Source organism: Chelonia mydas, chromosome 1, assembly GCF_015237465.2.
Source record: "Chelonia mydas isolate rCheMyd1 chromosome 1, rCheMyd1.pri.v2, whole genome shotgun sequence".
Lineage (NCBI taxonomy): Eukaryota > Metazoa > Chordata > Testudines > Cheloniidae > Chelonia > Chelonia mydas.
The window spans coordinates 115,728,968-115,801,056 of NC_057849.1; the positions used below are offsets into that span (position 1 = coordinate 115,728,968).

At 42.2% G+C, this 72,089-nt stretch overlaps 2 protein-coding genes across 7 annotated transcripts in view; one reads left to right on the forward strand and one right to left on the reverse strand.

Moving 5' to 3' along the window:
* Positions 1 to 1,251: 1,251 nt before the first annotated feature.
* Positions 1,252 to 23,374, reverse strand: CNOT11 (CCR4-NOT transcription complex subunit 11). Its single transcript, XM_037898115.2, has 7 exons — positions 22,927 to 23,374; positions 17,459 to 17,623; positions 11,059 to 11,211; positions 10,513 to 10,715; positions 8,676 to 8,878; positions 2,838 to 2,934; positions 1,252 to 1,613 (listed from the first exon to the last, which is right to left on the reverse strand). The coding sequence occupies exons 1-7, from the start codon at positions 23,357 to 23,359 to the stop codon at positions 1,416 to 1,418; spliced, it is 1,452 nt and encodes a 483-aa protein (XP_037754043.1). The 5' UTR covers positions 23,360 to 23,374; the 3' UTR covers positions 1,252 to 1,415.
* Positions 23,375 to 50,311: 26,937 nt separating this feature from the next.
* TBC1D8 (TBC1 domain family member 8) overlaps positions 50,312 to 72,089 on the forward strand; it is a 76,654-nt gene continuing 54,876 nt past the window's right edge. Inside the window, exons 1-2 of one of the 6 annotated variants that reach the window (XM_043536872.1) lie at positions 50,312 to 50,417; positions 68,583 to 68,738. In XM_043536872.1, coding sequence (XP_043392807.1) covers positions 50,327 to 50,417; positions 68,583 to 68,738 — 247 coding nt within the window. In that variant the 5' untranslated portion in view covers positions 50,312 to 50,326. Of the gene's footprint in view, positions 50,418 to 50,783; positions 51,059 to 51,228; positions 51,589 to 56,421; positions 56,542 to 68,582; positions 68,739 to 72,089 lie in introns of those variants that run through there. The other 5 variants (XM_043536879.1, XM_037898171.2, XM_037898179.2 and 2 more) reach the window with 5 other exon arrangements.

Here is a 72,089-nt window from a genome sequence, read left to right on the forward strand (position 1 = left end):
TCCACATATCTATTCAAGGGACACCATCATAGGGCCTAATCACATCAGCCACACTATCAGAGGCTCGTTCACCTGCACATCTACCAATGTGATATATGCCATCATGTGCCAGCAATGCCCCTCTGCCATGTACATTGGCCAAACCACAGTCTCTACACAAAAGAATAAATGGACACAAATCAGATGTCAAGAATTATAACATTCAAAAACCAGTTGGAGAACACTTCAATCTCTTTGGTCACTCGATTTCAGACCTAAAAGTCACAATTCTCCAACAACAAAAAACCTTCAAAAACAGACTCAGAGAAACTGCTGAATTGGAATTAATTTGCAAACTGGACACCATTAAATTAGGCTTGAATAAAGACTGGGAGTGGATGGGTTATTACACAAAGTAAAAACTATTTCCCCATACTAATTTTTTCCCTACTGTTACTCACACCTTTGAAATGGGCCATCCTGATTATGACTAAAAAAGGGGTTTTTTTCCCTCCTGCGGATAATAGCCCACCTTAATTGATTAGTCTCGTTACAGTTGGTACGGCAACAACCATTTTTTCATTATCTGTGTATATATCTTCCTACTGTATTTTCCACTGCATGCATCTGATGAAGTGGGTTTTAGCCCACGAAAGCTTATGCCCAAATAAACTGGTTAGTCTCTAAGGTGCCACAAGTACTTTTTTGTTTTGTTTTTTTGCTGATACAAACTAACAGCTACCACTCTGAAATCTATTCTAGGATGCATGCAGTGTAGTTGTAGCCATGTCAGTCTCAGAATATTGAGACAAGAATTGTAGATGGAGTAACCCTTCACAATTACTTTAAAGATTAAAAGGAGTGATTAGCATGTTGCATCTATATTTTCCCTAGAAATGTAATTTTTTTTTTAATCTAAAGCTCTACAGGTACCGTGAATTTATTAAAAAAATTGGCATGATGGAATTTGGAGTGACATCACTCCCTCAATTTCAACTGGCAGTAGCAATTCTAAGCTTGCTAGGCATGATTTGAAACAACTCACTGAACATGTTGGACATTCTCATGTTCTGTCCTTCCCCCTCCAAGCTTATTTTTCTTGGACAGGGGCATCACATAATTCTCCAGTAAAATTTAAGTCCCTTGGAAGTAAGCAATGCTTGCACTTTAGGAGATTCTTCCATTAAGGATTATTGTTCCTCAGGCTTAATAGCCAAGGACAGAAAATATGGTGTGTCCAGTGTCAAAAATCAAAACAAATTCAAGATGGTCTAGTATCAGAAAAGCAATATTTATTGCCTTGCTTTATGCATAAAATGCTATTTATACAGTATTAAACCAAGCAATCCACTGATTTAAGTTTAAAATTTATACACAAAAAAGTAATGATACAGAACATTCAGCTGACCGCTGTTTCGCCAAATTTTGAAAGGGTCTTATTTTGAAGCTTTTGCCTCTGAAGGGTTTTCCCCAGTATCCAGTGTCTTCAGCAATCTGAAAAGGCCAGCTGCTTCTCGTATCCGACTGAACTCAATACAAAATGCCTGCACTTCTATAAACAAGTCCTGTACATTAATAATTTTGTTCCGGATCAAAGATTGGAGAAAGACACAAACGAGACGTACCAGGCGGTTCTGAAACAGAAAAGGTCTGGCTTTAATATCTGAAAATATGCCCAAGCAATTCTGTTAAAGAGTCTGACCCTTTGTACTGGTATTTTGTGACAATTCAACTGGAATTAGTTATATCAATTAACCAACCTTTTCACTTCAGATTTATACAATCTGCATTTAGCCCTTTATTTTTCCCGTCTGCTGCCCTACAATGAAATGTTAAGGATAGGGAGCTGGACATGCTCTTCAGTCCTGCATGAAATTTTTTTTTTTTTTACTGATCATAGGAACTAGGTCCTACCACCGTACACTTACTTTATACGTAGGTGGCATGGCTACCTCTTGGGCAAAAACTTGGATCCGAATACAAGATTTCCACAATAGAGTGACTCAAGAGGATATTAAATATATGTACTGAGCATTAAGGATAACTTAGTCATTACTTTTAGGAAAAAGAACCCATTTTAAGAGTAATGTTTCCTAAAAAATTATTGCAGAATATTTTATCCTCATGCTGGAGGATGTAGAATTTGTGGATTTTTTCAGACTGGGAGGAATTTTAAAAAGCTGGGAGCCATGCCAAACGCAGGGCAAGAAGGTTGGAAATACAGGGTGCTGCCTCACTTTGCTAAGGTTTTGAAATGCCACACATTAGCCCTGAGAGCCATTTTGTTTCCACTTCAAGTGTAATTCTTTTTTGCATAGCGTGTCCTTAGAAACAGAATGCCTTCTGTTTATTTTGGTAACTGTGGGCATTTCCCTTTGCAGTACTGAAAAGTGCAGGAGATTCTGGAGTGTTTCTCTGATGACAAAGCACAGCGCTATGCAGAAATAAACTTAGAAGTGGAAGGATCTGGAAGCTTGAGGACAGGGAGAAGAGCTAAAAATCTAATATGTGGATGGAGAGAAGGGTACCAAGTGAGAAATCTGAGACTCTCTGACACCATATATAGTCCTGAATAATGTAAGGGAAGCACTGTACAATTACTTTTCTACTGAATGCATGAAGTACTCTGCAGAAAATTAAGACTACTACCTGTGCGCCTATAAAAATACTGAAGGAACAACCCCTAGTCAATCATATGCTTATTAAACATCAGAATTTCATTAAAGCGGTATTTTACTTCTTGAAGTCACAATTTGTAAAGAGGGAATATGTGAATTCCCAGTGTAGTCACCTTATTAAATCTCAGTACTGAAGATGCCTCATCTTGACTTTTAACCAAGTCATTCTCAAATACCCACCTGCATGTATTTATCCTTAATCTGTTCACAGGTAGAGATGCAATTGGAGATATAAAGGTGAATAAATTCAGGAGGGAGATCAACTGCTGTAGTAAGCCTGTTAAACATAAAACCAGCTGATTAATGTACAGATAAACTAGCAAGTTAATCATCCATGGTACCATTAAACAATGGACAAGTACAGTTACCCTCATAATTCAAATTTGTATACGATTCATCGACAATCCACTGTAATGTCTAAGGGAGTTGTCAAAAGACCATAACTCCAAACATTTTAGTTATGTCCAATAAGTGTGTTGCACTAGCCGGACACCAACATCAAAAGGCAAATCTATTTTTACATCAAGTGCAATACAGAAATTGGTTTTATTTAATGTTACTCTTTAGATGTCTACGTGCAGGAGGCCTACGTCAAAGGCACCCATGTGATCTTTACTGTCTAATAAGCAGATGCACTTCTTACACCCTACAGAAGCTAGTGATGGGCACTGCTTGCAGAGCAACAGAAACTCTCAAGTTACTTATCTGAGTAGAAAGGAGTACTTGTGGCACCTTAGAGACTAACCAATTTGAGCATAAGCTTTCGTGAGCTACAGCTCACTTCACGAAAGCTTATGCTCAAATAAATTGGTTAGTCTCTAAGGTGCCACAAGTACTCCTTTTCTTTTTGCGAATACAGACTAACACGGCTGTTACTCTGAAACTTATCTGAGTAGATTCGAGCTTATTTGAGTGACAGTTTCATACTGTAGCAAGCATCAAATGCAACTGTGTATATCAGCATCAGAGATCAAGTTCTAGAAGCTGGAACACTTCTTCTAAAGTACACAACTGGAACAGCATTATTTTGTGCTTCAAAAACGTTAGTTTGCCTTAGTTTTTTTCAGGGTTCTAAATTTAGAAATCATGGGAATTAGAACATTATTAATATCTGGATTTCAAAATAAGTTCAAAAGACTTTAAATGACTAAACGTGTTAATCACACTATTGGTGTGAAGAACCAGAAGCGTCTCACCAAAGAGCAAGCTTTTAAAATACGAGAAAGCAAGAGAGCTTGTGCTTTCAGAATATCTTCAGTCAGCCAATACATGTACTATACTAATGGATCATTAAGGTGTACAACTGCCATCTGACTTGTTTGAAGGGGACTTCTAAGTTGTTTTCAAGTTGTATCAATACCCACAAAGTAAGAGAGGTAATACAACTAAGGAATGATCTTACATCACATTTGAAGTACGCCAGTTAGATGCAGTTCTGCAAGATGCTCCAGCTTGCACTAGACTGCTGTGCAACCAGCATGGAACTTTGCTGGATCACAAAGGTTTTGGCTTTTTAATGAAGTGGTTAGGAAGACTGGAGCATGTAGGTCAGTAGGTGTCTTATCATAAGACTTTGCAAGTGTTGTTTATATCCCACAGGACATTTACTTTACCTGATCTCCCTCACCTCAAACTTCCCTTTTGACACTGCCAACCATTTTAAATTTTATGGAAAACTCCTGCCCTGTATCTTTTGTGGGGAGGACCCTGCCTGCATCAGAAGTGATGTGATTTTCACTGTGCGGGGGGGACACCAGAACACCTGTGATCTTCTGTGGTTGTACTAGACAGGAGTGGGAACCATTTACCTACTGCCATTCCTTCCTAAAGCAGAGCAGAGGCCCCAGCAGCTTGACGGCTACTACCTCTAAGTGGGTAGAATTGTCAACTCGGCAGCTTTAGGGAAGGCGTGGTACTTATACTGTGCACCTGAGGACGGATTCATCAACAGTGCAGAAATGGAACCAGGTGTTTAACAACTCCGTGAATAGTATGGAACGCTTCACAAATTTGCGTGAATACTTGAAAGACCAAGAGATGGGGAAGAAGTTCCAACTACTTCTCACTTAGCTTGTAGCCTCTGGGAAACTTTCAGGTTAAATACTTAAAACATTTTACTCAGGAGACTAATGCAGATCAGTGTTAGCAGTTTTTCTTTTTTAAACATCCAGAAAAGTAGTCTGCAGTGCTGAAGTGGGGACAGGAAGGAAGAAAACTACAGGGTTTGGCATAAGGGGAAGAAGAATTAGGCTTCTCATTCAAAAATAGTTGCTTAATGCATGAACATACAAGCAAGCTACATATCACTACAGTAACATTGCATGAAACCCAACTGGTCAATTAGAATAGATCTGGAAGTCAACGTCCAAGCCTATTATAATAAAACTTCTCAGAACATACTTATCTGGCAGTAGTTTGTCCCAACTAAGCAAATTTGAGTGCATCTCTGAGGCCAGAAGCAAAAAAAAATCAGCTGTATTATAGGTGGGGTTGGTAGCACTTCAGAGTAAGGTAGCACTACCCTTCCCATTAAGACCCTGTTTTCAGTTGCTTATAACTTTGCCAAACTTTAATATTTGGGCTGAAATTTTACATGCTGGATGTCTACACCTCAGCTTGATTTTTTTTTAAAACGTTAACCAAAATAATTCAGCCATTTCCAAGAATGAGACAAGGGAAAAATAAGTTTTGCCCATGTTAAAATATTCTGGTGACCTTCTCTCTGATGCACTCCCCTACCCCCATGCTTTGGAACAGGGACTTGAAATTTTGGCAGGGGGTGGCCTTCATGTCAAATACTCAAGAGTCAGAAAATACCTGATTTAAGGTTGCCTGTGCAGGCTTAATTTGGCTCCCTTGTGTGTATGCATTATGATACAGTATTTTTTCCACAAGACCCCTGGTTCATTTAAGGCACAGGAAGGATGATGCTCACTAAGTGAGCAGAGCAGCTGTTCAATATTTTGTTTTATACTCATTGTTCACTATGTGGCCCTTGGGCCTTAAGTCTTATGTACTGCATACTATTCAAACCCTCCTCTGAATGCTCAGCACTTCTGCAAATCAAGTCAGGCACCCAGAAAATGACGAACACACAATTAGTGACCACCTGCGAAGGGTTTGGTTCAAGTGACTTGTGTAGCATCACACAGGAACTCTGGCTGAGGCAGAATACAATTCTCCAACCGCCTTAACCATGAGGTCATCCTTTCTCTTCACTACACACCTTCCAAGTTCTGCAACAAATGAGGCAGGGTTCTAGATAGTCTGTTTCACTACACAACCCTGATTCCAATCCAGAGCAAGTACATCCCGTGCACTGAAGGAGGTGGGGGTCCTGTGGAAAAATTGTACGTGATCATGTAAATAAAGACTATCAATGTACAGGCACAAGGGGGCCCAATTAAAGCTGCACAGACAACTTTTATTCTGGCATTTTCAAACTCTCGAGTGTGACTTTGCAATTTAATGTTTTTTTAAACTAGTTCGTGTGTTGTGTAAATAAAAGCAAAGAAATGCCCCTGCATAACAGTTCTGTTGTACCCATCGTATGCAATGGAGCTTTCGCTCTAGAAGTTTACAGCATCCATAAGCATAGCATTATACAGAGGCATCAAAATCCATTGCTGTCAGCGTCTCTAAGTAGGCTGTTTTAAAAGTAACATGATCTAGCAGAACCTTCTGTTAAAGAATCACTGCACTGACTCCAGATGTAGGACTTTTCCCTCTATAGCAGGTGGCACAGCTCTCCAGCTGACTGAATGAACAAGAACTGTGTGTTTCTTGTTGCTCCTGTTCATTCTGCCTGCTGCAAAACAGTAGAGATAACAGGGGAGGCGTCTGAGGAGAGAGAAAGTGAGAAACAAGGAAACGAGATCATAACTTTACCCTGGCAGAAGCAGTACTTCCTCAGAGTCGCACTAGTAGTAGTTTTGGTATTAAAATGCTCCCAGATTGTATTTCCATAAACTCTAGGCAAAAACGACAATCTCACCCTTCACATGCTCTTGTTGACATCTTCTGATTCTTCTCTTCCACCCCAAAAAAGTCATTCCAGTTAAGATGAGCTGCTGTAAAATCTCTCTATTAGTGCTTCCCCATAGGCCTCAGGAGTATCAGTACAATACTATTCTAAGAGGACTAAAAATGGCATTGAAATCTGTCTCCAATTTCAACATCAAAGGTGATCAATTTACAAGTGAAGTTTTTTCACTACTCCTCTACAAACTTTACATAGCAATGAGCGGCGGGGCTGTTTCATTGTTGTGTAGACTTCTGGGATGGGGATGGAGCCCAACCTCGGAAGTCTACACAGCAATGAAGCAGCCCCACAGCCCCTTTGCTGTGTAGACAGACATACCCTAGGAGAAATTACGTTCTTTATTCCACACACACACGTTAAAAATGGTCAATGAGCGAAATTAACCCCAATGAAAGCAACGGTACCTGATGTAACTGACTGGAATAATTTCGATGCACAATATGAAATAGAATCTGGCTCAGTCTTGCAGGACTAACAGTAAAAACATGAACATTTACCACTTGTGTCAGGTACAGAGTACACCAATGGAACGGATTTCTTAAATAAGCTAGTGCCATTTCTACAGTCTATTTTGGAAAACAATAGTAACTAATACTATTTCTGAATCTAATCATTGCAAGACCCCAGAAGTGCACTATTCTGTCATTTTGTGCATCCCTGCAGCAGATAAGTATGGCAATATTAAAACGTTTAAGGCTTATTGATTAGCAAATCTTGAAATGTTAAAGATAGATTTTTTTTTTTTAAGGATACATTGTCACTTTCTCATATGAGTGCTGTTATTCATAGAACTAGCTGCTCTCTAATAAGGATGCTTTTGTATAGTAGACGGTGGTTATTAGGCAAAAACATGCAAAAACTCAGTTTAAAGGTTTGTGGTGATCAGATAAATTTTCATAAAGCTGTGAAGACTGAAAAAAGCTTATTCCTACTAAAAGTGTTCTCTTGATGTACACAGATGATATACAAAGAAATTTTACATATAAATAATTGTCAAGTTCAACATGAAAATGAGAGAAGCCACAACCATTCAAACTAAATACATTCACTGTCACGTGATTTGATTTACAACAGCACAGAAGAGTTGATTTTCTTTAGAAATATAAATGTAGAAAAGTAAGAAACTTCTAGTTAAGCATAACATTCTACTGAGATTGCCATTAACCCAATATAACTACACTTTTCTATTAAGAGGTGGGATATCAATGTGAATTTCAAATAAGAAGCAAGATTTCAAGATTTGCCCTATTTCATTTGCAGAACAAAATGGTGGACACAACACTCATATCACAGAGGCAAAACCACTACGACGCACAGCCTTGTTTTAAGATATATTGCAAAATTATTTCTATGAATACTCCTACTGAAATGAACCGTGCCTCTCATGTTAGTGGCATTTCATGCAGAAGTGTTTATTACTTTGTTTGAATTAATTAGCAATATTACACCTTTCATTGAATAAACCCTTAAAAGGGATGAAACTAACTTGACATACAGGCAGTTTTGAATGATAGTGTTCAGAATTCTTTTGGCAAGAGGACAGGTAATTCAAAGCTGCTTCACTGCATTTTAGTGAGTCTGCTTATATAGTATAAATTGGTATATTTAGTCAGATGAGTTCAGCACTTTTCCAGCCAATGATCATGTCCTATGGTAAAAGAGCATAGAGGAGTCTTCTCTTCCCCCTTCTTGCTTTAATATGTCTGATTTGTGCACCATCTTTTTCAGGCCAAAACCTATTTCAATGAAATTTGACAGCTATTTCCTAAACTCCTGGTAACTTTGGTACCCTTTAGGGGCATAGTGGAACAAGCTACTTTTCAAATCTGACTATACCACTATGCATAAAGCCACAATCAGTAAAACTCATCAGGTACTCCCTGTGAAACATTATGCTTTCATTTTTTTTAAAAACAGCACTGATCAGAGCACTCCAGTGAGATAAGTTTAGCTTTAAGATGACAAGGAACACTTACCGATTTACAACTTCCATTGAATGTAAAGACATGTCCATGTTGACCAGGACAGAAAAATACTCTGTTATCTGACTGGACTGCATTAGCTTAAGCAACATTTCTATAGCAACTAAAGGATTATTTTCCACCAGGTCAGGCAGTTTGGCAGGAGTGAGGCCAATGTGGTAAACAAGCTTGGGGTCCTTTTCTAATTCTCCAAGAAGCTATAAAAAAAAACAACATCTTAAATTTGAATTAAACTGTACATGGTTGATCACACAAGGTGAACTAGAAACCTAGCCTGGATTTTATTATGACTTAGTTTAATAAAATATTCTGCCTTGTGCAGAAATTCCAGTGATATGAAGAACGACTCCAAGTTTCCTGTAATCGTCAACAGGTTATGCATTTTTTACAAAAATGATGTAGCCTGCAAAACAAAAGCAATAATCCATCTATATTATACAAAAGGAGAATAATTCTAGCCACTTGGATTTAAGTATTTCTTCTTATACATATTTTGTTTTCTTCTAATATTTCAGTTTCTGCCCCAGGGCAACTGCACAGAAAAGCCTTTAAAAGAAGCTAGGGTTTGAAGCTCATGGCAGTTAGTAGCCTTGTATGTTGTGGAAAAAATTAAACCCACATAATCCAAGTTTCATTTTTGTCTCTTGCTCTAGCTCTTTCATTGAACCGGAAAATACATTGTTTAACTGACCTCACCAACAACTTTGATAAGTTATCTTAGACAGAAAGAGATAGTTGTTCTAGAACATCTCTCTCCTTATACAGTACAATGATAAGACTAAGACCCATTGAAGTCAGTAGTAACACTCCGACTAACTTCAGCCAGACAAGATTAGGCCCTTAGCATTTCTAAATAAACATCTTATTGAAAGCCTCTGCCAAACCTGAAACAACATTACTGCAACAAGGTTATCCTAGCAGGGAAATACTGTTGCTAGTTACTAGTCATATTTTCCATTTCTTCAGCTAATGTCTATCTGCTGTTTCTACACACGCTGCCAAGTTTTAAAAAATGCTTTCCTCATCTGACCATACACAAACCAAGACTCTGGAATTTTGGTATTGAGACAAGACAACTCAAACAATATTGAGATTTCCTAAATTTGGAGACAGTTTTAAACAAGTCCACTCCTTGGCAGGACAAATCTTCAAACTTCTGGAGTGCCCACAGACAGATTAGTGCTCTACACAGGAGTTTAGAGAGTTTAAATCTTGTAGTGACACTTCCATCTTAGCACCTCGGGCTACTGTTTGTTTTGAGTCCAATCATTCTGTTTCACTGGGTCTGCTATGTGACTATTTTAATTTTATGTAATATAAATAGGCGTGGAAGGATTAGATTTTTTTATCATCTGTATATGTTGATTTCACCATATATACAACAATGCAAAATATTTCCATCAATGATAACTGAAATGTTCAGATAGGCCAACTTAGAACAATGCTGCTTGAGAACTTAAGAGTTTGATTTAAGGATATTTACTTTGTATATTTTGACATGTGATGTTGACGATTTGTGTTTTAATGGTTATGAAGCTTTAACTTTTTGAATCTCAAAATCTACTGTCATTAAATAATTACTGTCTGACCCCAAATGTTCACAAATATAGGAAATTATAAATTGATAAAAAATTTTAAAATGCTTAAATAAACAAATATTGATATTATCCACTGAAATTATTTAAAAAAATTGAATTCTGCCAACCCTAAATATAATGAGTTGAGTACTATTTAAGTCATTTAATTTGACCCTAGTTTTCTAAAATGTATGAAATGCAAGAACGTGCATAAGAAAGATTAGAAGGGAGGGCAGCTAGCACATAGTACCCACCTGTGTTTGCTGGGGAGAGGACAAAGGACTTTTGAAAGCCTTAGCCATGATGCGTTTGATCTCCACTCCAGTGCTGTTTTTAACACACATTGACTTATCCCACTGAATTGCATGATCTGGCTCTATTGGGTTTAGCCAAGCCAGCTCATCCTCACAAATATGGAGTGGAGGCGGTGGCCGGATAAACTCTGGTCGAAAGTGACCTGAAAGACAATGTTGTGAAGATTTCTTTCACAGGAAAAGTAAAGAGGTGAAGTCCTTTTCGTATTACTCAATGAAAAATCATTTTACATTTAGAAGGCTGTTATACTGTATATTTAATATAAGGTTGACAATAGCAATACCTCTCTCCCTCCCACAACTATAATACTTTTCAATGTACAATCAGATTAATTTGTTTTTACTGGAGTTTCGTACTATGACGTATGAGCTTGGTCACATACAATCCAATCTACAGAAAAGTAGCTCAACACATCATTTATATCACTCCTTAAGTAATTGTGCCAAAGACTACAGAAACTTAAGAGTAAACAAAGACGCACATACTTTCTATAGGTGGTTTTGGTCCACTCACTAAAGCTTCAGTGATCTGTGAGGCAACAGAGCTGTCAAAACCAGAATTTGAGGAATCTGGGTCAGGATCGCTGAGAATGCTGGGGAAGCTAGCTTTGCTCTGTGTTGGCAACTCAGACTGACGCTCTGAAAAAAAGTTCAGCCCATGATATTAAAGCATACAACCAAAATACAGATGTCAGGAATACTAAAAGTAGCAGGAGACAATCTGAGCTTTAGAACAGCACTGGCTTAAAGAGACAGTGTTAACATGAAATCTAGTTCAGGTTTGTAAACGGTGGGCCATGGAGCATTTGCTGGTGGTGTGCAAAGAGTTGGTTGGTCGGTCACATGGTGTTGGCTCTCCTTCTTTCCACTTCCTAAAACTGCATTAGATAGCTAAAAATACTAACACTTTCCCAGTATTACTTTTCCATGTAAACAGCAATTGTTGTATTTGTCACAGGGATTTACATAATTGCAAATGGGAGCAAGGCAGTGATTGACTGGGAATGGGTGAGAACATAAGCTATCTGTGAGAATCCTCTGGGACAGTGGTTCTCAAGTGGGGGGCCAAGAGCTGTTTCAGGAGGCCACGCCCTCTGAGGCAGGAGCCCCGGCACCCTAGGATTACCATATGTCCGGTTTTCCCCAGGCATAGCCTCTTTTGATTCTCCACTGTCTGTCTGAGCAGATTTTTCAAATCAGAGGCTATATCCGGGCTTTTGCAGAGCCTCACTGGTTCCTTCCCTTGTAGCTGATGGGACAGGATCTGGCAGCTGCGAGGGACCAAACAGCTTCACAATGCAGCATGTCAGCCTCACGCTGCCAGATCCTGAACCCTTTCTCTAGGGAGCTGCTCCAGTTGGGGCTGTATTTTGCAACAGATGAGCTAATCCCGTGCTGCAAGGCTGGTGGGAAGGGCAGAAAGAGGACGGGCTGTGGCTGTTTCCAGGGAGGAGCTATGTGCAGCTGCTGGAGGTGAGAGACAGGCTGCACCAAGTGCCCAGGAAGCATGGAAGGGGAGTGCAGAGGTCAGGGTAGAAGGGGCACAGGAGGGTTAGGGGACTCCTCCTTCCTGCTCCCCCTCTGCCTCCGCCCTCTGGCAGTGCCTTCTTTTGGGGAACCTGAAACATGATAACCCTAAATGGGGCCAAAGCCCCAAGCCCCGGTGCCCCGCAGGGCCCTGAAGTTTTTAATAGTATGTTGGGGGGAAGGGGAGGGTTCAGAAAGACGGTTGAGAACCCCTGCTCTAGGATGTGACCTAGCCTATGGAAAGAGTTAGAACCCCAGATCTAGTCAGTTTCAAAAAATGAGTTTGGAGTCGTTTTTCATGCACTATTCTTGCCAGACTTGTCCCCCTGCCAATTGTGTTTTTACAGTCACATTTCTCTCTCCCTCCCCCAGCTTTCCCCACTGTTGTGTGAAGACCCACACAAACAGACATTCAGACTCTACAATAATGGGGGCCATAAGAAAATCTAAATCAGAGGTAAAAGATTTTTCGATGTGGACTGTGTTTTTAGTGATGTTGCACAGACTAACTACCTTCCCCCATCTGTTGTCACAACATCCCAGGAGCAACTATAGCAATTGATTACATTGAAAAAATATACATTAGGAGTCTAATATAAATTAAAATTTTATGCATCTGGAAGTGAGCCAGCAGCATGGGACATCCAGCACTATCTGGACTACAGTTGTAAGCAAGAATTGTTCAGAGGTGGACAATGCCCCTAAAAAGGCCAAATTATACAGCATAGAAAACAAATTACACAGTAATACTACTAAATCCAGTAGATATTCTTTGTTACTGCAAAGCTGGTTACAGAGAAAGGAAAATAGGTTTTAAACTTATAGATACATTCTGAGAAACCATAACATGGCTTCTGTCATAGGAGCACTCAAACAAGTTGAGGATTTGGGAGTAGCTGACCCTTTATTCCTAATCCTAAATTTCAGGCTCCAACTTTTATGACCTCTGTAGTACTGTGAAAAAGGATGTCTTTACTTTCTGTCACCCTGATCAGTTCATTTTAAAATAGGTCAACCTTACTTCACAAAAGTCAGTAGCTGACTAACAGATGCCAGCCCCACAGCATTGCTAACAGACTTCATCTGCAAGGGGAAGTCTAAGTATGTGCTTATATCTAGTCATTCAGGGAGTTTTCATCCTTTTGTAGGCATTTTTTACATAGCATGCTCCTTAATAGATTCAGCCTCTAATAATTTGAAGCTTGAAATCTTGGTCTCATAACTAATACAGCTCTTGTTTTGTGCCCAGCAGTCACTGAAGAAAGATACCATACTGAAATGAAACTATTGCTTCATTTTCTGTGTAACTGAGCTTGTATACTGCCTCTACCTACACCGAAGCTATTTATACTTTCCCCTTTATTTAGAACCTGGTGAGCTAGTACTCAGAGCTTTTCTCTGCAGAAATGTTCTTCATGCTAGATATGGCCCCCTAATTATCTAGTGTTCAAAATTTTAACTGAACCCCTTCCCAAAAATAGACTCAATGTCAGATAACAGAACTCTCTTCCACAGATAACGGTAGCCTGCGGAGTCCAAAGGCTTTTTTTCTAAGTATATTTCCTATGGCTGGCAAGGGAGCAAGCATGAACCTTTGCCATCAAAGCAAAGGAATAAGCAGAAGTTATTAAGTTTGCAAAGTACCTGGTGGTTTTCTGTTTTATTTTATCTGAATATTGACTCACTGAACTAATTTGGTAGGATATTTTTCCTTCAAGGATATGTATGATATACTTGAATACTTCTTTACCAGTTTCCCAAGAAAAGATATTTGATTGCAAAAAATAAAAATCCAATTTCACCAATGTTCAGAATGCTTCTACTGGTTTATAAACTATTTAGAACTTCAGTATACAATCCTAAGAACAATTTTTTTTGGAATATTCTTGACCAATTCCTGCACATTACAAGTAATCCAACAGGCTAAATGTCACATCTAAAAGATGAGTAGATATCATTTCAGTTTGGTGGCACTGTGGTGTTCATCTTAAGGTCATAGCTGGTCAACAGTTGATAGTAAATTGTAGGTTTGATTTGGACCCCAGTATTCCCAGACAATAAAGTACCATCGGATATTATGAGATCTACAACAGGTTTAGGCCCCAGTCCTGCAATTCAGTGTGCACATGAAGTCTCTTGGGCTTGCAAGGAGTCTCCAATGAACTCAGTGAAGCTCCATGTGGTCACTGCAGTCTGCCCACAAGCAGAAGGTTACAGGATCAGGCCAGATCAATTCTTGGGGATTAGGGAAAGCAAAAGCTGTATTTAAAGCAGAATCCTTAATAAAAGAGCTAAAGATTAATTTGTTTATGGGAAGAGCATAAGCTCCTTAACCCAAGCCACCTAAAGTAAAAAAGCTATTCAAAGGCAAGCAGTTGTTGGAGATCTCTATTGTGGTGCTACATTTTTCCTCTTCTGTAAATTGCAGGAAGCTTCCTTTGATTCCTAACGGAAGATGCTGAAACGTATTGGAAAAAGCAGCTTTGACTACAAGCCAATTACCCTTAACCAACGTAGTCTTCTGTCAGGCTAACCGTATCGAATAAAGGCAGTATTTTGCCAGAAAACTTCCTTTTCCCACCAGCATCAGAAAATGACGTTTTTGGCAGATAATGATCCAAACAGGCAGAAGTACAAATAAAGAAACAGAAGCAAATTTTGCAAAAACATTCTGCAAATCAGCAGGTTGAAGAGAAGTTAATACTGATCAAACGAAAAAATCTAAACAAAGTCCTTAGGAAACTGTATTTCTGCCCTTTAAAAAAAGCAATTACAGCTGCAAGTCAAATTGTTCACATTTAAATTCTGATTGTTACTTAGGATATTACTCAGAGAAGATCAGATATTAAAGGACAGGATACACCAGTTGTCTTTCCCATATGTAATTTAACATTCAGGATAGTTATCCTGGCAGAATGCTTTAAAATTTTTTGAATAGCAGTAAATCTTTGTGAGGTACATTCTAGAACAAGGTCCAAACTTGTCCCTAAAATGAATCCAGGGATATTCTGAATAGGAGAACACCTTTACAAAAGCCATCAAGATTTACAACTCTTACATGACAAGCTCGGCTAGGAAAGAGGGACAAATATAAACAAAGTTCTCAATAGCTTTTAAGTTTAAGCATTTTTGTTTCACTCTTTTTATACTTTATGGACTACTCAGTTAACTTCTTTTCTACATCTTTGATTACTGGGAAATATATGGACTTGAAACAAGTTATTTTATAAATGGAGAAGCCAGTCAAAAAGGTGATTCTGAGGTGTCAAGACAGCAAGAGCAGTTGCCTTCCTATGAGGCACATAGACAATGGCAGGCATTTATTCAAAGAAACAAATCTTGTCTCTCTCACCAACAGAAATTGGTTCAATAAAAGATATTACCTCAGCCACACTGTCTCTGTTATGAACATGTCAGATCAGAGATAGCCTAAGGTCTCTATGTAGTCAAGTTAGTTATGTATGTGATTTATTGTATAATTTTGTTGTATCCACTACATACAGAATAAGCATTGCACATTCAGCTACTTATTTTTAAAAGCAACCAATATCAATGAATTTGTTCCATTTTCAAAAATACTACTGGCTTTGTATTTTGAAGACAGGACAAACCAAAATGCATGGAACCTCCAGCAAAAACAGTCAAATTTAGTAATTTGGGGTTCTTAATTTGACACCATTCAAAAGGGACCTGATTTTCAGAGGGCAGGTACACAGCTCTTGTCAAAAATCAGACCCCTTCAATGCATTGTAATTTGGGCACCCAAAGTGTCAAGTCATTTTTGAAAGTTTAAGTCAAAGAATACAGCATTCACAAAAATGCTCAGAAAAATTCAAAGAGGGAGACACAGGACTAAGGCAGGAAAACTCAGGCAACAGGTTGAATATCACACTAATATTTGTCTAATTATCCCAAGATTAGGTATTAAAAACTTAGGTCACAGGATCATAGAATATCAGGGTTGGAAGGGACCTCAGGAAGTCATCTAGTCCAACCCCCTGCTCAAAGCAGGACAGATCCCCAATTAAATCATCCCAGCCAGGGCTTTGTCAAGCCTGACCTTAAAAACTTCTAAGGAAGGAGATTCCACCACCTCCCTAGGTAACGCATTCCAGTGTTTCACCACCCTCTTAGTAAAAAAGTTTTTCCTAATATCCAACCTAAATCTCCCCCACTGCAACTTGAGACCATTACTCCTTGTTCTGTCATCTGCTACCACCGAGAACAGTCTAGAGCCATCCTCTTTGGAACCCCCTTTCAGGTAGCTGAAAGCAGCTATCAAATCCCCCCTCATTCTTCTCTTCCGTAGACTAAACATCCCCAGTTCCCTCAGCCTCTCCTCATAAGTCATGTGTTCCAGTCCCCTAATCACTTTGTTGCCCTCCGCTGGACTCTTTCCAATTTTTCCACATCCTTCTTGTAGTGTGGGGCCCAAAACTAGACACAGTACTCCAGATGAGGCCTCACCAGTGTCGAATAGAGGGGAACGATCACGTCCCTCGATCTGCTGGCAATGCCCCTACTTATACAGCCCAAAATGCCATTGGCCTTCTTGGCAACAAGGGCACACTGTTGACTCATATCCAGCTTCTCGTCCACTGTAACCCCTAGGTCCTTTTCTGCAGAACTGCTGCCTAGCCATTCAGTCCCTAGTCTCAAACAATGGTTATCACATCCTTATAAGACCATACTTGGATTTTTCGTGCTCCAAACTGGCCCCATTTACTATATCCATCTTTCCTACTGTTTCAATCAGTAGCTCCAAAAGTGACCTACTAAAAGAGATGACTCACAACCACCACCCTTTTCTCTCTTTCTCCTGCCAAGTGGTCCAAAAGAATCACTTTTACTAGATACAGCCAGCCAAATTAGCCACCTTCCCAATCTGGAGGCAATACAGGAAGTAACAAAAACCTGAATCATCTCAGATTTATAAAAACTACCAAAAATTCAGTTATAACACCTGGTCTTGCCAAAAGAGATAACTGAAGAAAGAGGTGTAATGGCTGCCTAATAATAAGTTATCCTGTGTTTCTGAATTGGAAACACTGCACAGGATACAAGGGAATAAAATTTAAGCATGAAAACAGCCACCAGAACAAAAGACATGTTTCAGATGTAAAGCCTATTCCTATATTGTAAAAAAAGTGTCTTCACAGCCTCAAAGAAGAAAATTCCATGTATAAAACTTGCTTTTTAAGCCAAATATAAGGCAGTTAAAAATGCCCTGTGCTTGAAGTTTCTATAGCCTAGAATTATAGCTCAACTCATTTTACACTTAAAAAGAAATATCTCGCTTTCACTATTATCTCAAGGAAAAGCTGTCAGGATATACCTAAAATGGTTTGTTATTTCTTACCTGCTAGTGCTAGCTGAAGTCCACTTATATCCACTGACTGGGCCACATTTCCTATATCCATTAAGGCAATCTGTCGAGGAGTCTTCTTGAAGAGTTCTCTAGGAGGAGCCAACATCAGTTGGGAAAGGAAGAATTTTTCTGGTGGAGTTATGGGAGGTAAGAAACCTGAGAAAAACAATTTTCCTCACTTGTTACACAGTGGCAATCAATACTTTTCACTTTCTACTGTGAAGGAGCGATGTTTGCTAAACAAACTATGGCACAAATATTAAAATGTATGAATTAGGCTGACACTAAGAATATTCAGTTGTGTTAATATTTTAAATTAAATCCACGCCTCTGCCTATGTAGCATTTAAATATGAGCAATACAGAATAATTTTGCTTAAACTGTCTAATGCAGTGTTTCCCAAACTTGGGACGCCGCTTGTTCAGGGAAAGCCCCTGGCAGGCCAGGCCGGTTTGTTTACCTGCCGCGTCCGCAGGTTCGGCCGGTCACAGCTCCCACTGGCCACGGTTCACCGCCGCAGGCCAATGGGGACTGCGGGAAGCGGCAACGTCCGAGGGACATACAGGCTGCCGCTTCCCGCAGACGCCATTGGCCTGCAGCGGCAAACCGCAGCCAGTGGGAGCCGCAATCGGCCGAACCTGCGGACAAGGCAGGTAAACAAACCAGCCCGGCTCGCCAGGGGCTTTCCCTGAACAAGCGGCGTCCCAAGTTTGGGAAACACTGGTCTAATGAACTAAACCCAGTCAAGGTTTCTTTGGTTTTAACTATTAAATCATTTTAGACTTATTTCAACAGCCCTATATCTCCATTTTTGGGTTGAAGGCTAGGTCACAGCATACCATAAGGGCTAATGAAGCCATCTAAAATTAGTTTAATTATTACAATTAAAAAAACCTAGTTCTTCAGCTGTTACCAATGTTTGGTCATCCATGTTAGTAAAACGTAAGCCCTTATATTGCAATTGCATCTATGAGACCCACGCAGTCATATCAAGCTCTGTTACACTTTGGGGAATAGTTTGAATTTGGGTGCTCCAGAAATGAAAGGCAATTTGATTAAAACTAGGCAAATACAAGGAAAGCTGAACCCTTCTGTAGAGAGCATTGAATACAAACAGGCCATCAGGGAAGGAACAGAAGAGAAAAATGTGGCAGAAGTAGTAAAGAGCTCCCAACCCTTCCCCACACAACTTTTTAAATTTGGTTTTGAACGTCAAGCAGTCTTGATGCATCATTTTGTTTTCTAATTTAGACCAATGATCAATTCTTAACAAATAACAAGCACATTGCTAGTCACAGCCATAATAGTCATTGTAGTTTGTGGTGAACAAGTTGCTATTAACACTACAAATTATTCAAAGTGAAAAACTTTCAGAATCCAGTTTACCTGTCACTATTTATAGTTTGATTTTCATTTCAAAGCCAAGAAATACAAATCACATCAGTTTCTCTTTCAGGTTCTTAATGCTGCTGAGTTTGGGCATCACACACTGCAGGGAATGTTTGTTTCAAAACAGCTTTGTTAAAATTATGGAAACATATTAGTCTTGAATGTTTATAAACAAAGTTTTATGGAACTTTATTTTTGGGCCAAGTAAAACTGACAGTATCCCTTTAAGACTGAACAGAACTTGCCTGTTTTCAGAACTTTATAGCTATCAAAAGTGTTAAATAAGATCTCCATTTGTTGTTAAAGCAGAATTTATAATACTCTAAGTGCTGAATTTTGTACTTTAGCCATTTTAGTTTTCAATGTAAATAAAATTTAAACTTGGCACATCCATACACCTTAGTAAGCACTATAGTAACTTTAATAGAATTTAAAATTTGCACTTTTCAAATGAAGTTATAAATACTCGAGACTCATTTTGCAGCATGTTATAAATACCTCTCACTGAAATATATACCAAAGGACAATATTTCAAGTAGTCACATCAAAGATAATCGTTCTAATAGCCACCAGTGAATCCACAGAATTTTACTTTCAGCTGAGGGGAAGCTTGGATTTGAAAATCATTTGGATTTAAATTAGTGGCATACAGCCAGTTTATATACTTTCTAGAGCAGTGCTTGTAAAGTTCAACACCCTTTATCCCACATTTTAAACCATGACCAACAGAGCTTGGAGAATACTGAAAAAAAAGTTTGCTTTAATATTTAAATTTGACTGTGCTGCTTTCAATAAATATTCTCGAAAATATTAATGAAGTGAACGTTCTGCTGAAAAAGCAAGTTTTAAACTATTAAAACTCAGAAAGAATCCAGAATTCATTTGTATTAGTTCCAGAAATCAGAGGCTAAAAATAACTCATCCAATCAGAGATGAAACATTTTACATGTGACCAATGGGTACAAATGGCTCAGGTTTTGAACACTTAAACAACGAGCTGTTTGCAAACAAGCTATAATCCAACATCTAAAGTTACTTGGCCAAAAAAAGAAAAAAAAATCCTGCTTGTTTTTACATCAAAACAGAAGTTCCTTGTATTTTTATTTTCTAAAAAGCTTGACTGGGTGCTCCCTCAGCTCCCAAATGCAGGAAAGTGGGGTGGAGCACTGAATCATAGAGGTTTTTGAGGTCAGGCTTGACAAAGCCCTGCCTGGGATGATTTAGCTGGGGACTGGTCCTGCTTTGAGCAGGGGGTTGGACTCACTAGATGACCTCCTGAGGTCCCTTCCAACCCTGATATTCTATGATCTTTCACAAAAGAACTTTTTTGTTCTTTCCAGTCTTTGTCTGGAACATAAGGTGTTTTTTATGATGTGATTAAATTAGGATTTAATCAACTAAAACTGCCCCTCCAAATTCCCTTTCCTTGAGTTCCTCTGGTTTCAGCACCTTGTGATGATATTAATCCCTCCAGTTCTTCAAAGCAGAAAAGCAAACCCTGATAATTCTCATGTCCAATGTTTATTTTTAAGTGATTCAGGCCTTCTTTAATTATCATAAAACAGCAAACAGCCCCCCCTCCTTTCCTTTGTAAGGGCAATTTCAAAGACAAAATTTTTAAAAGCACCTCTCAACAGGAGTCATCCATTACTCAGCACACATCACTCTGATTCCCAGTTTGGGGGGCACTAGATTAAAGAAGGGAGGTTTAACTGTTACCGTGCCCCTCAAAAATAAATATCTGGAGAAGAGGGTCCCCTTTTGGCTCCGGATCACACAGAGAGGGCCCTATTCCAGGGATTTATTTGTACTGGGAACAGAGGGGACAGGAAAACCTCACTTCTTGCAAATTCCCCCCTACACAAACAGTGAGACATCTCTTACATGGCTTCAAACAACCAATAGCTCTCCAGTGTTGGGGAATGGAGTTAAGCATGCCTGTCTCTCTTCAGTTTCAGAGTAGCAGCCATGTTAGTCTGTATCCGCAAAAAGAAAAGGAGTACTGGTGGCACCTTAGAGACTAACAAATTTATTTGAGCATAAGCTTTCGTGAGCTACAGTTCACTTCATCGGATGCATGCAGTGGAAAATACAGTGGGGAGATTTTATACGCACAGAGAACATGAAACAATGGGTGTTACCATACACACTGTAATGAGAGTGATCAGGTAAGATGAGCTATTTCATCCAAACCACACCACATGATCCATTGTCTACAGCCAAGCTCTACGATACAACCACATTGGCTCCAACCCCTCAGACAGAGACAAACACCTACAAGATCTCTATCAAGCATTCTTACAACTACAATACCCACTGCTGAAGTGAAGAAACAGATTGATAGAGCCAGAAGAGTACCCAGCAGTGACCTATTACAGGACAGGCCCAACAAAGAAAATAACAGAACACCACTAGCCAACACCTTCAGCCCCCAACTAAAACCTCTCCAGCGCATCATCAAGGATCTACAACCTATCCTGAAGGACGATCCCTCACTCTCACAGATCTTGGGAGACAGGCCAGTCCTTGCTTATAGACAACCCCCCAACCTGAAGAAATACTCACCAGCAACCGCACCCCACATAACAAAAACACTAACCCAGGAACCTATCCTTGCAACAAAGCCCACTGCCAACTGTGTCCACATATCTATTCAGGGGACACCATCATAGTGTGGCTGTTTGTGATTAGGCCCTATTAGAGGCTCGTTCACCTGCACATCTACCAATGTGATATATGCCATTATGTGCCAGCGATGCCCCTCTGCCATGTACACTGGCCAAACCAGACAGTCTCTACGTAAAAGAATAAATGGACACAAATCAGACATCAAGAATTATAACATTCATAAACCAGTCGGAGAACACTTCAACCTCTCTGGTCACTTGATTACAGACCTAAAAGTCGCAATATTACAACAAAAAAACTTCAAAACAGACTTCAACGAGAGACTGCTGAATTGGAATTAATTTGCAAACTGGACACCCTTACATTAGGCTTGAATAGAGACTGGGAGTGGATGGGTCATTACACAAAGTAAAACTATTTCCCCATGTTTATTCCCGCTCCACGCCCCCACTGTTCCTCAGATGTTCTTGTCAACTGCTGGAAATGGCCCACCTTGATTATCACTACAAAAGGTTTTTTTTCTCTCCTGCTGGTAATAGCTTACCTTACCTGATCACTATCATTACAGTGTGTATAGTAACACCCTTGTTTCATGTTCTCTGTTTATATAAAATCTCCTCACTGTATTTTCCACTGCATGCATCCGATGAAGTGAGCTGTAGCTCACGAAAGCTTATGCTCAGATAAATTTGTTAGTCTCTAAGGTGCCAAAAGTCCTCCTTTTCTCTTCAGTTTATCTGCTATGTACATTAGTTACTTTACCCCTCCAAAATCAGAAGGATTCTGGCTAATTTATCTTCATGCACAGCTTCTCGGTTTTCATGGCTTTAATCTAATGCCCCCAAAAATTAAGAGCCAGAGCGATGTGCAGTGCCGTTTGAATGGAGTGGTGCATGACCGCTGTTGAGATGTGCTTTTAAACATGTTTTCTGAACTGCACTGCAAAGGAAAAGGGTGCGTGGTGTTTTATAACGTAGAAAGAAAGCCTGAAAGGCTTATTTTAAAGTGTTTGACCTGAGAATAATCCGGGTTTCTTTTGCTGCTTGCTAGAGGGCAGTTTAGATGAGTGAAGAACTAAGGGGACAAGTACTGAAACCAGAGGCAACAGACCGTTCTTTGATGAACAACGATGTAACTTAACCTCCTGAAAAACTTTTGTGAAAAATACACACGCGGCCGAGGGAGGGGGCTGGGGCAGGCTCCGGTCCCGTGGACACAAACCGAAACACCACTCCGCGCGGGGCCTCCTTCCAGCCCCTGCCTGTCTCCCCCGAAAGACTCCGGCCCGATCTCTGCTGAGCGGCCGCAGCCCGGGAGCCACCTCAGCGGCGCGGCCCCCTCACCCACCACACCCCGCGGAGACCGGGCCTCGCAGCGACGCGACGGCCGCCGAGAAGCGGAGCCGGTTGCTCAGCGGAAACCCCCGCGCCCCGGGCCGGTACCTGAGAGCGGCGGCCGCTCGGCCTCGTCGCCGCGCTCGGGCGCGGGGTTGAGCAGGTGGGCGAAGATGGCGGCGAAGGGGTTGGCGGCCAGCGGCTCGGTGCGGTACATCTCCCAGAGCAGGTAGAGCGCGGTGAGGCGCTGCGGCGGGCTGGGCAGCAGGTCGGGCTGCTGCAGCAGCAGCACCAACACCGAGCCCAGGCGGAAGTGCTCGGCCTTGCCGAAGTAGTGGTGGAAAGCGCTGGACAGGCCCTCGAAGGTGCTGCCGCCCGCCTCCTCCGAGACGATGCTCAGCAGGCTCGAGAGCTCCTTGGGCGACAGGCTCATCCTGCCCGCCGGGGCCGCCGCGCCGCCCGCCTCCCCGCCGGCGCCGGGGGCCCCCGCCTCCGCTCCCACCAGAGTGCAGGGCGCCGGGCTCCCCCCGCCCCCGGGCATCCAGCTCCCCGCGCGAGCGCGCGTGCACACCCCGGCGGGCCGGCTCCGCACCGCCTCCCCCCCACCCCGCCGAGCTCGTCGGGCTGCTGCTGCCGTAAAGCTGCGCGCCGGCTCCGGTACGGCGGTTTTACGACACTGGCGGCCAACGGACCATAGGACTGTTGCCGTTGGAGGGAGATATCGCGGCAGGGGATTGGCCGGCGGCTGCCCCAATGGGAGCCGGAGTGAGGCAAAAGGTCTGCCGCCGCCACCGTAAAGTCGCGCTCCGGCCCGGCGTGTTTAACTTTGCGACACTGTCGTTCAACAAACCAGGCGGTGGTGTAGCAGGGGGCCGAAGGGAGACATAGCGGCAGGGGGGCGGGCGGCCGCCGCCCCCGTGGAAGCCGGAGCAGGCAAGGGATTGGCCGCTGCCAGCGGGGACGCGGCTGGGTGCTCCGCCCAGGGAGGCGGGGCCGCCCCAGGACGGGAGGCGGGGCGATGTGACGGCTTCTCCCGCCTCCGAGCCCCCTGGGGCCGGCAGTCAGCGGGCGAGAGCTGCGGCAGCAACCGCCGGGGAGCGGCCGACGCGCAGGGGCTGCTTTAGCCGGCCTTGTATGGGGCTGGTGCGCCGGAGCCACAGGCAGCCGCCCATCCAACCCCGTCGTGCTAGCGGGCCCGGCCGCGCTGCGCTCGACAAATAACCTGGGGGAAAGGAACCAGGAGTCCTGCCTCCCCGTCCCCTGCGCTTGTTTATTTGCCGCCCGCTTTCCTTGCGCTTCAGCAGCTCGCCGCAGGCAGATGCCCACTGCAAACTAAAAAGCGTCCTTGGCAATCTGGCTTGGCAAGAGAACCCTTTCGCAATATATTTGACTGGCCATGTGATGTTAGTAATTTAAAAGGACTTCTACTTGTTATTGCCCTAATCAGATCACGGTAGGAGCGTATTAGATTGGTTTGTTGACAGCAGGTAAAAGCTAAAGGAAAAAGCCGTATGATTTGATTGTAGAAGTTGCTTTTCTTTCCTTGCTAAAATGGTCTGTTATTGTTTGCTACCACACATTCAAATAGAGAAGAACAAGGGAACAGAAATATCCCAGGACCAGCAAACCCCAAATACATTTTGCAAGGGAGGAGGCAGCAGAGAGAACAGGACAGGGAAAGAGACAGAAAAAAGAAAGAGCTACAGTAAAGCGTTTGATTTGCTATAGAGATTGTATTTTAGTTTCTTTCAGCAACCAGACTAAATAGTTAAAAATAGAAGAAACTCTCTACCCAATTATTTTTTTTTAGATCCCCTGCCTTATTTTCAAGAACATGCTGGGGAGGGGTGAGTTCCACCCTACAGACAAAAATGAAATTAAAGTACTGCCAGACTTTATTATTCTCAGGAGTCTTTCCTCCTAGATAGGTTTCAGAGTAGCAGCTGTGTTAGTCTGTATTCGCAAAAAGAAAAGGAGTACTCGTGGCACCTTAGAGACTAACCAATTTATTTGAGCACAAGCTTTCGTGAGCTACAGCTCACTTCATCGGATGCAGCCGATGAAGTGAGCTGTCGCTCACAAAATCTTATGCTCAAATAAATTGGTTAGTCTCTAAGGTGCCACGAGTACTCCTTTTCTTTTTCCTCCTAGATACAAATTCCTGTCCTTGATAGTTTGTCAGGGGTCTTAAACTCAATTTACTTTAGGGCCAGTGCTAGTCCTCAAATCCTCCCAGCAGGCCAATAATGTCACTGAAGAGGGTGTTCAGAAGAGAAAATGTTTATATTGCATTTTTTATTTCGAATTTCTTAGAAATAATTAAACTGTCATACAACTTTATACAATTCTTTGTCTGCCAGATAGTTTTTAGTGTTTGCCAGACACCTGGCAACGCTTCAGTTCTGTCAATTTGTTGATGTTTGGCCTCAATGACTGAGCAGTTGAGACCTTCAGGATTGCAGCAAGTGGTGTATCGGATAATTGTGTTCATGATTTTGACTTGTTTATATTCATTGTGGAAAAAAGTGATGCTGCAACTAATGATGCTGCCTTCATGGCTGACTCTGCCTGGCAACTAGTGATAGTGTATCTGTCCCTCTCCCCCAGCCAATGGGAGCTGTGGGGGGCAGCGCCTGCAGCAGCAGACATCAGGCAGCATGGGTCTCTCCTCCCTGGGCCGGAGTGGAGAGGTTCTCAGGCTGTAGATGGCCCGCGGGCTGGGACTTTGAGACTCCTATATATATTCCATTTATATATATATTTGGTGTCTACCTGAACATGACTGTAACCACCCCATATTTTATCATACACATTTTGGTATCCTAGGAAGTTCTTGTTTGGTACCCCAGCTAAAAACTCAAGGTTAGATGCAGATGGTTCTTTTGAGACTGTTTTTGATGTATAAGTCCCATTCTAAGGCAGATAATTCTTCAAAATTTTTACGCTGAATGGAATCTTCCTCATATAGTTAAGGAAAAAATGTTAACTTTGGTATAGTAACTCTACTGAAGTAAATGGAGTTACACCTTGCTTATACCACAACTGATGTTGGTCTATAATGTTTTGTTTAAAATATGATGAATTTGAAAAAAAGTCATCTCAACCCCATAAAGAGTGATATGTCCAGACAAGAGATCAGAATAAATAAGGAGAACACAGATCCTGGCCATATGCACAATAGTTTTTAGCTCACGAGGAAATTTTGCTTTTTAAAAAACAATTGTTCCCATCCCATTCTCTGTAGCAGAAGAGGAATTTTTTCAATTTTTTATATTTTATTTAAATGTTAAATCGAACTTCTGATTATTTATGTGCTATTTCAGGCAGAAGAAGCAATTTACACTGTCTGAATTTGGACCCTACATTATCACAAATGATGTCACTTTTCAGCAAGATGGTGGTCACCAGGAAGTGGCTCAGAAATATTAATTTTTAAACTTGCTTTTAGGACTTAATGTGATTCTTCCCTGCAAGGAAAATAAAATGTGAATGGTATTTTTAGATACATTACTTAGCATTGTGCAGCAGTGATATTATACATCAGACAAAGGGAAGATGACAAGTGCCATGAGCCCATTTGTAAAAGTATCTTTTAAAATGTTTTATTACTTTGTTATCCTCAGCAGTTGGCTCAACTCTACTGATACGCTGCTTCCCTCATACAGTCCTTTTTTGTTCATTTGATAATGTTTTCTACACACCCAGTGAATGCTTTGCTGGGCATTCTTTCCAAATCCCTCTAAAGTTTCCCATTTGATTCTTTATTGCCTTTTAAGTATGCTGCGCATCATCAGAACGTCTCATTTTCCCTAACTTCCATTTATGTTAAAAGCTTTTAAAATACATTTTAATGATGCATAAGAGGCTGAGCAGTATGATGAGCCTAATAGCATGCTATTGATTTTCATCTGAAACAGACATTTGAAAATTTCAATAGCCATTTAGCAATGTGTATATTTACTGTGGTTTGAAGACAAGGCAAATACAACAGTCTTTTTCTACTAAAATTAGATACAAATTAATTAGTTGCAGTAAGCTACCTTAAAAGTCTGTCTTTTTCAGTGTCTTCAAAACAGCAGTGTTAGTAATAACCACTGGTGTAGGGAGTAGAATAAAAACCCACAGGACTAATGTGTCCACCCACAGCTTCTACTTATCTGCCAGTCATGGTCTTAAGAATTCAGCCACAGGCATTGCTTTTGGAGAATATACTGTGTTAGATACAGCGAAGCGGTTCTCAAACTGTGGGTTGGGACCCCAAAGTGGGTCGGGTCCCCATTTTAATGGGGTCGCCAGGGCTGGCTTTAGACCTTCTGGAGTCTGGGGCTGAAGCCGAAGCCTGAACCCCATCACCCGGGGCAGCAGGGGTCAGACTTCGGCTTCAGTCCTGAGTGGCGGGGCTTTGGTCCTCCCTCCCACCTCGGGCAGTGGGACTTGGACTTTGTCGTCCCCACCCCTGGGTCATGTAATAATTTTTGTTGTCAGAAGAGGGTCGCTGTGCATTAAGTTTGAGAACTGCTGATATAAACTGCAAATCACAATGTGACATCCCAGTTGCTAGATGAATACCTTCTGGGCATGCCACAGCCAAGCACAGAATAGAAAATAAAGCAGGAGGTCATTTGTCCATAATTCAGACTCAGTGGGCAGACTAGAAAGGAAAACAAATAAAGTGTAAAACAGGCACACATGCCAACATAAGGTATTTAAAAAAAAAATAATAATAAAGTGGCATATCCACAGCAATCCCTGATTGCCAAACAACTAGGTAGTTTTGCCCTATGAAATGTGCCATGTTCAGGAGAGATTTGCAGTCAATTCCATAAGAAAACTGTGATTTGTAAATATGTAATTTTCACTAAATTATACCATTTGTGTAGATGCCACAAAGTAACATTAACAATAGTGTCATCTAGGTGCACCAAGTGATATATCACTTTATTCTAGGGCTGTTACATCCTTTTTCCTGAACTAGTGAACCACATGTAGATGCAAGCCCATTTTGCACCAAACACAAACAACCCCATCCAACTTGACCATTCTTCTTTTAGTTTGCACACTGCCTCTTGAGCGCATGTAATAGCTATCATCTGTACAGCAATTTAAATGTGTATCGCACTATACAGACAAATAGGAGGCACATTCCTTCCTCAAGAAGTTTATAGTCTGGTTAGATAGGACATAATACAATAGAGGGAGAGGTAACCGGCAAGAGAGTGAGGATAGGAGGAAGACTTACACAACATAAGGTCTTGAATTTACTAATTTTTACACTATCCATATAGGTTTGTAACCACATTAACTAGCCAGGGTCAGCTGACAGGTAATGACTCAGACTGCATAGCAATAAAGAACAACAACACAGGACACCAACAAAAATAAAAACCAGATCAACAATTAACTTAATGAATCATAGGGTTTAGGGCCAGAAGGGACCACCAGATCAGATCTAGTCTGACATCTTGTCTGTTAAGGACACAGCCATAACCCACATACTAAACACAACAACTGAAATTAAATCAAAGCATTATAACTGTCAGGCACGGGCAGTGGGTGAACACACCATTGGGGGAGGCTTGCCCCTGTCTCCTACCCCTCTGCCTGAGGCTTCATCCCTCCCCTTCTATCCCCTCTGCCCCACCAGAGCCCAGAGCACACCCTGCCCTGGCAGCTGCTGGCTCCCCCCGCATGCCTCCATCCCTGGAGCATCAGGCAGGTGGCACAGCCAGAGCACCCCCAACCCCAGAGCGCTGGGTGGGCGGCGCAGTCCCAGCACCAGGCAGATGGACAGGCAGCGTGGCATGGCCTCAGCCCAAGTGCCCCTGGTGAGGGCTGGCCTGGTGTGCACTGGCCCCAGAAGTGAGGGAAGCAGGCAGGAGGGGACCTGTGGGCTGGGCTACGTCAGGCTGTGTGGGGAGGCATAGCCTATGCTACCCGCTGCCTATGCTTTCAAGAGACTAAACTGTTTTGTGCCACAGACAGAAAATAGGAGGGACTGATGTGCACCAATGCCTGAGGCTCCTGCAATGGCAGAGAAATGATAAAGTGAGATACACCCAGATGATCCTGGCAAGTGAATGGTGCCACATGCTTCAGAGGAAGATGAAACCCCCCAAGATCCCTGACATTTGTTACAGAGTCCAAAATACCAGAGAATACTTAAGTTTGATTGCAGCTTTTAATACCACCCCTAAATCCTTTCTGATGGCTGGCCTCTCTTTTTGGGATCCTAACAGAAATGAGCTCTAGGATAAAAATTTCAAAGCTGCATAAGGCCTGGATGATCCACAAAGGTCTGGAGGCATTGCAATGCTGAGTGTGACAACACAACTTTTAGGTGCCTAGAAAATCACTAGAACAGCAATGGGATTCACAAAGCTTCCTATACAATGAATGGGGAAAGATAAGCACCTAAGAATGGGATCCACAAAAGCCAGCATGCTGGGCAGCTCCCTGCCTACACTAGCCAATGGGAGATGCTGACAAGAGGGTTATAAAACCCACCCCTGTCACAGAGTTCAGCTCCTAAATCCAGGCTGCAGGGAGGTGCCTATCTCTGATTACAATCCATGACTGAGAACCCCTCCCCTGGAATTAGGTGTTTTATGCACCTGAGCCATTTCTTGCTAGAATGAGTTAGCACCACACAAAATGTCCAGCTGGGAAGAGGCATCTCTTTAGCCTAGTGATTAGGGGTTATCATCTGGGCTCTACTTCAATTCCCCTCTCTGCCTAATGAGGAGGAAGAATTTGAACAGGGGCACACACACCCCTTAGGTGAGTTTTCTTGCCACAGGCTTTGGGTAATTGTGGTGTGGGGCTCCTTGAATCTTTATTGTTGATGTCATTCCACTTGAATTAAATAATTACATATTAATTGGGTCAGAAAAGAGTGTGAATTACGCTGTTGTCCAACAGTGAGGGCACTCAGCTGGGAGCTGGGCAATCCCTGTTGAAATTCCTTATCAGGCAAAGGGGGAATTGGAGCAGCATCTCTTGTATCCTAGGTGAATACCCTAACCACTGGGCTAAAATGGAAGCATCCTCTGGCTACCTTGTGTGGAGCTAGGCAACTGCCCTGCCTTCATATGGGTATAAATAATGAGTAATGCTGTTGAAGTCAATGGAGTTACACTGGTATAAAACCAGCGTGAGTGGCTATTCAGACCCTGTATTAGTGGAAAAGGAAGGAACTACTGCTATCTCTTCTTCAGACTAAGTAGTTCTGGGAATAGAGGAAACTCCAAACAAGCATTCTTCCTTTGAGTCTGAACGAAGACACATTAGGAAATCTTTTCTGCAGAAACCATCAAGGTATGGGTCAACAAGCCTGTGCTCTCTATTCTCAGCCCTTCTGATAGGAGGAATGGTGGGTGTGGGGGGACACACCACAAAACATAATGAAAACTATAGTGTTATTTCTGCTTTGAGGTAAAGTGTAGAAAACAGAATGCTGTAATGTATTGAAGAAGTGGGAGAAAAAAGAATTATAGGTAAATATTATTCATATTTATCTATATCACATTCACACTAGAAATTATTACCAGCATAAAACAGAAGTGATTATCTGTGACTTGATATCTCCCACTAAAAAGAGGGGAAGATAACAAGTAGTTTCACACTTTGCTCAAACAGGTAACTTAGAGGCCTACAAAATAAAAACTGGAAGCTATATTTGCTTCTGAGGATCCACCACTTTGTCTCACAAATCCTTTCAGAATATTTGTTTATACATGTATTTATAAATAACTGGGATGGGATTGGAGAGGAGGTGAGCTTTGAAGAGAGAATGGGTTTAGAGCAGGGACTTGAAGGAAGAGAGGAAGGTGGAACTCCTAGAATATTCTGGGCATAAATGACTGCCTAAGAGGCAGCACAGAGGCTTTTACACCACTGGAAAATTGTCAGTGAATGGATTGCTGGTACAAATGGCCTTTAAACCAACTTTCTATCTACCGTTAACCTGATCGGGCTACTGGATGCTCTTCTACACCACCAGAGAATCATGCCACTCTTTCTGTAAAGAGAGTGGATTCTATATTTGGGGCCAAATTCTGCACACACATTGATGTCAGTGGACTTGCAGAGGTTCAACTGCGCAACATAGGAATTGCCATACTGAATCAGACTGATTTCAATGTCCGGTCTCTGACAGTGATGGTCACTAGATGCTTCAGAGGAGGGTGCAAGAAACCCCACAGTAGGCAGATGTGGGATAATCTGCTCCTTAGGAAGGTCTTGACTGAGAATGTCTTAACCCTGGAGATGTATGAGGTTTTATATCCTTTCAACAACTCTGTTTTTAGTGGTAACTATTATCACCTTGGTGTGATGGGGTGTCTGCCGCACACTGGCAGAAAACAGGTTAAAAGCAGCCCTAGGGAGGCTGTGCAGGAGGGAGCCAATCACAGAAGGGCTTATAAGAGCAGCCAGTTGGGGCCAGGCTGGCCCATATAAGAAGGGCTGCAGAACAGAGCAGGTGTAATCAGTCTCTGGAGCTTGAGAAGGGAGGAGGACTGGCTGCCTTGCAGGCAGAGGGCAGCAAGCACCCTGGGCAGAGCAGTGCTGCAGGCAGAGACCCAGGGAGCTAAAGGCAGCTTCTGGCAGGCTGTAGGGATCTGCAGATAGAGGCCCTGACATAAGGGCAAGAGGGGTACTAGAGCCACTGGAGGAAGTGGCTAGACTGTGGACTGCAGTTTGCCACTGTCATAAATATAAAGGGAAAGGTAACAACCTTCCTGTATACAGTACTATAAAATCCGTGCTGGCCAGAGGCACAAAATCATTTTACCTGTAAAGGGTTAAACTCAGGTAACCTAGCTGGCATCTGACCAAAAGGACCAGTAAGGGGACAAGATACTTTCAAATCTGGGCGGTGGGAAAGGTTTTGAACTGTCTGTCCTGTGTGCTTGCCATATACAGATCAAGGAAGCAAGCAATCCAACTCCATTAGAATTAGTAAGTACTAGCAAGGGAATGCGTTAGCTTATTTTTGTTTTGGCTTGTGATTTTCTTTGTGTTGACAGGAAGGTGTATTCCTGTATTTGTAACTTTAAAGTTTGGCCCAGAGGGAAATCATCTTTTCTTTTTGAATCTGATTTGCCCTGCCCTGGCGGCTGTGATTGCAGAGCCATTGGCCATTATCTTTGAAAACTCGTGGCGAACGGGGGAAGTCCCAGATGACTGGAAAAAGGCTAATGTAGTGCCAATCTTTAAAAAAGGAAAGGAGGAGGATCCTGGGAACTACAGGCCAGTCAGCCTCACCTCAGTCCCTGGAAAAATCATGAAACAGGTCCTCAAAGAATCAATCCTGAAGCACTTACATGAGAGGAAAGTGATCAGGAACAGTCAGCATGGATTCACCAAGGGTAGGTCATGCCTGACTAATCTAATGGCCTTTTATGATGAGATTACTGGTTCTGTGGATGAAGGGAAAGCAGTGGATGTATTGTTTCTTGACTTTAGCAAAGCTTTTGACACGGTCTCCCACAGTATTCTTGTCAGCAAGTTAAAGAAGTATGGGCTGGATGAATGCACCATAAGGTGGGTAGAAAGTTGGCTAGATTGTCGGGCTCAACAGGTAGTGATCAATGGCTCCATGTCTAGTTGGCAGCCGGTGTCAAGTGGAGTGCCCCAGGGGTCGGTCCCGGGGCCGGTTTTGTTCAATATCTTCATAAATGATCTGGAGGATGGTGTGGATTGCACCCTCAGCAAATTTGCGGATGACACTAAACTGGGAGGAGTGGTAGATACGCTGGAGGGCAGGGATAGGATACAGAGGGACCTAGACAAATTGGAGGATTGGGCCAAAAGAAATCTGATGAGGTTCAATAAGGATAAGTGCAGGGTCCTGCACTTAGGACGGAAGAACCCAATGCACAGATACAGACTAGGGACTGAATGGCTAGGCAGCAGTTCTGCGGAAAAGGACCTAGGGGTGACAGTGGACGAGAAGCTGGATATGAGTCAGCAGTGTGCCCTTATAGCCAAGAAGGCCAATGGCATTTTGGGATGTATAAGTAGGGGCATAGCGAGCAGATCGAGGGACGTGATCGTTCCCCTCTATTCGACATTGGTGAGGCCTCATCTGGAGTACTGTGTCTAGTTTTGGGCCCCACACTACAAGAAGGATGTGGATAAATTGGAGAGAGTCCAGCGAAGGGCAACAAAAATGATTAGGGGACTGGAACACATGACTTATGAGGAGAGGCTGAGGGAACTGGGATTGTTTAGTCTGCAGAAGAGAAGAATGAGGGGGGATTTGATAGCTGCTTTCAACTACCTGAGAGGTGGTTCCAGAGGGGATGGTTCTAGACTATTCTCAGTGGTAGAAGAGGACAGGACAAGGAGTAATGGTCTCAAGTTGCAGTGGGGGAGGTTTAGTTTGGATATTAGGAAAAACTTTTTCACTAGGAGGGTGGTGAAACACTAGAATGTGTTACCTAGGGAGGTGGTGGAATCTCCTTCCTTAGAAGTTTTTAAGGTCAGGCTTGACAAAGCCCTGGCTGGGATGATTTAATTGGGGATCGGTCCTGCTTTGAGCAGGGGGTTGGACTAGATGACCTCCTGAGGTCCCTTCCAACCCTGATATTCTATGATTATCTTCCATTCTAATTTTACAGAGGTGCTTCTTTTACCTTTTTTCTTTATAATAAAGTTCTGTTTCTTTTAGAATCTGATTGGGTTTGTTTTTAGTGTCCTAAAAAACCCAAGGTTGGTCTGTGCTCATCTTGTTTGTTCTCTAGCCTCCCCAGGAAAGGGGGTGTGGTGACTTGGGGGGGATGTTAGTAGGGAGTAGGAACTCCAAGCGGTCCTTTCCCTGAGTTTGTCTAAATCACTTGGTGGTGGCAGCGTTACCTAATCCAAGGTACAAGGGAGAATTTGTGCTTTGGGGAGTTTTTAACCTAAGCTGGTAGAAATAAGCTTAGGGGGTCTCATGCAAGTCCACACGTCTGTACCCTAGAGTTCAGAGTGGGGAGGGAACCCTGACAGCCACTGTAGGGAGTAACCAGACAGTAGACTGCAAATCCCCGGAAGGGGGGGAACAGAGTGTGGCACAGCCAGAGGGCAAAGTCACTGAAGAGGATGCCACGGTCCTGGGAGTGATGTGGGTCCAGGAACAGACGTGACAGTGGGTGAGATGCCACCAGAAGAAGGTGCAGTACTAATTCCCCCAGACAGCAGGAGGCGCCACAGTGGTGAGACTTACCCTGTCATACCTGGATCTTGTTGTCCATAAAAATGTCCAATCTCTCTCTGAATCTTGTTATGCTCTTGGCCTCAATTATATCCTGTGGCAACAAGCTCCACACAGTTTAATTACATGTTATGTGAAAACAAATGTCTTTTTATCAGTTTTGAATTTACTCCTTTCAATTTGATTGAATGGGAAGAATTTGCACCTTTTCTTTGTCTTATTCCAAGTTATACCTCACAAATTAAGGGCAAGCCTGCACTACAAAATTAGGTCAATTTAAGTTATGTTGATGTACAGCCACTGCAGTAATTAAATTGAGTTGGCATGTTCACACTAGCTCCTTCTGTTGGCAGTGTCTGTCCTCACCAGGAGTGCTTGCACCAATTTAACTTCAATATGGGGCATAGTGAGGCACTGATACCCAGAACCCTGCCACCCAGGACTGAGAGCCGGAGCCCCTCCGGGCTGATACCTGGAACCCCACCGCCCGGGGTTGACAGCCCCAATGGCTGATACCTGGAACAGTCAACACGGTGCATGGGCTGAAATTGTGGAAAAGCTGTATCATTTGCCCCATAACCTCAGCCGTGCAGAACGCAATGCCATCCACAGCTTCAGGAACAACTGACATCGTAATCAAAAAGGTTGACAAAGGAGGTGCTGTCATCATCATGAATAGCTTGGAATATGAACGAGAGGCTGCTGGGGAGCTCTCTAACACCACATTCTACAGGCCATTACTCTCTGATCCCATTGAGAGTTACCAAAAGAAACTACAGCATCTGCTCAAGAAACTCCCTGAAAAAGCACAAGAACAAATCTGCACAGACACACCCCTGGAACCCTGACCTGGGATATTCTATCTGCTACCCAAGATCCATAAACCTGGAACTCCTGGATGCTCCATCATCTCAGGCATTGGCACCCTCACAGCAGGTTTGTCTGGCTACGTAGACTTTCTCCTCAGGCCCTACGCTACCAGCGCTACCAGCACTCCCAGCTGTCTTCGAGACACCACTGACTTCCTGAAGAAGCTACACTCCATTGGTGATCTTCCAGAAAACACCATCCTGGCCACTAGGGATGTAGAAGCCCTCTACACCAACATTCCACACAAAGATGGACTACAAGCCGTCAGGAACAGTATCCCTGATAATGTCACGGCAAACCTGATGGCTGAACTTTGACTTTGTCCTCATCCACAACTGTTTCACATCTGGGGACAATGTATATCTTCAAATCAGCGGCACTGCTATGGGTATCCGTATGGCCCCACACTATGCCAACCTTTCTATGGCTGACTTAGAACAACGCTTCCTCAGCTCTCATCCTCTAATGTCCCTACTCTACTTGCGCTATATTGATGACATCTTCATCATCTGGACCCATGGAAAAGAAGCCCTTGAGGAATTCCACCAGGATTTCAACAATTTCCATCCCACCATCAAGCTCAGCCTGGACCAGTCCACACAAGAGATCCACTTCCTGGACACTACAGTTCTAATAAGCTATGGTCACATAAACACCACCCTATACTGGAAACCTACTGACCGCTATACTTACCTACATGCCTCCAGCTTTCATCCAGACCACACCACACGATCCATTGTCTACAGCCAAGCTCTAAGATACAACCGCATTTGCTCCAGCCCCTCAGACAGACAAACACTAACAAGATCTCTATCAAGCATTCTTACAACTACAACACCCACCTGCTGAAGTGAAGAAACAGATTGACAGAGCCAGAAGAGTACCCAGAAGTCATCTACTACAGGACAGACCCAACAAAAAAAGTAACAGAACACCACTAGCCATCACCTTCAGCCCCCAACTAAAACCCTCTCCAGCGCATCATCAAAGATCTACAACCTATCCTGAAGGATGATCCCTCCCTCTCACAGATCTTGGGAGACAGGCCAGTCCCCGCTTACAGACACCCCCCAACCTGAAGCAAATACTCATGAGCAACCACACAACAAAAACACTAACCCAGGAACCTGTCCTTGCAACAAAGCCCATTGCAACTCTGTCCACGTATCTATTCAAGGGACACCATCATAGGACCTAATCACATCAGCCACACTATGAGAGGCTAGTTCACCTGCACATCTACCAATGTGAGATATGCCATCATGTGCCAGCAATGCCCCTCTGCCATGTACATTGGTCAAACCGGACAGTCTCTACGCAAAAGAATAAATGGACACAAATCAGATGTCAAGAATTATAACATTCAAAAACCAGTCAGAGAATACTTGAATCTCCCTGGACACTCAATTACAGACCTAAAAATGGCAATTATTCAACAAAAAAACTTCAAAAACAGACTCCAATGAGAAACAGCGAACTGGAATTAATCTGCAAACTGGACACCATTAAATTAGGCTTGAATAAAGACTGGGAGTGGACGTGTAATTACACAAAGTAAAACTATTTCCCCATGTTTATTCCCCCCCCCCACTGTTACTCACACCTTCTTGTCAACTGTTTGAAATGGTCCATCCTGATTATCACTACTAAAAATTTTTTTTCTCCTGCTGATAATAGCCCACCTTAATCAATTGGTCTTGTTAAGAGTTGGTATGGCAACCCCCATTTTTTTCGTGTTCTCTCTGTGTCTGTCTCTCTTCCTACTGTATTTTCCACTGCATGCATCTGATGAAGTGGGCTTTAGCCCACAAAAGCTTATGCTCAAATAAATTTGTTAGTCTCTAAGGTGCCACAAGTACTCCTTGTTCTTTCTACAGTGTCTATATAGACACTCTGGGTCGACCCAAACTACCTTGACCTAAGCATTACGCCTCTTGCGGAGGTGGAGTTATTAGGTCGGTGTAGTGGGTGACTTACATCAGCAGGAGCAACGTTGTAGTATAGATGCTTACAAAGTTAGGTTCATGTAAGCTGCCTAACTCTGTAGTGTAGACCAGGCCTAACAGACTACTCACAGAAACAGGGAGTGAAGTTAGTTTCAATTCCTATATAAACTTCTGATTGTGGTAAGCTGGGAGCGTCGGCTTAAGGTCAAGGAACAGACGACAGTTCATACTGTGGGAATAAGCAAAGGGGAATTTGTCACTGTGCTTATGTTCAGCTGAAAGCGTTGTGTTCTCCACTTACTTCCCTTTTGCATTGTCCTTTTGCTTCCCCAGGCAACCTACTGTAGACTTATTTCTGGGACACTATTATTTTTAATACAGCTTACAGCCCACAACAAACAATTGGGGTGGCTCCAAAAATTGTGCTCTGTATCAGCAAATCTGTTAAGAGACAGTCCTGGCCCTGAAGAGCTTAAGTTCTAAACAGGCAAGAAAGAGATACATAAGAACATACAAATGGCCATACTGGGTTAGACCAGTGGTTCATCAAGCCCAGTCTCCTGTCTTCTGACAATGGCCAGTGACAGATGCTTAGGAGGGAATGAACAGAACAGGGCAATTAGCAAGTGATCCTTCCCCTGTCATCCAGTCCCAGCTCCTGGCAGTCAGAGGTTTAGAGACATCCAGAGCATCCTGACCCTCTTGGCTAATAGCCATTGATGGACCTATCCTTCATTAACTTATCCAATTCTTTTTTCAGCCCAGTTACTTTAGCCTTCACAACGTTCCCTGCCAACAAATTCCACAGATAGACTGTGTGTTGTGTGAAGTACTTGCTTCTGTTGCTGCTGATTCCTTTTATTGGGTAACCCCTGGTTCTAGTGTAATGTGAAGGGATAACACTTCCCTGTTCACTTTCTCCACCCCATTCATGATTTTGTAGACCCCCTTAGTCCATATCCCCCTTTAGTCTTTTGAACAATCCCAGTCTTTTTAATCTCTCCTCATTTTTGTTGTTTTTTCTCTGTAGCTTTTCCAATTCTAATATCTTTGAGATGGGGTGACCAGAACTGCAAGCAGAATTAAGGTCTGCAAGTACCATGGATTTATATAGTAGCATTATGATATTTTCGGTTATCTTAGCTATTCCTTTCTTAACAGTTCCTCCTGACATTGTTAGCTTTTTTGACTGCTGCTGCACATTGAGCAGATATTCTCAGAGAACTATTCTTGATGACTCCAAGATTGGGAACTGAGAGAGGTGTTATGTGACTTGCCTAATGTTACACTGGAAATCTGAGTCAGTTAGGAATTTAAGGTTGTGTAACAATATCAGCATCCACCTCTCATGGGCACCCCCTTTTCTCTGGCCGATACCTACAATCAGTCTTTTTCAGGGCAGCACCCACCTCTCATGGGGAAACGCCCTTTGGTTGTTTGGGTGTGAGCCTGCTTTTGGTTTTAGTTCTTATATCAGGGTGGCACCTGCCTCTCAAGCCCCCCCGAGCTGATGGCTTTTTGAAGGGTCTCAGCAACTCAGACCAAGCCACATAGACTGTCCCCTCTTCTGGGGTATACAGTACAATTTCTTTCTCAGCTCTGGTATGGGGCCATAACCCTAAGGCTTCTCCCAGAGGCACTGCCTTCTTCAACCACACAGCCAGGGCCCATCTCGCTAACCTCGCTGGTTTGGCCAGGTTCTGGGTTCAGTCTGCCCACACTGACCTTTTCATGGTCCTGTTGCTACTCTATCCAGCCAGCCAGGCACCTGGTCTTTGGCAGCCTTCCCTGGGCTTTCTGCAGTGAGCTGTCTGTAGCCTGCTACTCATCTAGCCAGCCAGGCACCCAGTCCTCCCTCATCAAGCTCCACACAGCAACTGAAAGCTCTACCTGCTCTGCTGCTTGCCTTTTATCTGGTCCTTCTAACCCCTTATTGGTCGTTGCAGCAGCCCCTCTGATTGACCACTTTTCTGAAGCCACTCTAGGCTGCCTGGAGGACTTTTCGCTGCTCTATTCTGGGGCAGGGTGATGCAGGGCCACGAGGCCTCCTGTAGGAGGCCTCCAGACATAGTCCACCCTGCCACAGGTTGGTCTTCTGAGTCAGTCCAATGTCTTAACCACAGGACCATTCTTTGTGCAAAAGGACAGCATATCCCAATAAGCTCCTCAATTTACTTTACCAATTTATGTACATTGACGTAAATCACACAGCTACAGTTGTCATCAATTCCACTGTACAGATCAGTTGGCAAAATGATCCGGGAGCAGAGTAGCTGACAATTTTCCCTGTCTGACTACATCCTAAATTTCCACTGGCTACAGAAGTCTTGAAGCTATTTCCACTTTCACAGTAAATGCCAAAATTAAGGGTCAAGTTTGGTGACAGTCATATCTACCTATGATACGTCAACTGGGAACTATTTTAGGATAGTTTGATATTATGAGGATGTTTCTGGAAACATACAGGATCTCAGTATGACTTTTTTGTCATGTTGATTGCCAGTAAAGAAGAAAATCTAATATAACACTTCTTTGCCAAACCATTTTATAAATGTTGTATAACTGAAACTGTAACATGAAGGCATAAACTCACATACACTCCACAGTAAATATCAACCTTGTAAAAAAACAAACAAAAACACATCGTGAAATGTTGATATTGTATCAGAAAATACTGTGTTCATAGTATAGTTTGTTCATTCAACTTGGTTGTGGTCAGAGTATTACTTCTGAATACTTACATTTTCTAATATTACAACTTTATCAACAAAGGGAGAAAGCTACTTTTTTACATGTGAAAAGTTAGAGGTGCAAAAACAGTCTGATATTTAAAAAGTAAAAATAATACTTTCCAGTTTTGAAGTGCTCTATAAACATTAAATTAACCTTCACAGCCGACTTGTAGATCAGTTTCAAGTAGTAGCCCCATTTTACAGATGAGGAAACTGAGGCACTGGTTTAAGTCCAGAGTTTTCAAAAGTGTGCAGTGTGTGTGTGTGTGTTTGTGTGCACGCGTGCAGAAGTTGATATCTTATACTAGACTTTCAAAGGTGCCAAGTACCCACAACTGCCATTGACTTGAATTGGAACTGTTTTTTGAGCACTTCTGGAAAACTAGGTCCAAGTTGTCTAAATTAGCAGGCTCATCTGAAAATGTGGGCTATGTTGACTTGTTGTGTCTGATACGTTAGAAGTGCCTTGTTCCTGAAAGAAATGGATAGTTATAAACTTCCAAAGCCTTTCAGTTTTGTCACCATTGCAGAATGGCAAGAATGGAAACAAGATTTTCTAGATTTAAGACAGCTACAGTAAAGTACAAAGGGAAAAAAGATGTCCAAGTAAACACACTTATCTGTGCGTTTCCAAATCTTTTGACATCTCTAGCAGAGAGCATACATTCTGCGAAGTGTGATTATTTTATCCCTAAAAGGAATATAATACATGAAAGGGCATGTTGATATGTTGTAGTAGCCAGGCAAGGTACTAACAAACTTCAAAAGGACTTTATTTTTTTTCAAGTGGAAACCTCTTTTCCAAGCTGCTGCTGCTGCACCCTCAGTAGCTCTCCCTCCGCCTCTTCAACTCCTCCCCCCTCCTTCCTGTTTCCTGTCCTTTCAGACTCCCAACAGCCAGTGCTCCCAATTCTAATAATTACAAGCAACATCTAAACACCACATGATACCAACATTGCCAAAATGAAGGGGAGACAACACGGGCCTTTATTAGAAACCTGCGTGGATTATCTGAATTCTGTAAGTTTGAAGAGAGCAAAGATGAAAAATCGGACAAATTTTTAGAAAGGATACATGAGAAACAGAGCAATTTAACAATTTCTTTCCTTTTTACTTTTTTATTACCTTGGTATTTTCTCTTTCACTTTTTTGTGACCACAGTAAAAGAGAAAAGACCTTATTGCTCATCACCACAAACTGGGGAAAGCCTGAAAATTCTGTACAAATGGAGACAGTCAGAGACTTAAATTAGACTGCTGCCAGACAGGAAGAAATCAAACAGTGCTAGCATACAGAAAAGCATGGCGGTATAGTAATTGTCAGATTGCAGCTCTCTTTCAGTACTATATTTCGGCTTCTATCGCAAGCATAAGCAGAGTGATTACTGGCTAGCATATGCTGAAAGTGTAAAAAGAAAGGCCATTGAGCTAGAGTTTGTCATATCGAATCCATGAAAGAAGTAATAACAAGTAATCTTCTTGTGGAGGTCCCTGGAGTGTGAGAATTACTCAAAACCTGCTTGGAAAATTATCTTGAAGGAGAGCCACAAAAATATTAGTTTTAACACTTATTCAGGTGCTAACACTTCAGTGGTATCAGCATTGAATTATGATACAGTTTTGCAGTTCTGGCCACCAGTACTACAGTATTTTGAAATCCCCAGGCGGTATGCCACAATGCAAAGGGTAGTTTATTGAACAAGTGGAATGAAAGGGCAAGCAATACATTTTCCATATTGTTGTGGTCTGCAGTGACAACATGGATGTGAATCAACTGAATTCTAATGCTGTTCAGAGTATAAAGATTGCACTGAAACCCAATGTAGAGTTCTATTGTGTACTGAGTATTACTCACAGAATAACTGCTCCACAGCTGCCAAAAGGCAGGCAGGACTAGAAAGAATAGAAAGCAATGGTGGTGTTGTGAGAATTTGTGAACACCGGAGGGGTGTGCTCTCCTACTGTTTCTGTCATGAAAGAAAGAAGGGAAGATATAGATGGTCTATATTTAAATCCAGCAATTCTGAGGAAAAAGTATATTTAGCATGCACTTGTTAACATCCTTCCAAAACTGGATAGGAGGTGTGTTCAAGTCTACATGCCTCTAAAGGGTTGTGAAAATTCCCAGTAGAAGAGTAGCGCTAAATTAGGCCATGATTCTGCAAGTTCCTCTGCACAGGCATACGCAGAACCCTGGCCCTGAGCGGCTTTCAGGATTGGGAACATAATAGCTTGAGTTGGCCAACAACATTTCATGTTTGTTCCATTTTGCATTTGTAACATGCCTGACATTTTTCACTGAGAAAAGGGCTCAGCTATTACAAGACTCTAAGAGGGAGTTACTGTCTACATGGACGATATTCCGGTGTGTGGATGTTCAGAGGAAGAACACGATAAGCACCTAGAGGAAATCTTTAAACAATAAGAACTTCTGGTCTGAAACACAAGGGGGGGAAAAAAAAAGCAAACTGTGCCAAACTACTTCCACTTTTTAGGCCATGAGATTAGTCAGGATGGACTGCATCCAGATCTAGAGAAAGACAGCCATCTTAGAAACACAGTCTCAATAATCTATGCAAAGCAACAAATAAGGGGCGTAATAAACCATCTTGGACTTTTTTTTTTTTTTTTTTTTTACAGAATCACCTAATTATTGCTGAGCCACTGAGCTACTCTTTTGAGCTTGAAAGTTGAATGAACATGGAGTTTGAATAAGGAATTAGCCTTGAAGGAAGTAGAAACTAGCATTGAGGGCTCCAGTATGAGTTTTCTTTGATAGTGCATAGTAAATAATTGTGTGCATGGATGCCAGCAGTTACAGTGCAGGGAATGTGTTACTGCAACAGTAAGGTTTCATATTAAAGCCATTACCTTCCTCTTTGATAACATTACTACTGCACAGGCACTTACAAATAGAAAAATGTCAGGCCTGTGCCTCAATTTATAAAAGTTTTCTTATTTCCAGACTTTTTTCACCTAGTCACAGATGCCAAAATATTTGTAGATTTAAGTCTGCTTCTGCCACCATTCCTCATATTTAGTAGGACTTACTCATGTGAGGAAAGTCCACTGATGTAAGGCTAGCGCACCATGAGTAAGGATGGTAGAATCAGGCCCTAAGGGAATAAGCATTTTGCAGTCTGTAACTAGATGAAAAGATTTTTTTTTTTTTAGAGTTAATAAAGAGGGTAAGAACCAGTGGAGTAAGCCAGCAGTAGTGTAAAATAAATAAATAAAAAATCTACTTCTCCAAGCTCCTATGTTAATCTCAATGACAAAGGAAATTTCAGAAAGAATAGACGATGCCTATAACTTGTTACAAATTCCTTAAAGGGTGTAGATGAGACTTTGCAGATGGACTCTTTAATTCCTGATAAGAAACCAAACTTTTAAATTAACACACACACGAATAACAAGACTTCTCTCCTCCTTCCTTCCACCCCCAAAACCCCAACAGATTACTGGAATTCTATTTCTAATTTGGGGATGGACTCTAATCTTATATGACACCAATACAACTTCAGTGCATTATTTCTATGTAAGCAAGATCAGAAACAGGCATCCAAGAGGAGTGTATGTAGTAGTAGAATAGTCTATTGTGTTTTTCCTGCTAGAGCCAGTCCATTCACCACAGCATCTTGGTCAGTGCCTTCCCCTAAAATGCACATACTTGTGTAATTACATAACGTGGGGATGGGATGGGAAAGACAGACTGTCTTCCTGTCCCTAGCAGAGGGACACCTTGAAACTTGATAGTCCTTTTATTTATCCTAACTAGTGTAACAACAAATGTTGTTGTTTTGAAGATGTTCTTCCCGTCAAAATATAGAAATGCTCATGTGTATTGTACTGCCAGAAGGGGGAAAGCATGCTAGATTACTGGGCAAAGCTGTGAACCAAACAAATTGAAACACTTAATTGTGCAATGAGTGGTGTGTTTTTTTGTCCCCCCCCCCCCCCCCCATAGCTGCCTGGAGCTTCATTGTACTTGCTGATTGTACTGTAACGTTGTTGTGAAAGACACCTTTCACTTCAGGATAAGTGTAAAAAGCAATTGTGGTCCTTTATGGAGCCACATAGCTGAAGCAACAGGAGCACCACCCAAAACACAGGCACATGGCAAGGCTTGAGTAGAAGCTGAACCATGTAGCTCAAAGGGCTTTTTGCAGACTGATATAGCAAATGCTGGGGCTTGGGCATTGATTGTTGGAGCTGTGAGAGAAACAACAGAGAAATGGAGAGAGAAGCAGCAGAAAGCCAATCAGACAGACCGACCAAGCATTGGGGGCGTGGCCCTGAGAAAAAGATGAGAGCTGGGTTCCCAAGCTGTGGTACATGTACCACTTGCAGTATTTGAGCTTGATGTCCCATCAATTCACTTCCCAAGAATTTTTTAAGAAGGTTGTATGTGAACCAGTGAAGTTTGGTTGCCACTGGCCTAAAGAGAGATTTTTCGGCAGAGTGCTAACTGAAAATGACTTGGAACTATGATGCGCAAAGAAACTGTGTCCAACTATTTGACACCTTCTGTGTACAGGGAAACAGGACTTTCTGTACATTCTTGGTAAACAAACAGGATTGCACAAAAGAAATACCTGACTCCATCATCAATGTCTCTCCATAACGGAAACAACTTGCAAGGTCCCGAATGCTGGCTACCTGTTTGAGTCAAAAGGGGTAACAAAATATACTTTTATGTTGTCCTTTACAAAGTAATTGTTAACTTAATCAGAATCAATAAACAAAACCACTGAGATTTATTACAGATATTTATGACAGGTTTCAGAGTAGCAGCCGTGTTAGTCTGTATTCACAAAAAGAAAAGGAGTACTTGTGGTACCTTAGTGCCACAAGTACTCCAAGGTACCACAAGTACTCCTTTTCTTTTTGTGAATACAGACTAACACGGCTGCTACTCTGAAACCTGTCATTAGGCAAGGCACTGAATTTAGCCTTATGGAGTGGAAATCTATCAACTTCATGAAAAAACTCGTACAGATACAGACAGACATCATCTTCCTTTCCAAATGCAAACAGATGGACCAAAAGGACTGAAGGTAAAAAAAATCCATTACAATCTACATATTTGTTAGTCTCTAAGGTGCCACAAGTACTCCTTTTCTTTTTAAAGATATTTATAAGTTTGTTAGTTCAGTGGGGCAGGAGGGAATATGTACTTCGCTGTTAACTGCCATTTGCAGTCTAGTCAGACATGACAATTTTACTCCTGAGAGCATTCTGCGCCAAAAAATAAAAATTTAGGTGCCAAAAATTTAAAAATTCTGCACACAGTAGTTTAAAATTCTGCAAAATTGTGTAAGTTTTATATGTCAATAAATAAATGCAGAGGTTCCAACCTTGGGGAGCACAGGCCACTGGCTCACAGAGGTGGGAGATCACTGTGCAGCTCCCCCCCCCACCCCCTCCCGGGACACGGACTCGGTGGTAAGGCTGCACACAACCTTGACACAGTGCAAGGACCGTGCCTGCTACAGAAACACCCCAGGGCCCTGCTCTCCCTGCCAGGTGCACCAGGTGTGGGCAGGCAGGCTCAGCAAGACAGGATCCAACTGTGGAGGGGTTCAGTGTGTGGGGGGATCCAGGTGTGGGTTAAGAGGGGTGGGGCAATCTGGGTGCTGGTGGCTCAGTGGGGGAACCAAGTGCGGGGGGGGATCTGGATGCACAGGGGCTTGTTAGGTGGTTCTGGGTGCAACAGTAATGGGACTCTGCAGTGGGGTCTAGGTGAAGGTGGTTGGGGCTCAGCGGGGGGGGGTGTCTGTGGGAGGGGATACAGCTTGTCAGGGGGGTCTAGGTATGTGTGTGGGGGTCAGGGGAAGTCCAGATGCTGGGGTTGTGGAGATCAGTGGGGTGGGGAACGAGGTGCAGCTGGTGGGGCAGGTGGTGGGCTCGGTGGGGATCCGAGTGCAGGTGGCTCATTGGGGTGATGCAGTGGGAGTTGGGCTCATCGGGGGGGGGGGGGGTTCTGAGTGCAGGGGGTGAGGCTTAGTGAGGTATGAGGGGGTCACTGCATGGGGGTTGGGTGGATGGAGGAGCAGCTCCCTGTACAGGGATCCCTCCTCCTGCAGCTGAGGAACAATGGGCACAGGAAGCAGAGTTGGGGAGGAGAGTTTGTAGAGCTTCCTGCAGCTGGGGGAGAAATCTGGGGATGGGTCTCACCCGGGCCTGGATGCCATGCAGGGGAAGAGGAAGTCCCCGCCTCCCCAGCCGAGCCCAGACTAGCAGCTGATTCAGGCGCAGGGTAGGAGCCACGAGTCAGGTCTTCCCCAGTCCTGCCCCCTTCCCCACAGTGATTTACCTCTCTGCCGGCTGCCCTGGGCACCTGAAACACACTACTGTGGAGGGTTGTATGACTGCTTTTGTGGCTTCCCTTTGCTTCCCTGTCAGAAAGTCATTTTTCTCCAGGAAGCAAAGAAATCTGCAGAGAACATAAATTCTGCGCATGCGCAGTGGACAGGAGTAGACAATGGACACATACTTCAGACTCCTGGGCACTTCCACTGAGATCCACTCATGGAAGGATCATCCACATGTGGTCCAATCCTCTTCAGCCTGGAAGTGGGTCTCATATCCCTTTCTTGCATTATTTGCTTCACCTCCATTCTGGTCCCTCCAAACCCATGTATGTTGCAATAATAACTTAATACAGACCAAGGTTTATTCACTTCTTTTGCAGATTCCCAGGAGCTGGTATGGCCAGAGTGGAGGGTCCCTTGCAGCATAGTCTCAATGGAAGCAGAGCCTGGGTCGGTGACTAGGACCCATGTCGCTGTGGGGCTAAAAAGAGTAGGTTGGGCTGCAACCTGGGCTCTGAAACCCAGCAAGGGGGGAGGATCTCTTAGCCTGGGCTCCAGCCTGGGCCTAAACATCTACACTGCTACTTACAGCCCTGCGGAATGAACCATGCGATTCCGGGTCAGTTGACCCTGGCTCTGAGACTTGCTGCCACAGGGTGTTTTTTTGCTGAGTAGATGTACCAAAGCAAGTCAGGAATAGAAGATCACACTTACTCTGACTACATGACATACTGCTTCCCTCTACTGCCTCAAAATGCCACATCCCAAGCATATTCAGGGCCATTCCTTTTTGAAATTTTCCATGAAGCTTTTTGCTAACCCTAGATGCTCTCATGTCGTCTAAACTGCAAAATCAATATCTTGTGCTTTTTGTTGATATTTAAATCTAGAAGTGATATCAGTGATCATAAATAACCTATAGCTATTTTCAGAAGGCATATTATGGATGGAAGAACCCAGAAAACTTATTTTCTTACAGTCTGTTCCTTCCAAATAAAGTGCTTCCTGGCTTGACTTGTCCTGTTATTCTACAGAATTTATGAGAGAACACCTGCAAAGTTTATATCTTCAGAGACCTCAGGCAGGTACTATGGATGGATCACCATTTTCCCCTTTTTGTTTACCTGTACATATCACCAATGCAAGACTGTAGGTGAGATTCCTAAGAAAGATTCTTAAACTATTAAAATCTTGATTGCTGGAAATAACCAGTAAATAAGTGGGGTGGTGGTGGAATCCCTCTAGTATCACCTTGCATTAGTTGCTGACTATAGTCCGCTGATTGCCAGAGGTGGCTGTATTTTGTTTCTTGAGTGCTTTGGATTGAAAGTTGTGGTAAAATTGTATTTTTCTTGCAACCATTATTTAGCCTTACTCAGATGTCAGTGCACTCAACATGCAATTCTGCTCCTAGAAAATTTTGTTCTTCCACCTTGAAAAAGAACCAGACTATTTTCAATTTATCTGGAATATTTATTACACTATGTATCACCATAGCCCTTTGTTTTACTATATTATCCTTGAGACAAGGTAGGTGAAGTAATCTCTTACTGGACCAACTTTCGTTAGTGAAAGGACAAACTTTCAAGCTTAGAATGAACTCTTCTTCAGGTCTTTGATTAGTTTTCAGTTGTCTGATCCTCCACAGCCATTTATAAATGGTATTTTTGTTAGTTTCCTTCCACTGATTCTATATGCCTGAAAAACAGCAAATTGCATGTCTTCTGATGATATGATTTTTAACCAACTTTAATGTGATTAAAAAGCCTGAGCCTTTGAAGGAGTACTGTTGATTAGGCTCAACCAGAGGCAAGGCTCAAGGAATAATCAATAATGGCATGTGTGCATGACATGTGATACTAAAATAGAAGGAAGTTTATTGTACTCTAGCCTTGCTCTCTTTCTAGTCCTAGGAAAAGTTTTCCTCAGGGGACAGAAATCTCATTTTAAAGACTAACAACTCAGTCAGTCTTCTTTTTAAGTACTTTTCAAACCAATTTTCAGTGAAGTCAAAGTTGAGTGTAAAAACAAAATAGCAATAAGTGTCAAATCAGAACAAAAGAAGGAATAAACATGCACAAATCTAGCCACTCAGCAGTTATTTAATTTAAAAAAAAAACCTGACTTCTCTTCCAAACTGTTTTATGAAGGGAAAAAACACCATCCTGCTCACTACTGCATCAAATTATACTCTAGAATACCCATGTTCTGACTGAGCATTTTAAATAACCTCTTCTCATTCAATAATTAATATTTTAAAAGACGTTATTGTTCCTCCATCCCTCATCTGTTCTTTTTAATATTTCAGCTGAGTAGTACATTCACTTTTCCTTCTGCTTGCCATTCTCTAGTATGAAAACAAAATTCTGGTATTTGTGTAGACCACGCACACACTGTGAGGGAAAACAAAGTTGAACAAACTATAGTCAGATTACAGCGTTTGGCCTAATCAACTATTTAATTGGTACCTAAAAAGCAATCAAAAGAGTCACCTTCAGGTATTCCAAATGCCAGTTACCATTGGCTGTGCCACACACCTGGCTGCGCATGTTAGAATATTCAGAATACATAAAACATCTTGTGTATTGCAAGCAGAGGGCCCAATCCTTTGTTTATTAATCAAAATTCTCTACTAATAGGCACTTTGCCCAATTTAGCAGTATGTGATTTGGTCCATAGTGACTGAGTGTCAGAGTCTAGAGAGGGAGTGAGATTCTGACCTCAGTTACTCCAGTGGTTATAATGGAATTACTTCATATTTACTATTATTTGTGATCAGAATCTGACCAAGAGAGAGAACTCTGGACATTGAATTAGACCAGCGGTTTTCAAACTGTGGGTTGGGACCCCAAAGTGGGTGGTGACTGTTTTTAATGGGGTCACCAGGGCTGACTTAGACTTGCTGTGGCCAGGGGCCAAAGCCCAAGCCTGAAGTCTTCAGCCCTGGGTGGCAGGGCTCAGGTTACAGGCCCCCTGCCTGGGCCTGAAGGCCTTGGGCTTCAGCTTTGGCCCCCTGGCCTGGGGAGGTGGGGCTTTGCCTTTGCCTCCTCTCCCAGGGCAGTGGGGCTTGCTTCGGCAGGCTCAGGTTTCAGTCTCCCCTCCTGGGGTTCTGTAGTAATTTTTGTTGTCAGAAGGGGGTTGCGGTGCAATAAGTTTGAGAACCCCTGAATTAAACATTCATATTTCAGTGGTCATCAGTATTACCAGTATAAAATAATACCAGGCAGGATTTACAGTAGTAGTCCTTGGTTTTCAAAATCCCTTCTTCAAAACTATTTAAAATGACAGTGGGGTATGCATCCCTATCCCACTCCATTTTCTGAACAAAAACTAGTGAAGATCTGCCTCATCTTTTGTTTCTGTCTATAGACTCCAAGGTTTGGGCCCTTCAGCAGAGGAAACTCCAGCAAGTTACTGTTTTGGGGCTTTTTTGTTTGTTTGTTTGAACTTCTGATGCCAGGTGGATTTCACAAAAGCAGAAGAGAGTTAGATTGTAAGGTATTTGGGGCAACTTTTTGACCTGCTTGTATAGCACCTTGCACAATGGGGCCCTAATCCTTGACTTGGGTCTCCTAGGCATTACAGGAATACAAATAATAAATAAGGTGTGAGAGTGCTGAGACACAATCCTAGCCCTAAGCCATTTAGGTCATGTTCAGTCAGTCCCTGACATTTCTCATAGTTTAGAGGATTAAGTGATAATTAAGATGTTGATTCTGCAAACATTTACACATGTGAATAGTTCCACTGATTTAAAAGTTAAGCAGGTACTTAAGAGTTTGCAGGCTTAGGCCCTAAGCAAGTAGGTCTGCACAGTTGTGATCCAGAAAACATTTGGAATCCCTTTGCTCTCCCCTCCCCACCTTCTTATGACTTGTGAATATGAAAATGACTAGGCTCAAATGGATATATAGCATGAACATTATTTATCTATTGGATGTATTTACAGTATATGTAACCTAGCAAGCAATCTTGTTGTTACAGAGTGACTTTAAAATGGGAAGGAACTTGCAGATAGCTCATATCTGAACTGATGTAAATATATGCCAAAAATGTGCAGTGCACTGTGTGTTAGTGTCAGAGGATGGTGACAGATATGGTATGCTAATACTCTGGCACATTGAGGAATGTTGATGCCCAGAGATGGCTGTGTGAGCTTCTGATCATATCTCCCTAGGGAGCAGCAGCACAGTATTTAACATATAATAAGACCTTGCCTTCTTGGAGGGGCAAAAAAGAGAGACCTGTCCTGGAATGTGCAGGCAGGGGTGCTGGAACAATTTGTAGAGGGGGGTTGCTGAGAGCCATTGAACCAAACTGTAAACCCTGTACATGATGGAAACCATTTCAAGCCAGAGGGTGCAGCAGCACCCCCAGTTCCAATACTTAAGTGTGCACACGCCCATCTCTCTGAGGGAGAATAGGAGAACCCTGATTTCTGGGAGTTGGGATGGGTGGAGGAGCAACCAGCAGCCCCTGCCTTCAGCAGGCACAGGGTGGATCCCTGGATGACTGTGGAGGCGATACTGATTTCACTCTCAGTAAGATGCAAGGGAAAGGGAGAATCAGTGCCGGTGCTAGCCCACTGGGGGCCTTAAGCAAGAATATCCCCCCCAATAATTAATAGGGGCGCCCTGAGTTTCTCAGGGCCCGAAACAATTGCTTAGTCTGCTTATGCCTAGTGCGGCTCTGGGGGGGAGTCTGCGGGGAGGAAGGCTGAGGGGAATCAGTGCCTCTCAGGACAGCAGTGGGGAGGCGCTGCCCCTTCCCGGCGGGGTCTTTCTCCTCCTCGCAAGGGGGTGTCCGGGCTTTCCTCTCTCCCCGCCCGGCACGGAGAGCCTGAAATGCGGGGTCCCGGGTGGGGGAGGCGCTGCGGGGCCGGGCTAGGCGGGGAAGCGAGGGGGAGTCTCCTGGCGCCGCAGCGCGAATCCCGGCCGCGGTGTCCCCGGGGAGGGAGCGGCGGCGGCGGCGGCGGCTCCGCGTCCAGGCTCCTCCCCCGCGGCCGGGCCGCTAGGCGGGCAGGCAGGCGGGCCGGAGAGAGGCGGCGGCGGCACGATGTGGCTGCGTCCCGAGGAGGTGCTGCTGAAGAACGCGCTCAAGCTCTGGGTCACCCAGAAGAGTAGCGGCTACTTCGTCCTGCAGCGGCGCCGCGGACACGGGGACGGCGGGGGTCGCTTCACCGGTACTGCCCGGCCGGGGCTGGGGTGGGAGCCGCCCAGGTGGGGCCCGCCGGGCCATTGGCCCCCGGAGCCGCTTGCCCCGCGGGCCCCGCCGGGCTGGGGAGGGGAAGCGAAGCGGGAGCGCCCCCCACCTTCTTCTCCCCGTGCCTGGCACTGCGGCGGGCGGCGGCCCCGGGCTCAGGAATCAGCTGGTTCCGGTCGGGGCCGCAGGGACCTGCCCGGCAGGGGGACAGCGGAGCGGCAGCTGCTGCCCGGGGGAGTCCGGAGCAGGCTCTTTGTTCCGTGCCCCGGCGGGCTCTGAGGGAGGCTGGTGCTGGGTTTAGTGCGGAGACAGGGCCGCCCCCTCCAGCCGGCCGGGGGGTGTCTGTGGCTGCGGAGCGGGTGTTAGTCGCCGGGGGCCCCGGGGCCTGCCTGCAGCCATGGGGGTGGCCCCTCCCAGAGTCACCGGTGCTGGGGTGGTTTGTTCTGACAGCTGGATAAGTTACTTGGCAAGATGCTCCTTCCGGGCTCCTGGAAAATCCTTCCCTTTAAGGTGAGAAAAAGATGTTGAGGATTGTTTTGGGCAAGGCACTGAAAAACCGCGGGCTGTTTGTTCAGCTGCAGTCGGAAGGCAAACAGAATCCTATTGTCCCCCTGCTTCAGTACAAAACAAAAGCGTGTCCCGCTTCATAAAGTACTTGTTAAACTCCCTAAGAAATAATGCGTGCAGTTCTGGGCACCCTGCTGTAAGAATTTGAGTTATTGCCTTGTAGGGAGCGTTGCCTTTGTCTCCCATGAATGTTGGCAGTTTAAATAATCCAGATGACAAGGAGAGGGAAAGGAATTGGTCTTTGATCTTCTGAAAGGTAACCAAAAATACTAAGTTAGTGCATAGACTCCATCCTAATGGACAGTGTAGAAAAACAGAAGTTTTCAGAATAGGTGGATTAACCTGGAATGAAAGGAGAGAGATACTAGTGAGAAGAGTGAGCCAAAAAAAAAAAGTTCCATACCGTTCTTATACAAGTGTTGAGTGAAAAACACACAAAATTATGGTGGTTTAAATTTCCTTTGTGCATGTGTTGCAATATATTAAGTGCCGATTATCCATATTTCCTTTTTTTAAATAAAGGATTGATTCTTCAGAGTTCTTTGACTCTGACCAACTCTCTTGAAACTTGATAAGTTCAACATCAACTGTACTAGTGTAACTACCCAGGCTAGTGATTGAAACAAAAGGGGTATATTAGCATTTGTCTTAAAATTTCACTTCTTTGAGCTAGCACAAATGCAGCTTTAGTACACACTGTCTGCAAGCATTTTAGTGACCATGTTGTCCAATTCTACTTTAAGCAGGTCTAGCCTTTATGGTGGTTAATGTGCTGGTGGCCTATCTGCTGCTTCATATACACACGAAAAGCAGCAGTGATAATACAGATGGCTGCAGAAGAGCAATTGCCCAGAGCTATCCTTTGGGATTTCTAAAAATGAATGGGGCAGAGTCGCTCAGGATTGATTCTAGCTTCTTTGCTGGGAACTGCACAAACAAATCACCAAAAACCTTGCAGTCAGTAATAGCAAAGATAGATCTGAGGAAAATCACCATGAGTGATCTCTTTCTACATCTGTGGCTAGGACATGATTAACTAATGAAACAAGTGGAGCATCACATATTCAGGACTAAAATTGATTGAGTAGGGCCAAGAAAATGATTTGGTGGCAATTATCTGCATGTACTTTCTTAGTGTTCATAGGATTTCTGTCATCTTATCAAATATACATGGTGAAAAATTAGATTTAATAGTGCATTTGCAACTTCATATTTCCATTAAATAGCTTCCAACCTACATTTGCATTTTTACTTCATTTAACTGTACAAAATGTTTATTTTTAGCTCCTTAGTTGTGCATGGTACTTTTAGAAGAAAATATGAAGACAATGGATCATATTCTGCCCTAAGTTACAACTGTGTAAATCTGGAGTAAATTCACTGGGATCAATGAGTTATACCAGGTTGACTCTAGAGTAACTGAACAGAGTTTGGTCCAAAGTCCTTGCTCTGAGACGTTTACAATCCAGATTGGACCAAAACATAAAGAATATGATGATACATCATATCAGGGATGGAGAAAGACAGCAGCAAGCAAAAAGATGAAGGAATGCTCCTCTTCAATGAGTCTGACTTCTGTAGAGAGAAGATTGTATTCTATATCTTAATTTTTTTTAATTCAAATTTCTTATGATGGATTGTAATTTAAAAAAAGTTGAGCTCTTTAAATCTCACAATCTTTTTTTGGTCCATAATAGACACTTTTAAAGGCTACTATGTTTATTTGATATACCAAAGGTAGAATTGTTCTATGATTCTTGTCAGTATGTGGCATTGTCTTCTATCATCTCCATTTTATTTGGAGTCGGTGTCTGTTCTGGCTGTGTAGGCATTCAGTGTTTGTCACCACGAATGCTTAATTCTGATTCAGTAGACCAAGATGTCATGTTACAATTGTGTACCTTTCATGAAACCCTGGCCCAGCTGAAGTCAAGGGGATGGGATCAAGATTTAACCCCTAGGGTTTATATTATTATTTCCCCTTCCTCTTTGTGTGGAACACATAGCCCACTCTTCATTCCTTGATTGCTGGGATGAGAGAGATTAATTTCTAGATCTAAAAATAGCTTCTACAGCTGTTAGTTTTAGGTCCAGGTGGATCATGTGGCTGAAATCACAAATGTGAAGTCTCTACTCCTGAGCTTTCCATGGCAGACATCTGCAAGTTTAAAATAAAAAATTGATGTTTGTTGTCTAGCTAAGTTCCTGGTGCATCCTGTTGACTGAATGCAGAAGCTAAATCTGCAGTGCATACAGTCTTTTTATGTAAGGTTAGCATAAATCTGTTTTGGCTGATTAACTGAAAACACGCTTTCTCTTTCTATCCTCTTAATTTCCCCCATCTTAAGAAAATTAGACACATTTCTTTAATCAGATTCTGTTTGTATTGTAGAAGAGCCTAGAGGAGGGGTGGCCAACCTGTGGCTTCGGAGCCACATGCGGCTCTTCAGAAGTTAATATGCGGCTCCTTGTATAGGCACCGACTCCAGGGCTGGAGCTACAGGCGCCAACTTTCCAATGTGCCTGGGGGTTGCTCACTGCTCAACCCCTGGCTCTGCCACAGGCCCTGCCCCCACCCTACCCCTTCCCCTGAGCCTGCCGTGCCCTCACTCCTCCCTCTCCCCACTGGAGCCTCCTGCATGCCAGGAAACAGCTGATCGGGCGGTGCTGGGAGGGAGCGGGAGGCGCTGATTGGCAGGGCTGCCGGTGGGTGGGAGGTGCTGGGAGCGGGGTGGGGGAGCTGATGGGGAGCGGGGGGGTTGCTGACTTATTACTGTGGCTCTTTGGCAATGTACATTGGTAAATTCTGGCTCCTTCTCAGGCTCAGGTTGGCCACCCCTGGCCTAGAGGTTAGGTGCATCTTACAAATGGAAAACAATTAATAGAAAAAAATTAAGTGCACTTTATGATGAACATAAGTGAAATGTTACAATTCTCTTTTACTTGGAACAGTCAAAAATGAGAACGATGGTGGGAAACAAAGTGAAACAAAATAGTTAAAACCAGTGTGAAACTTTCAGTGTAAATATTTAAAACTAGTTAGTTCAGCGATGGGAGAAATGGCTTGAAATTTCTAGGACTTTTAAATAGACTCTAAAAATAGATTAAAGAAATGTCACCCACATGGGACAAGATTATACTACTTATTTTTTAGAGCAGATGTCTATGAGTCAGGAGTTCTGGGTTTTGTTTCTGGCTCCATCAATAACTTAGTGAAAAATGAGTGCTTACCTTGCAAGGCTCGATAGGCAGTATGCTTCCAGATGAAAGATTGAATAAAAATGCAAAGTACTATTATAAGCAGAGTCATCTTTGACTTTAAAATTATACAGCAGTTCACAGCCCTAACTTTGATAAATCATAGAGGTTGTTTTTCTTTTTCTTTTGGTTTGTTTTTTAAAGGCGGCATCAGATGTCGCTTAATACATTTTAGTTTGCACAAAGGCATGTAAGCCACCATGATAGTATATGGTGTTTTCACTGCGCCTGTGCGTGAACAACTGTTTTGGGGTCCATTCTTTATTTACTCACTCTTCTTTCCAAACCATTTCTCCCTTCTTTCCAGGTTAATCTATCCAGAAAGTACAAATAAACCTAACACAGACAGCACAGCAGAAGAAAATATTTTGTTTAGATATATTCTTATTTCATTCCCAAAGAATTGAACTATAGGGTAGTCATATGAAAGTACTAGTCTTTTATGTCTGTTTCTGTCATCAGTGTATTTGTATTGAACTTTGAACAGGTGTGTACATATGACCTGTACAGTCACTTAATCTGCATACTAGCAAAGTTCACTGATACAAGTTGGGTTTGCAGGTGATGTGGAAAACTGGCCCACTTTCATACAAGAGAAGGTGAGGGGAGATCTCTTAATCTGTTGATCACCCACTTTGTGTAGACTCGTAAGGGACCTGACACAGCAAAGTGCTTAACCAAATGCTTAACCCTGAACATGTGAGTAGTTCCCTTGACTTCAGTAGGACTACTCACATGCTTAAGTGCTTTGCTGGATCAGGGACATAGGCAGGAAATCTGAAATGCGTTTTAGAAAGCATGTGTTTCAGGATGAAATTATCCACAAATTAACTTTTATCAAGATGTAATTCAGTAGCACTGGCTGATTCTGGGGTTCTATATACATATAACTGAAGAAATCCTTTTGTAGTAGATCACTTACATTGTTGCTCTGGAAAAGGTGGGAGCTGGTTGAACTTGAACTTAATAACTAAGATATGTGCTGGTATATTTCTGTAGTCTCTGTAAAGAATCTGTGGTCTCCTTAGGTCAGGGGTAGGCAAACTATGGGTCGCATTTGGCCCGTGAGACCTTTTACTCCGGCCCTGGAGCTGCTGCCGGAGAGTGGGACTGGGGGCTTGCCCCGCACCGCACATGCCGTGGCTCCCGGAAGCAGCAGCGTGTCCCCACTCTGGCTCCTATGCATAGGGGCAGCCAGGGGTCTCCACACGCTGCCCCCGCCCCAAGTGCCACTCTCTTACCACTTCAAAAGTTATTTCTCCTCACTTGGTATCCTGCTGTTAATTGATTTATCTCATTAGACTGACATAACACTTGGTAAAGCAACCCACATCCTTTCATGTTTTATACCTGTTCCTGTATCTTTTACTTCAGGCATCCGATGAAGTGGGTTCTAGCCCATGAAATCTTATGCCCAGATAAATTTGTTAGTCTCTAAGGTGTCACAAGGACTTCTCATTTTTTTTCAGCTAGGAGAGAAGCTCATAGAGAGTTGCATCCCAGTGTAGGAGAAAGCAGACTATACACTGATGAAATTTTTCAGTTATAAATGGTTTTACTGGGTAAAAAATCATGGAGGATTGTGAGAAGCTGCAAAAGAGTGGAAATGCATTAGGGAATTTGGCAGTATCATTGAAGGTGACATTTAATTCTAAGTGTAAAGCAACACTGGTAAAAATAATCAGTATTTCTTATATACTGATAGTCTCTGAATCTGTATGTTCCTTTAGGAAAGTAAACTTAGGGCAGGTCTACACTTAGAACCCTGCATCAGCGCGGCACAGCTGCACTGCTGTAGCACTTAAGTGAGGATGCTCCTATGCTGATGGGGAAGTTTCTCCTGTCAGTGTAGTTAATTCACCTTCCTGAGAGGCAGTAGCTATGTCAACGGGAAAAGCTCTCCTGTTGATGAAGTGCTGTCTACAACAGGGGTCTCAAACTCAATTTACCGTAGGGCCAGTGCCAGTCCTCAAATTCTCCCAGCGGGCCAATAATGTCACTGAAGAGGGTGTCCAGAAAAGAAAATGTTTATATTTTTTTATTTCGAATTTCTTAGAAATAATCAAACTGTCATACAACTTTATACAATTCTTCGCCTGCCAGAGAGTTTTTGTGTTTGCCAGACACCTGGCAACGCTTCAGTTCTGTCAGTTTGTTGATATTTGGCTCAAGTGACTGAGCAGTTGAAAACTTCAGGATTGCAGCAAGGTGTGCATCAGATAGTTGTGTTCAGTATTTTGATTTATTTATATGCATTGTGGGGAAAAAGTGACGCTGCCTCCATGGCTGACTCGCCGGGTATCTCTATCTCTCTCCCTCAGCCAGTGGGAGCTGCAGGGGGCGGTGCCTGCCACAGACATTGCCGGCAGCGTGGTTGTATGCGCCTCTCCTCTGCGGGCAGCAGTGGGGAGGTTCTTGGGCCGCATATGGCCTGCGGGCCGGGACTTTGAGACCTCTGGTCTACAAGGTGGGCTAGGTAAGTATAACTATGTCGCTTAGGGTTGTGGATTTTTCGCACCCTTGAGCAATGTAGTTACACCGATATAGGCCTGTAGTGTAGACCTGGCCTCAGAAGCTGTAGAAAATAGGTTTTGATCAATTCATATCATTTGTTAAAGTGAATAAGATATTAGGGTGCATTTAAAAAAAAAATGCCATCCTGCAAAGCAGCTGTTCTCAAATTGTGACCCACAGAGCACCTGCTGGTATTGCAGAGAGAGCTGGCTGGTCACAGGGTGCTGGCTCCCTTCTTTATTTCCAGTTGCCAAATTATTTACTGCATTTTGATTTAAAATAAAAAAGTGTCCATGCTAGAGTCTAGATTCCTTTTCGAGAAACAAAAAATATAATATAAGCAAAACTAAAGCCAGCAGCTGCTGTGCATCTTCAAGCCAAAAATAATCAACTGTGATAAAGTCCAGTCCAAACAATATCCCCATCCCTCGCAAACATTGGCTCTTACCATGCCTGTTTCTCCCCCTGGGCAAATAATGAGGCGTTTAGCATACTCCAGGATTCAAGCTATTTCAGACCAAGGGAGTGAGTAGGCCGCAAAGTTGAGGTCCCGTCCTGGAAAACATCATTCTGTTAACAGCTTCTTATGCTGAGGGACTCCACATTAAATGTCCCCATTGATAGCAGCTGTTGCAGTATGGCTCAGGGAGAGGTCTCAAGAAGGGAAGTTCTAAGTCAGTTAGGGCTTCACAGGTCACAACCAAAGTCCTGGACTCAAATTGGGAATCGATATGTGGATGAGACTATAGTGTTAATAGGAGGGATTTAAGTTTATTAGGAACTGGGGAACCTACTGGGAAAGGAGAAGCTTCTACAGGAAGGATGGGCTCCACTTATACCAAAATAGAACGAGATTGCTGATGTATTTAATTAAAAAAGTCATGGGGGAGTTTTTAAACTAAGGGCTGGGGGAAAGCTGACAGGTGCGGAAGAGCATGTGGTTCAGACGGACACATGCCTAATGGGAGGATCTATTAACAGGGATTCTGTATATCCTAGTAAAGAGGATAGAAGTTGATAAAGTACAGGTAGGAGCCGAAGAGAAACAGTCAAATGAAAGAGTCCCATTCAGTTACATCACATGAAGGCAGACAACTAAATAAAATTGACAGATTTTATAAGTGCTTGTACACAAATGCAAGATATCTAAATATAAGAAGAGTGAAATTTCGTGCCTGGTATTAGATGAAGATGATATTGATATAATAGGTATCACAGAAACTTGGGACGATTGTTGTTCAACATAGTCAATATGATCTGGAAAAAAGGGATAAACCGTGAGGTTGCAAAGTTTGCTGATGATACACAATTATTCAAAATAGTTAAAACCAAAATTTACTGCAAAAAGTTACAGAGGGATCTCTCAAAACTGGATGACTGGTCAAGAAAAAGACAGATGAAATTCAGTGTTGATAAATACAAGATAATGCACATTGGAAAACATAATCCCAACTATACAGGCAAAATGTTTAAATTAGCTGTTACCACTCAAGAAAGTGATCTTGGAGTCATGCAAATTTATCTGAAAACATCTGCTCGATATGCAGCAGCAGTCAAAAAGGCTACCAGAATGTTAGCAACCATTAGTAAAGGGATAGATAATAAAGACAGAAAATATAATGCTACTATAGAAATCCATGGTACGGCCACATCTTGAATGCTGTGTGTAGTTCTGGTCTCCCCATCTCAAACAAAATATGTTAGAAGTGGAAAAAGTACAAAGAAGGACCACAAAAGTTATTAGGGGTATGGAATAGCTTCCATAGAACAGGTGTTACAGTTATCATCACTACTCCCCCTCATAGGAGAAAACGATTCTTTCTAACCAATAGGCTATTCAATAACTCAGGTCAGGTTTACCCTACAAACTTACATCAGTATAACTACGTCGCTCAAGGGTATGGATTTTTCCAGAGCGATGCAGTTACATCGACCTAACCCCCGATGTAGACTGAGCTGTGTCAATGGGAGGGCTTCTCCCATCGCCATAGCTACTGCCTCTCATGGAGGTGGATTAACTCTGCCGCTGGGAGAAGCTCTCCTGTTGGCGTAGTAGCATCTTAACTGAAGTGCTACAGCAGCGCAGCTACAGCTCTTTAAGTGGAGACCTGCCTTTAGGCTTTAATCAAAATGTTTTTGTAGCCTTGTCCACAACTGGAAATCAGATATCCTATTTCTCTCCCTCCCTCTTATATTGTTCTTTAACTGTAACATCTTAAAAGGTCTCTCTTAAAAACATGTTTTTCTTAATTTTTCCCCGAAGAAGGTGACGTCTCCACAAGTGAATTTGGGCTGCAAATAACTTAAAGCATGGAATCACATGCATAAATAACTCTCAGTCCTCAACAAAGGCTGTAATATGAAGGCCCAGTTTCTCAGCTGGGCCAAACCAACAAACATTTTATATTTTTGATGTGTGCATGTGGCATTATCTATTTGCTTTGCCGCTCTAATCTTATGAGCTCGCAGGTTACAAAGCAAAATGGAACTAGCAAACAGAGTGGAGGAGCAGCGCATTATGCATACACACACATACTACAGTGATGTGTGTTTTTAAATGCCTTGAAAGCCATGAATGCACCTGCAAATCAAAACAGAAGTTTCAGGTCTAATATTTAGCCTACCAGCATGGATTGTATCTGTTTAAAGTGTGAACATCAGCTCCTTTAACACTGAAAATCACTAACTAGCTAAAATGAGATTGGAATAAATATAGAGGGAATGTGTTTTTGTTTCTGTTGTGTCGTAGTGGACACACTCTGCAGAACAACAAGATGGGTAATTTCTAAAGGATTTTTTGTGGTTACTAGAATTATGTAATACTAGAGTGCTCCTAATAACTTTGTGGGGGCATTATATGGCACCAACAAAATGTGTGAGAGATTCTTTTTTGACAGTATTCAACAGAATTTATATTGTGGTGATTTAGGGGACTATCAAAAGGCAGCGTATATGTCCCACATATTTATTAGGTACATTAATTTTAGGCTGGAAACAGTTTTTCTAGACTTGTAGTGTGACAGAGCCTTTAGCTCTGTGGACTTTAGAACCAACGTGGATAGCAACCTTATCTTAGTATATCTTAGGCTGCAGTCATGTTGACTCCTGTTAAATAAATGTGACAACCCTCTGCAAGAAATATGTGGATAAAAGCATACTTGGAAAAATGGCCTGAGGAGAAGAGGGGGTCATGATAAATATTTGTTCTTTCATAACACATTAGGAGAAGTACACTGTGGGTTTTTAGGAAGTGGGGAAGCATGTGCATACTTCTGCTCCTTCCTCCTCCCCCTTCCTATATCACGTCTCTTTCACTCTCCTACAGCACTCCTATGACAGCAGACCCCATGATCGTATCTTGAATTTCCAAGGATATTAGCATATGAAACAAATGGGTAGCTAAACCTCAGAGTAATATCAACCCACAGAAAACATTGAAGAAAACTTGTGAAATAATACCATTAAAAGTAAAAACTTAGCTGGCTGGGATATGATAACTTCCAACTTCACAAAGAACATGATGCTGGACACTCAGTTTAAGAAGTAACACAAACAATTGTAATTTCAGTTCACTTTTACATGGTCAAAAAGTAATTTAAGGCACTGACTTGTTGCCTAGGCGTTGAAGGGCCTGATCTTGCAAATACACATGAAAGTAATCCCACTGACTTCAGTGGGATTACTCTTGTGTAATGTATTACACAGGCATAAACGTTTGCCACATCAGGCCCTTAGTACTGAAATCTAGCTGCGTGAGATTTTTTCAAATGTGGTAAAACCAGCATCATCACCAAGGAATTTTTTGTTTTGTTTTTTGTTACAGCAGGGTTAGTGTACTATTAATTTATCTCCCCCCACCCCCCTTTAAATACCTTTCCTTGCTATCGGTATAAACTCTGTTGAGTTGAATTGAGAAAGCTAGTAAGAAATACGCCACTGTGTGTGTGTCCTGTTGGCTTGAAACCTGCCCTATCTGTACCCTGTGCAATCTCGGTGAAATCAACATATGTTTGTATGAGATGTAAACTAGGATAGAATTTATCTGCTAGTCTTTAGCTGTCTGTGTAACCAAAAATTTTCCTGATATTACAGAGCTATAAAGCAGAAGTTCCTCAGTGAAATGTGAGTGAAAGCAGGAATCTGTTAAACATCACTGCTGCATGACTAAAACATTTAGAACTGCTGCAAGCAAAATCAGAGTGTCATGTTGTACTGGTTCTAGGAAGAACTTGATGCCAATTTTGGTGCTAAGTTTTCCTTGTTTTGATGTTCCCTAGCCTGCTATACCAAACACCTGTTCACCAGAACAGAGATCTTTGCCTATATTTAACCCACAAGGATGAGGGCCAGATACTGAGCTACATCAGAAATTAGCTCAGTGCAGATCAGCAGTAGGGGGATGCAAAGGTGCTTTAAGTTGCCTTTATGCTGCTACCTGTCCTGGAGTTGGACCAGCCTTAGACAGCTCCAGTTAGTTATGTCTAACTGTCTGTGAGCCCAATGGAATGTTCTGATAGCTGGAACACAGCAGTTGAACTCGGCAGTTTCCATCCATGTGCCTCACTTGTGCTAAGCGGTTCAGAAGGGTGGTGTAGAACTGGTAAGAAAATAAGAATGGCCATACTGGATCAGACCAGTGGTCCATCTGGCCCAGTATCCTGTCTTCTGGCACTGGCCGGTACCAGATGCTTCAGAGGGAATCAACAGAACAGGGCAGTTGTTATAGCTCTACCCCATCCAGGGATTCCCCTTTTGCAGATTGAATCCTCAGGGAGAGGCCACTTAAGCTACCTGTAAAACAGCCAGAGCATAAGGGAAAAATTGGGGTCTCTGAGTTGGAAGGTTTGGGTTTTCTTCCTGGCTCTGCTGAGTTCTTCTGTGATAACAGGAAAGTTGCTTAACCACTTTGCCCATCTGTAGCATACAGGTAGCTGCCAACCTCACAGGGTATTGTAACTTTCTAATTTGCTGTTTGCAAAGTGCATTGAGCTGTTCAGATGTTACTTTGCAACAAAAATACTCAGATGTATTGTTTGAGGGAACTAGGGGTGAATAATACTTAATTCCATTCAGAAGTTATTTCATTGTCCATTTTTATTTCTAAAAGTTTTAGATAAGACATAACTTCTGCATTTTCTTGGTGTGATTTTTTTTTTTCCCCCATGGATTACTTCTTGCCCAAAGTCTCATATCTGTCGTCTGGGATGTAGAGCAGAAAGTGTTTCTCACAACCATTAGCTGTCATCCTGAATTGGAACCTCACTCCATGTTGCAACAGATGGAAGCATCCTGTTTTAATTCAGTGTATTTATTACTCTTTTGTGTAAAAGCATTTTGTTTTTACCTGACCACTCGTTTTGCTCCCATATTCCTGTTTTGATTATGCTTATAAGCTTCTGGATGAGAGAGGATATGAGAGGCAGGGATGGCACATGCACTAAAATGCTTAATGAGCTATTGAGTATTGATATATCGGGGCAAAGTAATGTGACAGGAGAGCTAGAATTTTACAGCAAGCTTGGGCCTCTCTTCTTGTAAACCCTTGAATCTAGAATCTGCTGCTAGACTAGTTAAAATGTTCAAAAGCGCCCGAGGGGTATGACGACACAGCAATCAGGAGGAGTAATTACAGCATGTGTAGGCATACCTGAGCTAACTGTAATCGAGCTAGCTCGATAGAAAGAGCAGTGTAGCTGCAGCAGCCTGAGTTAGCTGACAAGGTGTATATCCAGCGTCCTAGAGAGGATTGTACTGAGTGGCTAGTCCAGGGGCTCTGGAACAATGTGTATAGTGGGGGTGCTGACAGCCATTAAACCAAACTGTAAACCCTGTATATGATGGAAACTTTAAGCCAGGGGGTGCGGCAGCACCCCTAGATCCAGCACCTATGGGCTAGTCCATGCTGATGTGGTTACACTGCTATTTTTTAGGCCATGTCTACGCTTACCAGGATCAACGCTGCGGTGATCAATGCAGCAGGGGTCGATTTAGCAGGTCTAGTGAAGACTTGCTAAATCAACTGCAGAACACTCTCCAGTACTCTGGTAAGGTAAGTTGACGGGAGAGCATCTCCCATTGACGCAGAGCGGTGTAGACACTGCAGTAAGTCGACCTGGGCAACGTTGACTCCAGTTACGTTATTCACATAGCTGGAGAAGCGTAACTTAGGTCAACTTACCGCGGTACTGCAGACAAGGCCTTAGTGAGCTAACTCAATCAAAACTAGCTTGGGTATGCCTACACTTGCTGCAATCCCACTTTCTAGTCTTAGTGTAGAAACACCTTAAGTGACTTTTTCAAAAGTGGCTTGAGCTTTTAGGCTCCTAATCCTGTTGACTTTCAAAAAACTCTTAGGATCCTAACTGCCCAGGCCACTTTTGTAAATGGGGACATAAGCACTTTTGAAAACTTTACCTTAGTTTTACCTAAAGACTTGTTAGGTGCAGTGCCGATGGGCAGAGAGAGCCTTTTGTTCTGTAAAGGGGGATCTTTGGATCAGGTGCTACCTGACCTGTCTTAATTAATTACATCTTAGGCTACTTCCCCAAAATCTTGAATTGACAGATGGAAAGAATCAATATTTTTCACAAACCCAGATTTCAAAGTGTCTAATTTTGAGTCCAGCTTTAATTTTCTAACATCCAGTCTCTCAAAGTTTAGTGGAATTCTTCAAATATCATATGGATAATTCACACCAATTTAGAGAAATCTGCATTCCTGAGCATTTGAATAAATACGTTTTAAATAGAAATCAGTGTTTTTCAGGTGGCTTTACTGTAATTGGTCCTTTTCTAGACTGTAGCTGTGAGTTGTGGTACTCAAAGTACAGGGTCATACATTGCAATTTGTGATATCGTCTTCTCTTTGAGGTTTCAGGTAAATACAGATTAAGCTCAGATGGTGGATCCTACTTCTGCAAGTTTATTTGATAACCAGAAAGGTATCACTTTAATTTTCTCCCCAGACAAAACAAAACAAAACAAACAGGTGCACAGCTGTGTTACACATAGAGTTGGAATTAGCGTGAATAAGAAGGCCTAATCATACAGCTGTGTAGCGTGCTGCTTCCAAGCTGATTAGATTACACTTTGATCTTGGTAAAGCAAAGACCCTGCCTGTCTGTCACAGGATCTGAAAATAGTGCTTCAGTCTCCTGCTAGCTTGTCCTTGGATTCATTTATTGATTGAACTGGTATGCATAAAATAATGTGAACTCTCTAAAATGGATTTCAGGGTAGAAACTTTTATTGTAATTCTGATTTAGTTGTACTTTCCATATAAGGTGTAACTTTACAGTGTTTGATTTGCACTATTTGGGTTGTGTTAAATGTGCATAAAGATAGACCTCTGAAATGTAACTAAACAAAAATTGTAGTTAAGATCCATGATCCACAGTAAGAGTGCAAATTTTGTTTTAGAGAGCTGTTTGTTTCCATAAGAATACAAGTTAAACACTTGCTTTGAAATCCCATGTTCAGGGAAAGTGTTTGTTATTGAGCACAAACTGATTTTAGAGCAGAAAAGCAATTTTCTTCCCTCCTCTTCCCCCAGCCTTGTCTGATGTCCACATTGGACTCGGAGCTTCCCCTAGCATTTCAACATTCTTTGTAATCGTGATAAAATCATGAAAAGACTTGTGGTGTTCATGAGATGATCTGTTTTTGGACTCTGAAGTCTTACTAGAAAACCTGTGGCTGCAGCTTTCTGTAGTGCAGTAAAAAATCAAATGCATTTTATTCTCGGTGGCTTTATTTTTGCCTCCTGAAATGGTTTTGCATTGTTTGAAGCTGAAAAATTGAAATAGAGAGCTTGGTAGTATTATCGTTTAAAAGAATGCAATGAACTTGAAAATCATATTTACTTCTGAAATTTTTGTTCCATACATGGTATCAAGAAAGACCTATGATTACTAGAATAAAGTTAGTAAAACATGTTTTTCTTTTTTTTTCTAGTTTGTTTTATTTGATAGGCTTGTATGGACAGTAAGATTTGCTTTTCCCTGTAAAAGTCAATCAGTTTCTTCATGGTTAAGAAGACCCTTAAACATCAACGGGGAGTGGTGTGTGTGTGTCTGTATAATATGTAGGAAAAATAATTAAAAAAAATATAAGGACTGTTTTAAAGGGTGCTCTATCAGAAACATAAAAAAAAAATCTAAAGAAAAAGTTGATTTTAAAATTCAAATTGTGTCCCTTTAGAAAGTTCTTTTGTTTGCATGCTTTTATTGGTTCATTCAGCAGGAAGCACTGTGCAGTTGTTGTATGTTACAAGTATTAAGCGGAGTTCAGAGTTTATATGATAGGAAAAAACACTTGGAAAGCAGCACCATTTGAATAATTTAAGTAGCTTTCGTCCTTTCTTTAATATTAAACTTTGTACTCCATCTTCACCAGGTTCATGTACAAGTTTTGGCTAACTTGCATAGTTTTTATAGCACTCACTGATTTAATTATTGAAAGATCTGTTTTTGGAGCTTGTTCAGTTAAATTTCAACCTATGCCATTGCTGTAGCACCTCAAAAATAGACGTGCTAAAGTATAGTAATGAGGCTACCTCAGAAAGATTATTGTTATGCTTTTATGTCAAACGAGGAAATTGTTTTAGCCTGCACTAAATACTTAATATTTTTCTCTCTTGAAGAAAATAATCAAAATACAGGTGTGAAACGTGCATAAATTGCTTATTCTGCATCACTGGTGCACCTTTGTTTTACTGCCCTGGAATCAGCAGCAGATATGTGAGATCAGAAATCTAGACAACATTCTTACTTGTAAAACTAGAAAGCACCTTCCATCCTACCCAAATTGAAAATAGATTGGGGCCTAATCTAAATCCCACATAAGTGTATGAGAGTCTTTCCATAGACACTAATGGAAGTTCAGTCAGGCTCCTAATGTATGATATTAACTATGAAAATACAAAACTAACTGAAGAGGGAGACTTCAGCTATATATTCCAATGACTCATCATTGGAGTTTGTGAATGAACCTGGCTAAGATCTTTTTTTAAAATATAATATATTAAAAGGATTCATCTTAGTTTTGGCTTCTCAGTATTTTGTTTTTATAATATTTAAACTGTGGCTAACCTAGCCAGTCTGGGGAGTGAGTGATATTTATTATTTTCCTTTATTGGAAACTGAGTGAACATTATGGAACTGGTAAGCAGAAGTACAGAGTGAAAAGAGGAATTGGCTGCTGTGATCAATCATTCAGGGACAGAAAAGGGAATTTAATTTGCACAAACTGAGAAACAAGATAAATGCCCTTCATTTTTCATGTACTGACATGGCTTCATTATATGGGTGCATTTCTTGTATTCTCTAAAAATAATCATATTTTACAAGTCTGACCTTTTATCAGGATTTTCAGAAGTGCTTGGTCTAACTTTTGCCAGTGACTTAAATGGGGCCAAGGTGAGGCCTAAACTAAACGCTTTTAAAAATCCCAACTCATAGGTTTATTATCAGGATGAAAAAATTAGTCTGGGCTGTTTCTTCCTTTGTTAATCACCTGGTCTTCAATATTTTGAAACTTGCAGGCTAGACTGTGCTATGCCATTGCCCTATAGCGTCCTCTGATGACTGGATGCGGACTCATAGGGTGCTTCTAATTGTATTATTGTTGTTGGCAAAATACAGAATTTTAAGACCATCTTACAGAATTAGAACTTTTTATGAGGCAACAGGGGAATGCACATTTTAAGTGCTCATCTTTTGTAGTTGGAGGAATTTTGATTTTTTTTTTCTGATTGTTTTTCCTGTCATAGTTGGTGACGGTTTGGTACTTTCTTTGTGTTTATATTTTCACCTGCCAATTCATGACTCCAGTTCAAACAGCTGGCAATAATATGCTAAGACTTGTTTTACTCAGGAGCCAATTATTATGGAATAGACTCTGAGACACAATGCATTTGAGTCTGTTCTAAATAATACATGTTTATGTATTCTAACCATAGCTTAATGACAGGTTTCAGAGTAACAGCCGTGTTAGTCTGTATTCGCAAAAAGAAAAGGAGTACTTGTGGCACCTTAGAGACTAACCAATTTATTTGAGCATAAGCTTTCGTGAGCTACAGCTCACTTCATCGGATGCATACTGTGGAAAGTGTAGAAGATCTTTTTATATACACACAAGCATGAAAAAATACCTCCTCCCACCCCACTCTCCTGCTGGTAATAGCTTATCTAAAGTGACCACTCTCCTTACAATGTGTATGATAATCAAGGTGGGCCATTTCCAGCACAAATCCAGGGTTTAACAAGAACGTCTGAGGAGGGGGAGGGAGTAGGAAAAAACAAGGGGAAATAGGTTACCTTGCATAATGACTTAGCCACTCCCAGTCTCTATTCAAGCCTAAGTTAATTGTATCCAATTTGCAAATGAATACCAATTCAACAGTTTCTCGCTGGAGTCTGGATTTGAAGTTTTTTTGTTGTAATATAGCAACTTTCATATCCAGACTCCAACGAGAAACTGTTGAATTGGAATTCATTTGCAAATTGGATACAATTAACTTAGGCTTGAATAGAGACTGGGAGTGGCTAAGTCATTATGCAAGGTAACCTATTTCCCCTTGTTTTTTCCTACCCCCTCCCCCCCCCAAGACGTTCTTGTTAAACCCTGGATTTGTGCTGGAAATGGCCCACCTTGATTATCATACACATTGTAAGGAGAGTGGTCACTTTAGATAAGCTATTACCAGCAGGAGAGTGGGGTGGGAGGAGGTATTTTTTCATGCTTTGTGTGTATATAAAAAGATCTTCTACACTTTCCACAGTATGCATCCGATGAAGTGAGCTGTAGCTCACGAAAGCTTATGCTCAAATAAACTGGTTAGTCTCTAAGGTGCCACAAGTACTCCTTTTCTTAACCATAGCTTAAGTTTCAAAGCTTCTGTTAGTCTTATGTATATATGGCATAATAAACCAACTAGAAGCATAAAAACTTGGTCTTCCTTGTCTTTTAGTCCCTGGTGCATTTGAACACTTCTCCATTTTACAAGCCAATATTGGAGAGCTTTGTTATAATTTTGTTATAATTTTGTTCTGTGCTTAATCTGAGGGTCTTAAACATGAATAGGTCTAATAGTGATAAACTAGTCTCAGTGAGAGTTGGTGCTGCTGTTGTTAAAACATGTCATTCTCCTTTTCTGTGTGTGTTCAGGTCGTTTGGTGGGTGCCCTGGATGCAGTGCTAGATTCTAATGCACGTGTTGCTCCATTTCGAATTTTACTTCAAGTTCCGGGATCACCAGTTTACTCTGCCATAGCATGTGGTGAGTTATTGAATGGATCAGAAGTTTACTGGGCCATAGCCGCTGGTGAGTTACATACCAATTAAAAAAAATCCCCAAAGCTAAATTCTGAGCATGCTCAGTATCTGCATGTCCAAGAAGCTGAAGGTAACCAAAATTAGTAACCTCGTGTGTGTGTAAAGGCTACTGGCTGTGACTTATTTAACAACTAAAATACTTATTGGTTATATTTCAAGGTATTAATAACATAAGGGAATGTTTTCTTCTGTTAAGCAAGAACAAAAAATCTGGCTGTTGCTGCCTTCCAATTTTTCTGTCTGTTACAAAATGTCGTCATTCCATTCACATATTTATCATTTCAGATAGTAGCCTGTGCAGGACACTTGCAGCAGGAGGCTTTTTGGTCTGGTCTGTCTTCAACACATGTATCAGTAGTTAATTTTTACCTGCAGTTTATTTAAAAAAAAAAAAAAAGTCTCCCAGCTCCTCTGATAAAAAATAAAATCTCATGAAAGAAATGATTTTAAAAAATACGAAATGTTTTTAAATAATAAATGTTTTAAAGTATCATAGTGCTAGGTGACCCATAAGAATAGTGCACTCTGAAGACTTGAATTTGCTAGTCTTTAAACTAATTCTTAATGCAGTGTTTCCCATGCTTTTCAAAGCTGAACACCCCTTTAGAAAAATAAACCAGTTGTAAATCATAGCAACCCTGCTATGTGGTGTTTAAAGCCTACCAATTTTAATGTATGCATTTTTATACACTTTCTATGCTCTCCTGGCTAGTCCTTCATTCTTCCTCCTGTTTTGGAAAATGCTGGTGTAGATCTTCATAATATATTTCCTCTCCTTTTTTTCACGGATTGAGCAGTGAAATAGTTAACAATGTTGACATTTAAAATATCACTAATGGTGTTAGATTTAGTATTCATTGAAATTAGTGAGGCAGTTCACACATTAGACTTGTTGTTTATGGCTTACTGAAAACTCTGGTAGATGTCACTTCATCAGCTGCACACATTTCGTGTTTTGAAGGTGCATGCGTGTGTGCTCTCCCTTGTATCCCCTTGAGGAGGTGCTCCATGCACTGGAGAACGCTACCCTATGGATGCCTGTCTGTACCTCAAAACCACTGTATGATTTTTAGTGTATTTTGAAGATACGAAACTGGAGCGAAGGGTAGTAGGTCAGGATTGATGTGCATTGTTACATTTGTTTGGGGAAGCTTGCAGAGAGTCTGTTCTCCATGTTATTTTTGGCTATGGTTAGCTGCTACCGTTTCCTCATTTTCATAATTGCTGTTGATTTGGTACTCTTTTTTTTTTCTTTATTTGAAAGGTAAGAACACACCACTAAAGAGAGAATGTTTTGTGAAGAGAATACTTCATGCTCTTAAATATTGCTCTTGTAATGAAAAAAATGAGTTTTGCATTTTAAAATGCAAATCAATGTTCATCTCAAAGAATGCTTAGGTCCCTTTCTCAGTAACATATAGGTAATACCTCTCTCTCGGGTTGATCATTACTCTACTCGATGCAGATTTCTTCAGCCTGCTAGGACAGCTGTTTTTTTTTTTTTTCCCCCACTTAAAGGGGAACCACTTGTTTGACTGGAATGGTTAAGATTTTTTGTATAGGTTATAGAAGTTTTAGAAAGCCTTTAACAAATAACTCTTTAAGATCTTGAATTGCCACCCTTCTCCAAATGGATTTACAAGATGTATTGTTGTAAGTACCAGTTAATTTTTTCAAGACAGTAGAAGATAATTCTGGTTGTATAGATCAATATTGCATTAATCTATACTATGGATTCAGCAGCAGAGGGGGAGCTAACCAGTTTATTGCACTGAATGCAGCATAAATGATTGCCTGCCTTGCGTGCATTCAGTGCACGCAGCCCAGGGCTATCAGAGACCAAGTAAATCTCTGGACACCAGAGTTGCTGAGCTGGAGGAGCTAAGGGAGACAGAGATGTACATAGACAAGACTTTCCGGGACACAGTAGAGCGGTCCCACTCCCAGTCTGACAGCCTCTATGGTGTTGAGGAGGATGAAAGTCTCCGGAAAGGAAAACATCAAGCTGGAGTGGAGAGAAACAGTCACATAGTTGGGACATCCTCGCAGATGATGCCATGGTATCCTCTTCCACTGAGGATCCCCCTCTGAGGGAGGTGACTTTTTAGGAACAGACAGATAATAGTAATGGGGGATTTGATTATTAGAAATATAGGTAGTTGGGTTTGTGATGCTTGGGAGAATCCATGGTGAATTGCCTGCTGGGTGCAAAGGTTGTGGATCTCTCAAGACATCTAGATAGATTTATGCGTAGTGCTGGGGAGGAGCTGGTGGTCATGGTACATGTAGGTACCAGTGACATAGGGAGGGATAGGAGAGAGGTCCTGGAGGCCAAATTTAGGCTGTTACTTAAAAGATTTAAGTCCAGAACCTCCATGATAGCATTCTCTGAAATGCTTCCAGTTCCATGTTCAGGACAATTAGACAAGCAGAACTGCAGGGTCTCAATGCATGGATGAGACGATGGTATTAGGGAGGAGGTTTTAGGTTTATTAGGAACTGGAGATCCTTTTGGAAGGGGAGGAGCCTATACAGAAAGGATGGGCTCCATCTAAACTAAAACGGAACAGGATTGCTGGCATGTAAAAGTAAAAAAGTTGTAGAGGAGTTTTTAAACTAAGAGCAGGTGGGACAGTCAACAGGTACAGAGGAGCACATGGTTCAGATAAATACATCCCTTAGGGGAAGATCTATTAACAGGGATTCTCTCTGTCCTAGTAAAGAGGAGTGGATAGAAGTTGATAAAGTACAAGCAGGAGCTGAAGAAAAACAATCAAATGAAAAAGAGTCCCATTCAATTACATCACACAAAGGCAGACAGCTAAATATTGACAAATTTTATAAGTACTTATATACAAGTGATAGAAGTCTAAATACTAAGATGGGTGAACTTGAGTGCCTGATATTAAATGAGGATAATGATATAATAGGCATCACAGAAACTTGGTGGAATGGTGATAATCAATGGGACACATTAGTACAAGGACACAAAATACATAGGAATGATAGAGTAGGTCATGCTGGTGGGAGAGTGGTACTATATGTGAACGAAAGCAGAGTCAAATAAGATGAAAATCTGAAATGCGTGAAACTATACCAAAGAATCTCTCTATGGATGGAAATTCCATGCTTGAACAAGAAGAATATAGCAGTAGGAATATGGTACCAACTACCTGACCAGGGTGGTGATGGTGATTGTGAAATGGTCAGGGAGATTAGAGAGACTACAAACAAAGAAAACCCAATAATAATGGGAGATTTCAATTAATCTCATATTGACTGGGTATTTCACCTCAGGACGGAATCCAGAGATAAAATTTTTAGACACCATTAATGACTG

Coding starts and splice junctions, on each gene's coding strand:
- CNOT11 (XM_037898115.2), bottom strand. CDS start 23,359: ATGCCCGGGGGCGGGGGGAGCCCGGCGCCCTGCACTCTGGTGGGAGCG. Junction 10,716..11,058: donor ACCAAAACCACCTATAGAAA/GTATGTGCGTCT, acceptor ATTGTCTTTCAG/GTCACTTTCGACCAGAGTTT. Junction 8,879..10,512: donor CCTCTCCCCAGCAAACACAG/GTGGGTACTATG, acceptor TTTTTTTTATAG/CTTCTTGGAGAATTAGAAAA.